The sequence below is a fragment of the Haemaphysalis longicornis genome, unplaced genomic scaffold, assembly GCF_048455015.1.
Source record: "Haemaphysalis longicornis isolate Haplotype H1 unplaced genomic scaffold, Haemaphysalis longicornis Haplotype H1 scaffold_26, whole genome shotgun sequence".
In the NCBI taxonomy this organism is placed as follows: Eukaryota; Metazoa; Arthropoda; class Arachnida; order Ixodida; family Ixodidae; genus Haemaphysalis; species Haemaphysalis longicornis.
In genome coordinates, this window is record NW_027526319.1 from 995043 (window position 1) to 1067131 (window position 72089).

A 72089-nucleotide genomic window follows, 5' to 3' on the forward strand; every position below is an offset into this window, starting at 1 on the left:
CGTGGAACGTTTGCACCTGGATGGGGAAGGTGAGAAACATTGTTCCTTTAACACGGCATTTATTGTTTACTCTGGGGCAGCATGTTGCGGTTGCACTTCTTCGGTACTTCTATTTATTCGTCAGGCCGTCGAAATTATTCGGGTCATTCAAGTATTGACTGGGACACTGAAGTGATATGTAAACATTGCGGGATTACTAGCGCAAATTGTAGTCCGGAGTCCCCAGGCCATGTTTCGACCACTCTAGGCGCGTTTACGCGATTTTATTTAGTAGAAAAACTAATTCGAAAACGCTGTCCTCCTCTCTTTACGCTCGCCCATTTTCTATGGCGTTTTCGTGTGACGTCAGGAGGGGATGAGCTGGCAATTGGCTGCGCCACGGCTGCGCTACTGCACGGCTCCCCGGCCGACAGAGTCAGTCGGCCCAGCGTTTCGTCCGCCGGCCGCCGGCGGGTCGTCGCAATCAAGGAGGTTAAAAAAATTGCTTGGTCGCAATTCGTTCGCTTAGTTGAAACGAAGCCAGGACACGTTTGTGAATGGAAGAATGTGCCTTTCTTTACTTGGTTTGTTTGTACACTGTATCTAGCTCCAAGTCAAGGTCGCTTCACACAAGCGCTGCACAAGCGCACATGCGACGCTTCGCTGACTGGTACGCCAGTAGGAAAATATAAGGCCTCTTGAAGGCGGGAGAAGAGTCAGCGAAGTCAATATAGGTACTAAGGAAATAAAATCAACTGATATTTTTACCGTACAGCGTAAAACTAGGGCGCGGGAAGCACTTTTTTGCGCTGGGCGAACAAGCACAGCGGTCAGCAGCACGACTACGCATCTGCGAACGCTTTTCCGTCTACGAAATGCAATTGCTAGACGTGAGCTACTGTGGAAACTCGGGCGACGCTTACTGCACGATCGCAGTACAACAAATAGTCACCTAAGCGGCTTGAAATGCGAAAACTAAATAAAAGTGTAAACCGGTTGTACAATATATACCCTATATTAGCAAGGCAATGGCGTCCCGCTCCGTGGCCTAGCGGTCTGGGGCGCTAGGAATTCACCGCAAATGCTTTGCGAGTCACGAGTTCGAATCCCCGCGGGTACGTGCTTTTTTTTTTGTAAGTTAGCTTTTTTGTTTTCCGCCGATGTTTTCTATATTGAGTTCACCTTTTTTGGGGCCCCAACGTTCATGGCTACACGAACTAGTTCACAAAACGCGCGCAGGCTGGCACTGGCGCGCTAGCGAGTTCTCGTTGGCGTGCTGTTGCCATAAGCACCGACTGCTTGCAGGCAGTGGGCACAGGCCAGAATGAACAGACCCTTGGCCTGGTGCGAACACGCTTTTTACGATACAGGCATGAGGGAGGCAAGCTCCAAATATGGGGGAAAAGCGCATGACATTTGGGCGTCTGCGGGTACGCGGATGGCGTTCATGCACTGCGTAGGTCTCGGCTAGTGAATGCTACGACTACAAGCCGTCCTGGGAGGCTTATCTTGTACATTTTACAGCCGAAAACATGGCAGAAGCGCGGCACGATGATTACTGAGATATTGAGAATGCCCATCCAACAAAGCCATTGGTTATGTTTTACAGAACCGAAACCGAAACCGAAACTTGTGTGATTGCTAACCTTGGGCATCGTCCAATCACGGCGCCCCTCCTCTCAACGTCACAGCCTTAGTTGGTGCGGCCGCCGCAAACAGCGCATGGTAGTTTTTCTTCTTTCGCGCTTTGTAAAATAATTACCGATTTGTCAACCGGATAAACGATGAAAAGTGTGCTAATTTGAGCCAGTCTACGCAGTGCAAGCAAAAACGGGAGCTTGGCAAATTCACTTCAGTGTCCCTTTAAATGGAAGTATTCTTTGTCTCACTGATAATGGTTTCGTAACTGAAAGCACTGCGGGAAAGCTAACTTTACACCACGGGTGGCCACATGATTACGATGACGACCTAGAAAAAACGATTCCCGTGGTCAGAGCATGCTTGAGGCTCTTGTGTTACGAAGCGATGTCTATCCGATTGCGCCATTCGGGGAAGGTCGGGAGAGAATAGAGAGAGAAAGAGAGAGAAATTTTGTTTATTGGGCCCGATGCAGTTTGTATTTTCGAGCGCATTTTAACGCTTCACTTAGAACGACCATGATGTGCATGCGGCGCTCAGCTTTCTGGCGAGGGATTCGTTTGCTGTCGCCAATGTTTAGGGTGATTCGCTGGCCGTTTTGACTTTGATCGTTGAAGCTTGCACTTCTAATCTGAGGCGGCTTGCACTTCGATCGTTGACGCTCTGACTTTGATTGCAACGGCTTTGACGTGGGAACTTCGCCATTTGATTTTCGCACCCATAGAAGCTTCTCGTTTCAATAATCGGATTCATTAGACGGAAAAGGTCCAGATTTTTGTCGTGTTTTTATTACCAATCCGAGCTATTTGTTTTACAGAGAAGCTCCTTATGGTTAGGTTTCTCGGCTTTTTATGTGTGCAAGCAAAAATAATTCGTGAGGGTTCAGGTGCCCTCGAAGCACTAAGCGTTCGTGTGCGTCTGCTTATTTGTTTGCGTGCTAGCATGCGCGTAGTTGGATCCGCAGTTTCTTTACGTGAAGGGTTTTTCACATGTTTGCCGCTGTGCGACCAACGTCGGCCATGTCTATACGCCCGCAGCACCCTTCTTTGTCGTCGTTCCCAGCGTTTGCGTGCCTAGTTTCTTTTCCTTCCACTTCCCCGTATTGAAAAGTCTGCCACGCCTTTTACTGCCAACGTTTAGACGGCTGGAAACGGGTTAAAGGTGCAGTAAAGCACTAGTTGTTAAAGTGACCTACTGGTGACCAGCGGATGGATCACTGGTTGGTCACCACTGGAGCGTCGGCAGTGATCCACAAAATTGCCAGTGAGTCACTGATCCACTTGAGAGAAGACGCATCAGTAACATTTCTGATTTATTAGAGTGACAGACCAAGAAATAAGCACCTTCATGAAACGTACCTAACGCGTTGAACTGTTTCCTTCATCAATACCTGGGTGTGTCTCACCCGTGCTTACTGGCTTACCAGTAGCAACACCCAGATTGTTGATCCCTCGCATTGGCGCTTCGCTTCCTTTTAACGTAAACGATTTATAGCCGGCGATTTCATGCACATAAAACATAACTAACTGTTCCACACGTTTTTATGTTGAAGTTTGGTGTTGGTCTGTGGTCTGTATACAAAAAACATTTCGCAGTTGGCAACGGGATGGCGATTTGGTATACGGGAATTACTTTTTAAGAAATGTGCTGTTAATTATTGATTGTGATGTTGTATTGTTACTTTTTGTTATTATTGCTTCAAAATTTTTAAAATGGGTTAAGAAAGGAATTGTAAAATGAAAGTGCGTGTTACCTGAGTGGACCAAGTCGTACACCGTCACGTGATTGGCGTACTCTCTGGCGTTGGAAGGCCTCCGTCTAAATTCTACTCCGCCCAGAATGACTAGGCCATAGAAAGCGATATGGTAATGTTTTTAGTGTTTTCAACTTTCTTTACAATTGTCTCAAATTGTTTTTACAAAAGGTGTTCGGGCGAAAATTTTTTTATATTTTGTAAGTCTATCAAATGTGCTTTGATATCTGTTTGGCGCGAAATAAATATTGAAATGTGGTCGTGCGTTCTGTCATTCAGTTGAAATAGAAGAAGGGTTTCGACCCACAGCTTCGCATAGGTGCGCGTAATCTTTCGCTTAAATTTTATGTGACGTCAAACATTTTTAATATTAGACAGCCCTGAAGGCTGTAGATAACACAATATAACCGTAGAACCGTAGTAGATAACCGTAGAAGCAGCCATTGGGTCTTTTGAAGGCATCCCCCAACAACATACATTTCAAACATAGTTTCTGAGGTCATTAAAAACGAAAGTGAGGCGACAAATTTACGTCCTAACGATCTTGAAGGTAGATCCAGACGAGACAATCTACGTTTTTACGGTATCTCTGACAACCATCTGGAAAAGTGGAAAGACTCTAAAAAATGCGTTCCTGACCTATTCTCTCGTCACTTTAACATGCACCTCACAGAATACATGATCGTTCCACCACATAGGCTCGGAACAATTGTAGAAAATAAAACGCGACCGATTATCGTAAAGTTTTTTTTTTTCATTTAAAACAAAGGATAGTATTCTATCGTAAAAGGCAAAACTAAAATGCACAGGAGTCTCTATCAGCGAAGATTTTTGTCGTGAGACGCGTCAATCGCGAAAGAAGTTGATAGAGTTCGGCAACGCAAGCAACAGACTTACTCCCTCCGTTCTAACAAGCTTACAAGCAACAAAAAGACTTACATCTACAGCGCAGCCACCCACAGTGTATGCGAAATTGAATTTTCCCGAAGCACACATGCCGCGGATAACGTTTTATCTGCTGGCTCTCAACACACTACCGCATAGCTATCTTCCGCACAAAACGTAAAAAATGCATCTATCTTCTTCACAAATGTTCGAAGCGTTCGTAACAAATCTATAGCACTTTCTTCCGCTGTTGATTCTTGCTCAGCTGATGTTGTCATTCTGACTGAAACCTAGGTTTCCGCAAAAATTAATAATATCGATGTATTAGACTGTGAAAAATCGTATCGCTTCTACAGATACGAGCGCGAAGTTTGATCCGGAGGAGTGCTTATAGCGGTCAACGATAGATTTGTTTCGCATGTAATCCCGATAGTGACGCCGCTAGAGCTTGTATGCGCGCGCTTATTTCTTGCTAGCCGAGAATTCATTATCTGTGCCTGGTATAGATCCCCAAGTGCGCCAAATTTTTTTTACAGTGAACTCCATGACGTATACGATAAACTGTGCCTGAGATACCCTAACTCGCCTGTTAAGTTCTGGCCCCTCACTTAATAATTAAAACCGCCCGGCAACTTGATATTCTTCGCTGGGGTTAGCTTGTTTACCTGTATGACGTTTGTTTTCACGCCTGCCGAGCGGACTTGGCGTGAAGGGCGTAAGGAGAAACCGCGGAGGCTTTTGTTATTCGCCGCGCTTTTGTGTCCACCCGGAGAGCGGGCCCGAAGACGACGTATACACGGGCGTCGGCCACTCCATAGTAGCTGAAAGCGATGCAAGCTTTCGGAGAAGGATTTCCTTGAATTCGTTTGAGAAGCCGGCGGAGGGGGACCGTTGATATTTTAACGACCGCGCTTACCGCCACGAGGATCCCCGCACCAGACGGGAGCTGAGAGTCGGTCAAGGGGTCAAACCTTGGCCACCGGAAGTTATGTCTGTAACAGTTGCACTGCTCAAAGTTAGTGGGCGAAGTTTCAGTTCGTCGCGCGTCTGAGCCTGGCGACTCGGCGGCTCGGGTGAGTGAATGGGTTAGGCGAGCAGGCTTTGTTAGGCGCTGAACGTATTAACAAAGGAAATGAATTCTGTCGGCACGGAGCACAAACATAGGAGTGCACGGTATGACAATTCTTTAAGAAGTGCAGCCCGAGAGCCGATTCCCGTCAGTAGGTCTGCTTTATGTTGGTTGGTTTTCATTTCTGTTATACTTGTGTTTTGCGGAATACCTTTGGGTTTCTGTATAAAAGTTAGAAGTGGGTCACGTGACTGTTTTGAACCCACCTAACTTTGTTTGTCGCGGTGGCCAATCAGTGGCCTAGTGTGGGGGTAATGAATGAGCCATCCTCACTCTCAAGTTGTGATGTCCAGTTTGTGGCTGGGGTTTTGGTGGTAAAATCGAAGAGTTTGATGTTTTGGAAAGAACAGAGAGAGGCAGACAGAGGAGACGGAGAGGAGAGCGGTGAGCTCCCACTCGATTCGGGCCTTGCCCTACCTCTTGTGTGCGATCACGAGCCATGAGTTGTAAATACGTAATGTACACAAAGTGTACATATGGTACATTTTGAGTTGAGTTGGAGTAGACCGTCGTCGGCTATGTGCCGTCGGCCAATGAGCCAGCCAGTCATCGCTTCATCGGATCAGCGATCATCGTCGTCGGCGACCGATCCATCACATTTGAAAGTTTAACTTCGTCTCCGCTCATTTTAAGAGATTTTAGTTTTCCAAACATACAATGGCGGCACGATTAAGTAATGGTTGAACAAAATTCTGTGCAGTGCGCAGAATTTCTAAACCTTTGCGGTGATTTCAATCTTAGGCAACTTGTTCACATGCCAACGGGAACTACTCCTACATCTTCTAACACGTTCGACTTCATTTTTTCCACTACATAGGATTTGCATTCCCCTATAACTTATCTACCAGGCATAAGTGACCATTCCGTACTTCATTTTACGTTGAAAGCTCGGGAACATTTGAATAAGTCTTTTAAAGTAATACAAGACTACAGCAGAGCTGATGTGACGTCAATCACAGCTGAGCTAAAGGCGTTTTTTCGCCGACAATCTTCCTAACTTCTCCGATCACACGGTTGAATAAAATTGATTCCTTTCTAGGAACAACCTGTTATCTCTGATAGACAAATATGTCCCCCAAAAAGGTTACAAATAACTCACGTTCACCTTGGTTTAGAAATTTATTAAACTGGCTCCGTAACAAAAAGAAGCGCATGTTTCGTCGCGCGAAGCGGACGAATCGGCCTGACCACTGGACGGCCTATCGCAAAATTAATACTGACTTTAACGTAGCCACTTCGAATGCAAATGAGTCGTTTTATACTGATACGCTACCATCGTTGTTACAATGTAACCAACGAAAGTTCTGGAGCATAGTCAGCGGCACTGAAAACAAACTTATTCAACTTGTTCAATCAAATACCCCAGTCTCCCAAAGTCAATGCTGTTCCATTCTAAACAATACATTTTTCGCTTCTTTGAATCGCGTTATTTCTACCGTTATTCCGCCTGTCACGCCTCCGCAGTTCCTTCCAATGGATCTCATTATTATTCATTCTGTTGGTATTCACGCAATGATACGTAATCTCAAAATTTCATCCTCTGCTGGCCCTGACTGTATAAATTCTAAAATGCTCAAATGTACACGTTTTCAAAAAATTCTTTCAAAAATTTTTGACGAATCTTTGTACTATTCTATATTGCCTCGCGCTTGGAAGGTGGGAAAGGTGTCCCCTGTTTTCAAATCTGGTGACGTTCATTGCCCCTGTAATTATCTCCCCATCTGCTTAACATCAGTGCCTTGTAAAATGGTAGAACACATAATATATTCCCATTTAATTGGATTTCTTGAATTCAATTCCTTTTTCACTAATTGTCAACACGGGTTCAAGAACATGTTTTTTGGGAACCACAACTCCTAACATTTACTAACGATGTTCTCGTAAGTGCTGATTTGGAATTGAAACCGTTTGCATATTCATAGATTTCGCTAAAGCCTTTGATAGTGTCCCACATGATTTATTAATTTTCAAGCTCAGCAAACTAAACATTGATCCCAAAATTTTCGAATCGATTAAAAACTTTCTTTTCAACCGTTCCCAATTGGTTATTGCTAATGACCACTCATCTGCTTTATCTCCGGTAGAATCAGGCGTGCCACAGGGATCGGGGCTAGGACCACTTCCTTTCCTTGTTTATATCAATGACCTTCCAGACTGTGTTCAATTCTCATCAATTAAGCTATTCGCGGATGACTGTGTAATTTAACACAAAATGTTTAACCTTGCTGATATTCAAATTTTGGAAATAACTTTAACAGTGTAACTAACTGGGGTAACAAATGGCACATGAAGCTTAACATTACGAAGTGCAAAAGTATGAGGATATGCCGGCAGCCCAATAAAACGTATATGCATGCGTACTTTCTTCAGTATATTCCTCTTGGACATGTTAACTCATATAAATATCTTGGTGTACATATTTCTGATAACGTGTCATGGAACACTCACATTGACCACGGAATAAAGAACGCTAGTCGCATGCTAGGTTATTTGCGCCGGAATTTTTCTTCTGTACCTTCATCATTAAAATTAACCTTGTACAAAACACTCGTCCGTTCCAAATTAGAATACGTATGCGCCACATGCAATCCTCACCAACCAACGCTTACCCTCGCTCTTGAATTTGTCCAAAACAGTGCCGCTCGTTACATATTATCATCTTATTCGCGCTTTGCCAGTGCGTCATCCATGAAAAATACGCTTAATCTCACCCGCCTTTCATACCGTGGCAAATGCTCTCGTCTTTGTTGGTTTCACAAAATTTATCATCACAACCCTACTTCAAAGAATCAACTTATAATGCCCCCCCCCCCCCCCTACGTGCCATCTCGAATTGACCATTTCAGCAATGTTCGTGTACCATATTGTCGTACTGATATGTATCGTGAATCATTTATCCAAAAAACCAGTGTAGAATGGAACCACCTCCTTCCCACCATCGCTGCCATCGTTGATGCCACTCTCTTTAAAGCAGCCATTCCCAACGCTCCTTGTTGAATCGCTCTTTTTTTGTTGTTCTTGATTTCTGTTTGAATGCTGTTTTTGTAAAACAACTGAACCTGATGATTTGTGTCTTACCACTCCTTTCTGTTATGCCCTATGGGCCTTGAAAGTATATTCAATAAATAAATAACTAAATAAATACATAAATAAATCAAAATAAATAAATAAAAGAATAAATAAATAAGTAAATAAATAAATAAATAAATAAATATATAACAATACATAAAAAGGAAAATCAGTACAATATTTTAATGCGGAAAATACCTATTTATTGTGACGTATCTCTAAAAAAAGCGCGCCATTGTTGTCGTCTTCGTTTGTTCGTCCGGCCAACTCGCAGTGGTTTCCCACTAAGAATCTGTACCAACAGGCCCTGTTCTCAACATTTTTGCAGAAATATTCAGAATATATATAGTTAGATACGAGGGAGCCGGGCTAAAAATCTCGTCATTTGTTGCAGAATTTATTTACTTTATCAGCAAGCCACGATGAAACAGGCAAAACGCGACTCAACGATGGCATGTAAATGTGAAGCAGTTAAAAGGCCCACCCTGACCGACCAGCCGGTCAATGTAAATTGTACGTTTTCTGCTCGTGTGTGAAGAAAATCAATAATAAAATGCAGCATCCTAACTGCCTTGGTCGAATAAAGGAAACAGTACGCCAGGAATATCTACAAATCTAAAGGTGTTTACTGGTGTCATTCCTGGCAGAGATGAGGAATCTTTGGACTTCACATTTTTTCAACGGGCCAACAATTCTTAGCGCCCAGCAGCGATGACGAACTGACGCGGAACACATGAACGCCGACCGTCTCCTAACCTTTGGCATGGACAGTCAGGTGGACAATGCGGCGACCTGAGCACTGAAAAAAAAATGCGGGTGAGTCTTTTTTTCCCGCACATATATGTAGTTTTTTTACGTTCTGGCTATTTTATTTACTGAGAGTTCTTGGTGCCTCAAATAGAGCTTGGAAGAACTTCGCATCATTTATGGAGTCTGAAAACAAAGTGTCGTTACATACAGATTGTTGTAAATGTCTTCGAACATGCTAGGAAGCGCGTAACAAATTTTAGCGGGAGGTTTAAAATTATGTTGCTTCAACAAGCTATTTATTCACTGAATGCGCAATATCTGTCATTTACTATACGAAAGAACATTTCTTCTGCAATAAAATATTCTAATAAAGGGGGTGCCCTGACAAATTGTGATGCAAACATAGGATGCACGCAACTTTATTCAAACCGCGAGCATTTCATGCCATTCGCACCGAAAAGATGTGGACCGAGCAAGCATTATCAAGAAATTATAAGCTGTGGGAAAGGAAACTGGGAAAATAGAAACGCTGTTTAAGAAAACCGCCCACTATATTGCGGTCTTTTCTGGTATTTTGTGCAGGTACTGTTTTGCGCAGGTACTCACATGTTGCTCGTCACCTCGATGATCACTCTTTCTTTTTTCATAAGCAGCATGGTTTTCGTTCAGGGTTCTCATGCGAAACACAACTTTTCGAATTTACGACTGATCTTCATCTAAACCTTGATTCATCATTTCAGACTGATGTAATTTTCGTTGACTTTTCAAAGGCCTTCGATCTCGTCCCTCACCAACGACTTATCAACAAACTTTCTTCCCTTTCCCTCGATCCCCGGACCTTATCATGGAATAAGTGCTTCCTAACCCGCCGGTCGCAATTCACTATTATCGGTGGTGCCCATTCCGATACTACTCCAGTAATCTCTGGCGTCCCTCAGGGCTCGGTTCTCGGTCCACTTCTCTTTTTAATCTACGTAAATGGTCTTCCTTCCGGCATTTCATCAAGGCTTCGTCTTTTTGCAGACGATTGCGTCATCTATCGTCGTATATCAACTCCCGAAGATCAACTAATACTACAGCAAGACTTACACATTATTGATAACTGGTGCGCTCAGTGGATGATGAGGCCGAATATTTCGAAATGCAAGTTCATGCCTGTCTCACGAGAACACACTAACGTCATCCATCCGTATTCATTAAACTCAGTAGTGTTATCGCAAGTGGATTCTTACCGATACCTGGGCGTTGTAATTACAAGCAGACTAACCTGGACCGAGCATATAACCAAACTAGCTGCCGATGCCTCAAAAACTCTTGGCTACCTTAGGAGGTCATTGTCATTATCACCTGTTAGCCTTCGTAAATTGGCCTTTGAAACATTTGTTCGTACTAAAATGGAATACGCATCTGCGATTTGGAGCCCTCATCAGATATACCTAATTAACATTCTTGAATCCGTCCAAAATCGTGCAACAAGATTCATCTCCACAAATTACGACAAACGAGCAAGCATCAGTCTAACAAAATCATCCCTCGGTCTCCCTGTTTTGTCAGCTCGACGCAAAATTCCACGTCTCTGTCTTTTTCACAAACTATACTACAGTTTTCCTCCCCTACATGGCTCAGTTTTACTTCCGCCTGTCCGAACATCTCGTCGCTTATTTAATTCCATGAGTATTCAACGGCTGTTTGGTTCTACTAACGCTTTTAACAAATCATTTCTTCCTACGGCTATTGAAGAGTGGAATGGATTGACTGATGCTATTGTCAGCGAACAAGTTGCTTTTAAATTTAGAGATTTATTACTAGCTAGTAGCCACCCTTGACTCTTAATCGCTGTTCTTCTTTTTTCGTTGTTTGTTTCCTGCCATCTGTATATTTTGGACTGCGAATTGACTGTTAATAACTCGTTCTACATGCTCTGTGTTCTTTTTGTTATTTGTTCCTACCTGTATGTATTGGTAATTCAAAAACTGTATACATGAACTGTATTTTCATTGACATCTGTACTTTGATTGTTCCCCCCCCCCTTATGTAATGCCCCGAGAGATGCCTTTAAGGGTAAAATAAATGATGATGATGATGAGGATTTCTACCCACTATTGGTTTACGCCACTTTCATGTGCTATGACGACAAATTGCTCTAGAACACACACCTCGTAAAGCATTTAAACTAATCCTATGGCTATACTCTTGACATCTTGTTGCCTGCGGTCAATGGCTGTAGGCACGACCCCATACGTTCTCCATAATCGGTTACGGTGCCAAAGTGTCCTTTCGTCTTTTTTGTCTCAGGGTAATGCCTCCGACTTCTCTGCAGGAGCTCTGGGTTCGTATCATAGGATTTTCCGGCTTTTATTCTTTTCTTTGTTACAACGGCCAGCCCTTTCTGAAGCAATCTATGAAGTTTTATGAGCCTTATTTTTCTTCCGTGGAGGGTAGCGGAGTGATACGCTTAAGGCCGCTTTCGGCACAGCACACAGAACACTGCTCTTCACTCCGAGAACTCCAATTTCTAAACAATCACTTATTTTTACTACCTTATATGCAGTATTTTTTAGAAGCTGCGGTAAGGTGGCACCTTGTATAGACAGCTTTTGATTCAGCGCGCGGAAAAACACTGGCTATATTTCGGAAAGTAACGCAGGTTACGCATACCCATTCAGATAATACTGCATGACGTCGTGCGGACAGCCTCAGTCGCAACCTGATTTTAAAAGTATATTTACTTTCTTTACCATTATTATTGGCAAATTCAAATGAGCGACTTAGGCAATAAGTGCGTAGAAAAGTGTTATTTGAACCCTGGATTTAGTTTTGAAGTATTATTTTTGTCTGCATTGCGCAGTTCTACCCAGGCATTTCATAATTGAACCATTTAACGGAAGCACAGAGCCTTAATTTCAACGTAATTTGCGAAGCATAAAAAAGCACGGGGCCATTCCGGCCCACACCTTCAACTACCGGAATGGCGTACCACTGGTCCGCGGTGTGCCCTTTCAAGATATGTAAAAATACTAAATTGTGACTTGCACTATCTTGATCGGTAATAGAATTTTTTTCTTCGTCGACACACAAGGTTTACCTGCTAAACGAGGGAGCAGTTCAATAAATATAAGTCTATTTAGGCTGTCTAAACGTTATATAGCCCTTTTGAGATGATTTAGACTAATACTACAGCTGAACTTTCTATTACACAGCAACTTCATGTAAGAAGATACAAGTAACTTATAGAACGCCGGCATGCATTCAGCCTGTGGCCTGCGGTTCAGAGCTGCCTCTGGCATATTTACACGCAACCGAGTATTGAGAAAGTGTTTTGCCAAAACATGAGCGGGGTAGGCATTTCCTTGAATTATCGTCAACAAACACCGCACCGAAAGCACCGGACAAAAAATAGACACTGAAAGGAATGCGAGCCTTTCGCTATGCCACAGTTGTCCGAGGCAGAGGTCGGTGGACTCACTCACGAGTCCACTCACTCAGACTCATTTGGACTCAAACCCACACGTGAGTTTGAGTTTGAGTGAGCGCGAGGCTAGTGTGTACATGGTGAGTTTGAGCTTGAGTGAGTTTAAGCCCGACTGAGTTTGAGTACGCCTGAGACCGAGTCAGTTCTGGGTCCATTTTGAGTTTTGAGTACATTTTGAGTACACTTTGAGTTTTGAGTACATTTTGAGCTTTGAGTACATTTTGAGTTTTGAGTACATTTTGAGTTTGAGTACATTTTGAGTACTGAGTACTCTTTGAGTTTGAGTACATTTTGAGTTTGAGGGCGTTTTGAGTTTGAGCACATTTTGAGTTTGAGTACATTTTGAGTTCTGAGTACATATGAGTAGCCTAGGAGGCAGATATGGTTGGCGGTTTAGTTCTATGTGTCGCTTTGGGCTCTCATTTCAGGTTAGCTGCGGGTACGGCAGCATTCGCGATAAACATGATCGGTTGGTGGGGATGGGGGAGGAGTGTCTGATTTAGCGGCTGGGCGTGTGAATAATGATTTACTGGTGAGGTCCTAAAAAAGGGTTATCCCACCTTTTCCTTTTGATGGATCCTCTAAGAAGGTGGGAGAGGGTGGTGGGAAACCACACGTCGGCGCTTTCTTGCTGGTTGTTCGCCTGCTTCTGTTAACGGTTTGATTTTCTAGGGTCCAAAGGAAGAGGTGAGCGCCAAGCGGAAGGGGCGGCGGTTGTCCCCTCCGATGTTTCAAATAGGTTGTCAACTGAACTTACTGGGCGACGCCCGTTTAGATAGAATAATGACCGCATTATGAGGTAGATTGTGTAAAATTCAGATGTCGCTAAGGCGTGCAAGGTATCAAGTTAAAGGTCCCGATTAACGGAATCACGCGAGATAAATTAAAAAAGAATTCTTCCTGTGTATAGTCATCAGACAGTCATAAGTCATAGATTGGGTTAAAATTCAAAATGACGCCATGAGGGCGTGTCGGGAATCATATTGAAGGTCTAGATGAGGGGAATCACGTGGGACAAAAATGCGTCATGGTTATATTATGACCTAGTCATGGCTAAGTCATAGATTGGTTAAAATTCAACTTCATAGCGCTAGGGCCTGTGGCGTATGAAATTAAAAGGCTCGATGAGGGGAATCACGCCGGACAAATGCAGAAATTTTTCCTGAATATTATCTTATGACACAGCCATAATAGGTCATAAATTGGGTTAAAATTCAAAATGATGGCACTAGTGTGTGCGGGGCATCAGATTGAAGGTTGCGATGAGAGAAATCACATGGGATAAAAATACGGTATGGATATATCATGAGATAGTCATGGTTAGTCATTGTTTGGATTAACATTCAAATTGATGCCACTAGGCTGTGTTGGGTATCAAATTAATGGTCTCGATGAGGGGAATCACGTAGGACAAATACAAAAATGATTCATGGTTACAGTCATTACCTAGTCATGGCGAGTCTTATGTGTGGTTAAAATTGGAAGTGATCCAGCTCGGGCGTGTAGGGTATCAAATATGCGATCGTGATGAGGGAAATCACATGGGACAAATAAAAAAAGGCTTCGGGGTTCTAATCATGAGAGAGTCATTGTGAGTCATAGATTCGGTTAAAATTCTAAGTGAGGCCGCCAAACCAAATGGGGTATCAAATTCAAGGTTTCAATTAGGGGAATCACGTGGGGCATATAAATAATGCGTCCTGTCCACAGTCATGAGGGTCATGGTCATACTCATACTCATCGCTTTAATAAAATTCTTGCGGGAGGAGATTGCTAATACATTGCTTTATTTGGTTACATGTACATCCATGCATCGGCGGAAGGTATTTCAGGACCCCTTTAAGCTCAAACCATCATCGAAACCAACCCGGCATAATGTTTTAGAGCTGCGACGCTTGAGTTGAGGGAATAGTGTGAAACACTAAAAGGAATGTGACTTAGCAGGACTCTGCTGCGAGTTAGTTGGTTCATGTTTATGAAAAAAACCCAAACAGCACGAACGAAACAGGACAGAGGAAATAAACACATAGAGCACAAACGGGCGCTGAGTATCAACTGTTTATTTTTTTCGAGCTTACAAGCAAATTTACACCAGAAAACAGAACACGTTTCTAAGATAATCAGATAGTGGATGGCATCAGAAAAACATGCCCAACAAGTTTTTGATTTCAAGAACCCGTCTAAAAATTGGATTATTCATCAAACAGTGACAAGGATGGTGTGCTTATGCATTTGTCATTCGCTTTTTTGATGTAATAGGCTTCTATAATCTCCCTCTCGGTATTATCTGAAGCTCGGTTAAGGAACTTTGTTTCTCCGAGTAGTGGCTGACATCTGCCTCTTTGACAAGGGTCGCTCATGTGACCGCCTGAATAGCTGCGTACTGCAAGTCTGTGTTCTGTTGCACGCTCGGGCCGTCTGCCGGGAAGACGGGCAGATGCGTGCAAGAGAACACAGACTTGCAGTACGCAGCAATTTAGGCAGTCACATGAGCGACCATTGCCATCCACTATCTCATTATCTTAGAAACGTGTTCTGTTTTTTGGTGTAAATTTGCTTGTATGCTCGGAAAAATAAACATTTGGTAGTCAGCGCCCGTTTGTATTCCATGTGTTTCTTTCCTCGGTCCTGTTTCGTTCGCGCTGTTTGGGTTTTTTCATGATCTAAAAGGAACAGTGAGGTTTTGCAAGGACTGAAGACTGTTCACAATTTTATGTTGACTGGATCCCATATGGCAGGCGGATACGTAATTTTAGTGCGGTTGGTTTTGAGGTCTTCAAGTTACGAAATGTGTGTGCGCCTGCCTTATGTTGTGCATTATTTCGTCCAGTGATGCCTATTCTAGCAGTAAGTTGTGACTTTCCAGTAATGGTATTTCTGCAAACTTCGACCTCAACATTTTAGAAGCGATAGTCAATGCTACTAAATGTGCGGCCATGTAACCCAATACTGCCAGCCCTGATATGTAATGACTTGAATTCGGCATGGTGGCGTTTCCGCTACAATATTTGTTCATTAGTGCCGGCTGCCGTGTCCATTATTTGCGGCGCTGGATAATATTTTGTCGGAATTCGCAGTCTGTGGTCTACCTATATTTACTGGACGGTTGGATTAATTTCCCTTGCCCTCTAGGGCACACAGAGACAGCCCATACTCCATGTCTTTGATGGCCAGACTGATGGACCAAGCGCCGGCATATAAGGGTGAAACTCTTGCCAAGTCACGTGGTTTGTTTGAGCTGCCGCAAAACAAAGCTGCAGCAATGCACTCAGCGATTAAGCCAAGCTTAAGCAGGCATCTCATCCTCGCCTTGTCACGCGGCATTGCAGCGACGATGCTCCGAGCGGACGAAGCGATAAGAAAAGCGCAGCTTTCGCGCAGGCGGATGAACGTCACTCGCAACACAACCTTGAAATATGTGGCGTAGTAGAGCTTTCGCTTTAAAAATCCAGGACATGTACGGATATTAACCAAAATTTGCACAACATTTTGATATGAATTAATTACAAAAAGGTAGTTTTTTAGTGTATTGTCAGCTGATATGAGAACAGCAGGTTAAAAAAAACTTGAAATATAAAATTTTCAGCAAAGCTTTCATCCTCTTACTTATGTATTCGGTTGTCCACCCCAAAACTTACTGAAGAAAAGCCAACTTTCCTTGGCGGTGCTGATAATCGTAGGTGAAGTAAGGAAAAAAAAGCTTAGGGTGGTCGGAATCGAACTAGACCTTCGCGTTACGAGGCCAACGTCTATTCAATTGAGCTATGCAAACATGGTCGAAACAGTTTAGACTAGGAGAGGGACGCGTGTTCTGGCAAAATTAGACAGCCGTGGAATGCCACTGTCGTTATAGCATTAGCGAGCATGAGCGCAGTGCAGTAAACATCTTCTACAAGAAACAGTAGAAAACCAAGGTATACACAATCCGCTCGCTTGTGGATTACTTTATTTGGTGTTGTACTTGAATTTGGACAGATTTGAGTTCTCGTGTCGAGTTGTCGTTGATTCAACGCTGTCTCCAAATGAAATATTTGCAACTTTTTGGGGGCAAGCAGGGAGGGTCCTGCCAAATTCTACCGAGATAGGTTCAATAGGCCTGAAGGCAGCGTTATTTACATGCCATCTTCGAAAGTGAAAATAGAGCACAGAAGTTTGTAATGTCGAAATGAAAAGAATGCTTCCAACCAATAAACTCACTTTTTCGGAGACGAGACTTAGTAGAATCAGGAATGTTAAAATTGTATGTTTCTTCCAACACAAAAAAAAGCCCGCGGCAAAAACGGCATAAAATGGTATGAGAATCGCGCCTTCAGGGAAATAATGACGTGCTTTCCTGGCTATTCAGCATAATGATTTATTATGAGAATTATGTTCTAAAGTAAGCCAGATCTTTCGCTACTAAGTATTACTCAGTGCAAGTCCAGTGCGTCGAAAGCAGAGTCCAAATTATACGAAAGAAGCAAGGTATGATGAATAGAGACCGGTCCATTTATGCGTTATCAAGGCAACATGCAAGCTATACTTTTTTAACACACGGAATGTAGTACCCAAGTGGCCACGAGAATTGAGTCCGACTATACAGAACGAACGCTATGATCGAAGTGGAATATAATGAAATACGACTGCCATTATTCACAATGTTAATAAAGATTGGCGTGCCAAAATAATAAGACACAAGGCCTACCTGACTTTTATTGCTTACACGTGTGAGTACGTCAGGAACAATATGTTTCCGCACACACAATGATGATCCCAGCTACATCGACAACATCGATCAGGCCTGTCTGCGTACGCCCACCGCTATTGTTGCATTCAAAATTGTTGAGTACGACGCTTTAGGTGTGGACGTCATTCAACGTTAATTCAGATGGGCGAACCAAGATAAACACCCCGGACTGCTGGTTTCGTGACACTTTCACAATTATGCTCTGCGTGAGTGATATCTTTCTGCACGTAATTTACCGTTCTTAAACTTGACATGGCGGTCATGTCGGCATCTGCAGGAGAACATGTATCGCTCCTGGACATCATTAGAAAGTAAAATGGCAATAAAACTTAATGGCAAGGGCAAAATTTATGTCGAAGTTTGAAACACGACCCACGTGTATATGACATTGTAGCTTCCAAATAAACAATTTACCATGTCGTTCCAAAGAAAGTTGAGAAAAGCGCGAAAGCGTTCTCAAATCAACACTCCGTGAAAAGTGTGTCAAAGCATGCGCTAAAAATCTGTGCAACGTTAGCTGAAAGTTCGTCTAGTCGATCGTCAAACATTCAAACATACCGCTCGTGAACGAAAAACGAACCCATGCTCCAATATTTGGCGTACAGAGTGAACGCATCTGGGAAAGCTTAAAAAGCTTACCGGCTGAAATGCTTATCGGTTTATGAGATAGAGGCAGACCGTTTTACTCCCAGAACAAGACTGATGCGTGTACGGTCTTATCTAGAACAGTTCCATTTTCGCGAGGTTGAAGTAACTCGTTTTTCCGCAAAGAAGTCCGGTTTCACTCAACCGCCGTGTGTACTCAGATCTTATCAGGGCTTTTCGGTCGACAAACCGTTTTATGGGGAAATGCTCAAGTTTTTCCATGGGACGTACGGCACCGGTTTCACTAAGAAAGCTTTCGTTTTAATGACAGGCAGGCTGTGTAGACACAGTATTATTTCAGACAAACAGTCTTATCGCGCTAACAATAACGTGTAAATGGTCCAGCTGTGCATAAACTCCTAAGGTAGTGGTACAATATGGCGAAGTACAACGTCCATTTTCTAGGGCAACAGAGACCGTGTCGGTTAAAATGGGGAAAATACAGTGAACCAGCAAACGAGCACGAGTAGTTGTTGGTTGTCTTTCAAAGGAAGATAAGCTTTTCGCACAATATGCCTTGAGAACCAGAAGATCGATTGTGCTAGTACCTACGAACCCGACGCAGCACGGCTTGCAGAACCACCGCTACAGACATAACGTGTGCGCCAAGCGCTCTCCGCGACTGCTGCTCAGCCTAAGAAGCACGAGGAGAGGCCAACTGCCAGGGTAACTTCAGGTTTACCTGATTTCTACCAACAATAATTGTTATTGTAACTAAGACAGAGAAATTTTGATGGAAGTACTATACGTAGTTTCTTTTAAAACGTGACGCGTCCTTCCCCCTTATGATACTGGCACAGCGTTCAGAACAAATTCTTGGCAGTGTTTCTCAACACTCGCAATTAAGAGGAATTACATTTGTTGCAAAAAACGGTCAAGCCTATTTCATAATCGCTCCTAAAGAACCTGCACTTTAATTGACAGTGGCGTGTTTTGTGTGTCGTAAAAAGCTTATATACGTCGCATTACGTCCGTGTTCTCCCCTTCTACAGCAGCAATTATACACGCGCGTTTACTTGAATGCTAGAAGTTGCTTGACAACTTTCCTTGCCAAATTACTCATGCAAATCTCACAAGCGCCTCAATAATTGCATTGTCCTTTATTGTTCCCAAACACCTGCTTGCTTTCGATGCTTGTGCCTATTTTGAGACATCAGTTGAACAAATCGACAGCAGCTGCGAAAGAATAATAATTCGAAAGTATGGAGCAGTTTCTGGTATTTCAATAAAGTTCATGGCTGGCAACTAGCTTGACTGCTACAAAACCATCTAAACGACCCACTATACAGCAGGATCGTCATATTTCAGGCCTCAAATCTATCATCATCAGCAGCCTATTTAGGACCGCTACATGACGAAGGCATTCCACATTGACTTCCACCCGCTTCTGTCCTGCGCTGCCGAAGTTCATTCGTTGCCATCAAATTTTCTACCTATTTTATCACTTCGCTAAAACTGTGGTACCGGAGGGGAATGATGATAGGTAGGTATCTGATTAGTGAGCTCATCAGTGTATTTTTACTAGCTATACTATGCAACCAATCTTACACTTCGAGTCTAGTAGAGGGGGAAATGGAGACTACGTCGGTGTCACTGGAACATTTGGTGCAACGATCGGAAGACGTAATTATTTTGATTTGCGGAATATATGAGAACGAATCGTTCTCGTGGTTGATACTGCCTGCCCGCAATAAGTACTCAATATGGTCAGTTTATAACGATGGTTTCCGCAAAATAACCGAAAGAAATACCCTATCCTACGGGAGATCTTTGATACTGCTAATGGGCGGCATGAATGCAGCACAAAACTGCCCACTAAAGAAATCTAACTCGGATTGGCTTTATTCAGCTGACTATGTAGTGTTTCCAAAAAGCGGTCAGAGTAGTGTAATTTTTCAAGAATCGCTAGACCCTAGCACAACGTACTCGGTTTGCTTTGACCTTAATTTGCCAGAGCACTGGAAGAAGTTCAGAAAAGGAATTTCCTCAACACGGAAAGGCAAACTCGTATCTCGAAATTGTGCCTCTTACACGACCCACGACCATCTAGGATGGAGCGCTTCACTCAGTGGAAGTACAGTTAAATTTGGGTGCTGGGACTTGCGCGCTTACGAAATGCAGTATACCCTAACGTGTCATGTTCCCCAATTCGAGATTATTCATTGGGCTCTCCGTGTGCTGAACGTTTCATCAGAATTGCAAACATGCGAAGACCACCCATACTGGAGGCTTTCGGTGAAGCACTGCAATGCTGACGTCTTACTGAATTTATTTCCGGTGCAAGATTGGTTGTTCGGAATGCACACAGCCCCAACAGTCATAGAATACCGACACGAGACGTTCTATACATGGGCAGGGAAAACTGAGGTGCCAGTTGTTTACATTTTGGTGCACTCAATAGGAGCGCTCGCTGTGATCTTCCCAACCATGGCAATATTCGGCTTGGTACTTTCATTTGTACACTACACAGAGTTTGGTGGTAGTTCCGCAAAAAAATGTCAGTTGAATTCGGCGCTATTCATTTCATCATCATTTTTATCAACCGGGGCTCCCATCTCCGAGGATCTTACCAGAACGCGGGATGGCCACGATACTACTCGAAGCAAGCAAATGATTCTAGGTTTCTGGTTGCTGAGTATGTTTTCCTTGTCCTTCTATTTTTGCGCTGAGCTCACGGCTCACATGGCTGTAGAGATCCCTCCTAACCCCATCGACACCCTGTCAGAGCTCGAGGCTGCTTTAACGAAAAGGGCAATAGTCCCTTGCGTTATAAAAGGCACTCCGCAACATTTGGCTCTTGATAGCGAGGACTTTGGAAAGAGCTCTGCATTGTTGACGAGGCTTCGTTCGGCGTTTCAAAAAAATGCAGTCACTACTAGGCCCATCTTTTCTACCTGCTATGATTGCCTGCGCAGTTGTGCCAGGCGACACGGATACGTGTGCTTGATGTATGCTCTTATGGACTGCGAAGGCTACAGATCAATGAGTGAAGTAGTTCAATCTGAAGAAAGGCTGCAATTATTTTTCATGTCTGCTCCTGTTCGTCGGAACTTTCCGAAAGCGTTGGCTTACGGAAGGCTGATGACAAGAATATTTGAAACTTCTTTGAATCAAGGAGCTTTCAACAACCCGGTGTTGTGCCGCCATTTTACAAGAAGGCCTTCTCATTTTAAAAATAGGGTAAAGATAGAAAACGAGCTCACTGTGAAACTGCCACAGTTAAAGGTGTTTTTCGCTGTTTTAGGTACACTTATCTTGCTCTCTCACATTGTATTGTGCATAGAGGTAACGCTTCACCAAACTCTTAATATCTGACTCCGAAAAGCGTCACACATGTGGAATTTCCTTCGGCAAAAAGCGCAGTCATTCTGAAATACTGCTTTATCTCTATAAATAAAGGTGGCCACGGCAGCATTTTTTTTTTCAATTTACATATCGTTGTTAACAAGGTTAGCTGAAATGCGTACAGGTGAGAGCAGGTGTGTTATCCAATAGAAATACACACAATGCACGCTTGAGAGTATATACCACAAAATTCCGTCGTATTAGCAGGAATGTTTCTATTGGTTAACAAGGCTATGCACTAAGTACTGTATTCTGGACAAAAACGTTGTTGCTGTTTTTGTTTGTGCTGCTGTCCTCTAGAGAAAATGGCCGCCACTGTCATACAAAACAGAAACATACACATAATCTCGAGTAAAAGCCCCACCCGCGTATGTACCCCCCCCCCCCCCTTTTTTCTGACAATCAGTCGTGAAGAAAAAAGTTCTCCACGTATTATCCGCACTTGTGTTTCCAAAGCATGCGCCACACCACAGCGTTGAGTCACCATCCTCGATCTCTTTAGCGCAGAAACTCCCTAGATAAGAGCACCGTGTCTGCCTGCCACGCCGCGGGTTTTCTCCGTGTTTTGAGGCAGCGTGCCAGAGTACGTGGCCCTGAACAATTTTTGTTGTTTGTGCACCATAGTTCCAAGTTTTAGTTCTCACGCGGCGTGGCTCTTTGCTTCTTGCTTGCGGGTCGCTTTTTGTGAGCCTGCATCACCGGACCGTGTGTGTGCGTGCGTCCGTGCGTGCGTGTGTTTGTGTGTGCGCGCGCGCGCGCGCGTGTGTGTGTGTGTGTGTGTGTGTGTGTGTGTGTGTGTGTGTGTGTGCGCGCGCGCGCGCGTGTGTGTGTGTGTGTGTGTGTGTGTGTGTGTGTGTGTGTGTGTGTCTGTGTGTGTGTGTGTGTGTGTGTGTGTGTGTGTGTGTGTGTGTGTGTGTGTGTGTGTGTGTGAGTGTGTGCGTGCGTGCGTGCGCGCGTGCATGCGTGTGTGCATCCGTGTGCATGTGCGTGTTGAAACTGCTCAGCAAGTCCTCACTTCGACGGTGATGATGACGACGTACGGTTAAGCTGCAACCGGAATAAATGGCGTGTATCCCATCACAATATGACTCACTCTTAAAACAGAGGAAAATTGTTCTTGTAGGGTCCACACCTCCCCCCACCAAAAAAAAAATAACAATACCGCTGGAATTTCGCTAAAAACTGCGGCCCTTACATGAGTTGATACAATATTTAAGTTTTGCATAATTTCAAAATGGTCCTCCAGAGTATTGCATTACCATGGCGCATTACCATTACCTGATTGCATGGCGCTACCGCGGCACCTATATATTGGGGGAAGGAGAGTTGGAAAAATACGTATTTCGCGACAAGTGAACTTGAAGGCGTGTGAGTAAAAGTTGAATGCCAGCCACGGGCAACTCTAACTCAGGAAAAGTGTGGAAAAACTTGATCGGTGTGTCCAACGATGTACTAAGCAAAACGACGATGATGATGATAATGAATAAACGTTATTTGAGTCCAGTTGCTGATGTTAGGGCACCCGCCTGGAAGGAGGCTTCCTTAGTCCAGGATGCCTTGGACTGTGCTGGCGATCCGTGCCCTCTCCACCAATCGTCGCTGCTGTGAGAGGTCGGAGCTAGTCAGCAGCTCCACCCACTGCTTCCAGGTAGGGTTGGGGTTAGGGGTGAGGGTAGGGTTAAGCAAAAAAACAAAAAATATAAAGATAATCAAACACGATGTAGCAGTAAAAAATTCTATGAGTACCTGAAATTACAGAACACCACGACTTTTTACAATTAGAATTTTGTACACATTTCGTAATTAGGTTGGAGGTTTAGCGTTTTTTCATCAGAGAAAGGCGGATGTGTTGTTTAGGTGCGTCTAAGATAACAAGCGTCAGCAGACATTTTGCTATTTTACTGTGCACGCTATACGTCTCCCTCCCCTCATTTTGGACTGTGTATAGAACGACCGCTCAAAAAAACAATGGCCATTTTTCGCTGGGGGCCGTCTTGTCAGTGTTCCTGTTGATCCCGGACATTCTTGAGAAGCACGTCCACAGTCAACGATTCCTCCGCGGTGCCCATTCTGGCTCTGCCGCTATGCTTCGGCGATTCCTCACGGACGCGTCACAGCATACGTCGGTGGAAGAGTCCCGCCCCATACCTGACCTTCGGTTCCGGCTTTTGTTGGCCAAACGTAAGCAAGCTGAAGTAATTACTACCCGGGGATTTTTGTGGATATTTGCCAGCCCCAATATCAGGGCCTTACCGCTACTTTCAGATGTCCCAAGACTGTCCAGGCAGCATTGCCTTGACAGGTGTGCTTTTCGCCATCCGTCATCTTCATAAGAGTCTTTTTGCCACACTTTTTGCACCATAGTATCTTGCAGTCGCACTCCGAAAGCAGCAGACAACGATTGCGTTCCATCTGGCATAATTCGCCCTCGACGTTGACATGGCCTTCCATAGGGCCTTTGTTGTTTTGCCAGTGGCAATGCCGTCTCATTCACCACTTCCAAACAGAAGCAGGCTTACGGAAAACTCATGAAGCCGTATTGAAAAGCATGCCATACACCACGATAGTTCAATTCTTGGCTACACCTGACAAAGCTCAGCAGCGGTCTCCTCCGGTTACCGATGGCATTACTTACGATGTGTACAAAAATACCGACTTTACAGCTCTTGTGCCGCTTCTGGACATTGTATATCAGGTGTGGCTCTCCGGTCAACGATCTGACTTCTGTCTTCACCCGGCCTTTGTTCTAACTTTAAAGCCCGGGAGACAACAGCACGAACTTCAAGAGTTGGGCGCAATCGTTTTTCCATGTACACTGTGCAGGCTCTTACAGCGACTTCTTGCCACAGGTGTTTAGTGTCTGTTTGACACTTCTTATTGACACCACTCGTAGAAAATGAAATTCCGCCTAATTTTGGTACTGAGGATGGCGGAAAATACCGGTCTTCTAACGTTTGCACTTGTGTCTTCTCCAGGCGCGTGTGGACCGTCCTCGCTATGCGGATATGCAAGGCGCATAACAACGTTTTTCGCGTTCCTTCTTACGGGGCCTAAGATGCCTGCGCCAAGTGAAAAAATTCCCGCACCTCCACGAAGAGAATCATGACGAGTGGGCGAAGCACTCGGGATCGTTCTTACCGTAAATCACCTGTGAGAGTGCTTACTGCAGCTAAAACGATTTCCAATACAATTCAATCCAATAAATTCAATTTTATATAATACAATCCAATCCATTTCCATCCAATCCAATCCAAATCAAAATCCAATTCAATTTAATCCAATCCAATGCTCCTGGCGCATGCGAAGCATGGCCCTCCAGGAGCACTCTCTCTCTCCCTCCCTCCCTCCCTCTCTCTAACCTTTCTCGAACCTTTTATTTTGTTCTTGTTAACCTCTTGTGAACCTTCTGTTTACAGATGTTTCGATTTGCACGGTGCTGTGCGTCTCTCTCTCTCTCTTCCCTCTCTCTCTAACCTTTTGTGAACGTTTTATTTTGTTCTTGTTAACCTTTCGTGAACCTTTTGTTCACAGATTTTTCGATTTACACGGTACTGTGCCGTGAGTCCGGACGCCGGACGGACAATTCTCGGCCTTAAGGTACTTCGCCCCTAAAATTGTTCCCGTCGTAGGAATCAAATTCTTCGTCCCTCGCGTTATGAAACCGGCGTCTATCCGATTCTGCTATCATCGCTTTTGGGGGCCACGCCATTTCCCTTTGGTTTATAGCGCCGAAGCGGCTTTGGAATTTGGCTGATTTGAAGTGGACTTTGCCTTCGGGCATTGGGAGTTTGAATTTTGGACTTCAGGATGGTGGATTAGAGGCTTTGATTTCACTTATTTCGCACGGAGAACGCTTCACGTTTTAACTATCCTTTTTTTAAGAAAGGGCAGACCTCCGAAAAGCCAAGTTAAATCTTTTGAAAACTAGCAGATCCGCTGTTTGCTAAGTCCTGGCATCTCAACTGCGAAGAAGACCCAGTTTTTGAGATTCATTTTATTGCCGATAGACCTGCACCTAGCCATTATCCAAGACCTGTACTGCCTCATTTGCGCGGTTGACATAACGGCCCAGGCAGTCCATCCAGAGGTGTCGTGACAACCCCGAGTACCTCCACCAGTCGCTAACAGAAATTCAGACAGAATAGGGGTATGCAATTCTCATCCTGTACCTCCTTTCATTAACGCGTGAGGCAACAGCTCACTTGGAGCATCTTCGATTGTACTGCACTAGAATTCGACGCCATTCCTATTGCTGGCCGCCTTTCGAGTTCTGTTTTAGGGATATCAGCATCAGCGCTAGCAGCTCAGTGGCTGTTATCTGTACGAACAAAAGCTGGGCAGTTTCTTAAATTGTTCGCCCCATCTCTGAGAAGTGTGGCAGTGCCTGCTGCGTGATCCTCAGTCTCCTATTGCGTTCCGTGCTAAACAAACGGCTCGTGTACCAGGCGCAGTTCCAGCACATGCCGCACTCATATTGGAATAATGTTGATGGTATGAACAGGTCGGCCATGATCATCATTACTGGCCTCCTACGCACAAAGCCAACTGCGCAGCTACAATGACGTCAGCTAAGCACGCTGGATGAGATCATTCATTAGCGTCGTTTCAAACTCACGAGTAGGGTGGGCTACACCTGGAGTCAGTATATCTCACCGCGTATATCGCTAAGCCGGCTTCAGGATGTCAGACTTTTCTGCTGGTAGACGGCCCTGGTTGTACCGTAAGGGGGCAGACAACAAGCCCCTGGCAAGTGTATATGTTCGAGCCTCCGGTCATCCTCAGACCCCGGACGCAGTGCATGTTCCTGTCGAGAAGCCTGCCACGCATTCGCGAGATGTTGAGTTCTTCGTGGACGCCGCGGCATGCAGCTGCTTCGTTACCGCGCATTGAAGGGTCCGTCTTGTTCAGCTTAATCTAGGTCTGTGCTTACGGGACCCTCTGTACCGTACCAAGCATTTTGCCGGAGCTTATTGCCACTGGTTATCGAAAAAGACTAGCGGGGTGAGGTTTGATGTTTTTAGTGACTGAACGGGAGTGATTTGTCATTCACACCGCGTTGCACGTTGTTCCAGCCTGTCTTCATGTATTGATATAATTATCGGCACTTACAAATGTCTTGTCCATGTTTTGTGTATTAGCCGGGGCATGATTCCTTGCCGAACAGTGGCGGATCCCGCTAGTACCGCCGGGACCTGCCACTTCCATTCCCGATTCTTCTAATGTGTGCCGTAGAAAACTGCTTATGGGGAAGGAGAACCTCGGCCACTCCACGTAGGCTGTAATTTCACTGCGTGGAACTGACCTCCCGTGCGGGCTACCTCCCTTGGTGGACGTCCTTCTTCGGTGGCTTCGGTTGGGATGGTGTTATCTCCAGCACTGCCACACACTTGGACTGCCCGCTTACACGCGCTGTTTGTGGAATCGTGTACCTTTTGTACGTCTCTCATGTTTGAAGCGGAGGCTAAGCACATGTTGTGGACCTGCCCAGCTCTCAAAAAGCACGTAATAAACACCTCCGAGGCATAAGGTTCAGTCCTGGAGGGCGTGCAGATCCTAAGCGCTGGATTGGCGTCCCTAGCACAGGTTTCTTCTAGCAATGTTTCGTGAAATTAGCGCAACGCAGTATATTTCAGGACTTTCGTGTACGGCGTAGTGCGATTCCCCGCAAACATAGTGCACCCCGATTAGAGATTTATTATACGAATTGTTATAAGTAAGTGTTATTATTATATTCTAAGCAGAAATATACATTCGGGATAAATAGTCATGAGAGGAGGTCTTTTAACAGCAAAGGTGTTAAAGCTTTTAGTTCTGACGAGGAACGTTACCAGAAAGCTCAGCCCAGCGTGGTGCAGGTGAGCGTGCGCCTCATAACCAGAGCCGGGCATCGTCCTGGCTTTCGCGCGGACTTGCGCCAAGTGAGGAGCTTGCAAAAAAACCCAGAAAAAATACCTAGTGCGCTTGAGTGTGCCCCTCCTGCGGAGGGCCCGGCGTCGGCCAACTCGACCTTCAAAAACAATCTGCCCAGCGTTCGTGGCCAGATCTATCGTGTGCTATTATCCTCGCCAGTTCACGTGCGCTCCCGCCTGAAGTGGGCAACCCAGGCGCCGACTTCTCAAATCCGGTAGCGGCGGGTTCAAGAGCATGCTAAAGCGGTCCCCTTTGGGAGAGGTAGGAAAGCCTGCGGAAAAAAAACAATCCGGGGCCTGCCAGTCATGGAGAACTTTCGGCTGCAAGTTTGGAAATCCGTGGGAGGTGCAACATCCGGTTCTCCGGCGAAGAGAAAAGGACCCCCAGCGCGGCCCTTTGCTCTTTTTGCATCACTTGAGCTTGCTGCGCTAATTTTTTGTTTCCTTTAGATCTTATTTAGAAACAAGTAACTGTGAAATTGTGTAGCCGAATGACCAATTGATGTTACCTTTTATGTGCACATTCACCAATCAACGAGTGAGGCTCACTGCTCATTGGACATAACTCTGCCTTTCTCTCGGGCAATTATTTTTCTTGTTATTGTTGTTTCGAACAGGATCTACATTGCCTTAATATTCTAATATTCCCAAACGGCATTTTTGTTAAAAAAAACTGTTGGTAAAACAAGACGACGCAACAATTAGTATTTTCAATAAAATATAAATTTCAGTACAATTTACATATTTGAATCTCGACCTTTTGTTGTCCGCGCGTTTTGCCTTGAACGATTAAAAGCGAAACAAAACGAAGGAATACTGTCGTCTTTTATTCAATGTTCTTAACAGCTAAACAATTCAGTTTCTTGCGCCTTGCCGTAAGATTTAACTGTGGCAAAATATTTGCTTCAGAAAAAACTTCATTTGCCCAACAGTGCGAACGGCCAATGACGAACCGAAGCGCTGATTTTTATGTTTCACTTGAGGATGCTGTACTGGCCTAAGAAAAACTTTAAGATCATTAGGAATATAACTAGGAATACTAGTATTATATTAGGAATAATACTAAAAGCACCACCTTAGGTCAGAAGCGATGCCCTGATAATGTTTGTTTAAATAAGCACAATTTCCCATTTTGGGCTGAGCATTTTAAACTTGAGTGCATGTTGTTAATTCCGTCATTTCTCACCATTTTTACGGTACATGTTGTGACAGCTTTGTCGGAAGTACATTTTGAACTATTCTAAATAATTTGTCGTCTTGATGGTTATTTTGGGGTATTTAGACTGAATAAAACGTAATAACATCTCTCACTACGTAACCTTGACAAAACAAAACAAAAGCGCTGGGAAGAAATGCAATTCTCGGAATACCTCGAACAGTTGATAATGAACATAAGCAATTTAATTCGAAATAACCACACCTAATCAAAATATTTAATTTGAAATTATTACAAAACTAAAAACCCTATAATCGAAACAACTGTCAATTGCCTTTTTGTGCTTGGTTTTTACCGTGATCCTGACGATGTGACCTGCTAGGCACATTTTATTTATATTGTATGTTTATGTACTGGTCGCCTTTAAACACATTAAATACAGATAGCAAGGTTGCCTGTTTTAGTCGGTTTCCTGTTTGGAGGTCTTAAGTAACGCATGTTCAAGCAAAGGAATTTTCAGCCGTTTCGCAAAACCGCCTTGTCAAAAATGTAGGAATTTCGCTGAGTACCTTCGTGAAAAATGAAAGCGCTATTGCAGAATTAAAGCTTTGTCGCTACAATTACATATACTAGTACCTGTACTGCTGGCGTCTGTAATCGCGGAAACGTCGCCAACGTGTACCCGCAGCATTGATGCAAAATTACAAATTTTTGGTCGTTTTAATGGGCGTTTGGGTGTCATATGCACTTAAACACCAAGTGGAAGACGCTACGCTTAAAACGGTAATCCTACAATTTTTTTTGCGTAAGTGCATGTTCATGATTTTCATTTTACAACGCATAAGAGTGGGTGTGGGTGTGACTTTTGTGACCCTCACATGGTGATGTATGTTTTCACGAAGGAATAAGGTTTGGCGTTAGTATATATATATATATATATATATATATATATATATATATATATATATAGGTTGCAGTCCCTCGTCCCGTATCTATATATATATATATATATATATATATATATATATATATATATATATATATATATATATATATATATATATATATATATATATATATATATATATCGCCCGTTTGCAGGTAACAAGCATTTCCTCTGTTCTGCAGTGAGTATCGAGAAACCAGTGACACCTTTGCTGTACTTTTCATACTTCCCTAAGTGAAATCGTCCGGATTACTGCATGCCATTATACATGAATTGTTTTTATGCATTCCATCTATTGTTTATAATGCCTTGTAACTGCTGTTTTCGGGTTGAAATTTCAAAGAACAACCTATAGTGTTTATTTCAACCAATAATGCTCATAACGTGCACTTTAATAAAAGCACTCGCAATACAAAGACAACTTTGTTCCGCGCAGCTAATGTGCATTTTCTTTCGTTTGTAGCGTCGAGTCAACTATGCTGACAATACAAGGGAACGATTTTCTGATAGTCTTGTATAAGAACTTATGCCATTTGGTTTTGGCTTTTTTGTTAGCCTTGCTAGCGCTTACACAGTCCAAAGGGTGTTTATTGTTTTTGGACTTATTTTCTGCATTGTAACGCGCAATGTTTATATTTTCACTGCCGTGTATGTTTCTCGACCTCGCTGTGTCTTTCTTTGACTTTGCGTGAAACTGGCGCTGTATGATAAGCACCTGAGTGCGTATTTTGTTTACTGGCGTTTTGAAATAGTATTGATGTTATACTGCTTACGCGTGATTACCTGAACGTAGATTTGAAATAAACGGTTTGTCTGATTGCGCAGGTCTTTGCTTAATTGGGTCTTCAAACTAAAAGTTTCATTCAGAATGCCTGATTCCCATACACGACAATTTTAGGATTAAGAATCTGCTCTATAGAAATGTTATATTAAATGAGGCAGCGTTTGAGGTAGTTTTATTCAAATCTTCTGCGTGATATTTTTGTGTGATGTTTTTGACAAAGGATAACGGAGTGCAAGTGGTAAATAATAGCACATCAACATCAGCGAGTATGAAAGTTCCCGACCCTATTTGTGCTACCCAAAGGTATATTGGATATTTGCTGTGGCCAATAACTGCACTATTTTTTATTCCCTTCTGATACGTCAAACAAACGGGAATAGGTGAACTGCGTATTCTCTTTCGACCCGCGTCTTGTGCACTGGGGTCAGAAATCAAAGACAGAAATAAAACCCACTTCACACCAGGTAGTCGTCGCAATGTCGGAGCTGTTTATGCTTTTCCGTGATATTTGAGTTAAAAATATACACGCCAACATGGGCCTATGCTCAGCACAATACTTTAGAAAGAGGGACGGCACCTTTTGTCCGAGGAGGTGGACTCCCTTAATAAGCAAGGAAAACAGAACTTAACAAAATAATGGCACAATTTCCTGCTATTATGCCACCTCTGTGTCGCATTTCTTTCTAGGGTGTCTCAATGCGAGCGCCACCATACAGGGTGGAGACACCCTTTGAACGGTCCTGTGCCGCCCCTATTAGGTCAAAGTGTTGTTATCGTTGTTCTTATCGTTTCCCACAATACCCATCAACGCGAGACGGATAAGATGAATCAAACTTCACCAGTAAACCGGGTTGAGGCGAAAAGTTTACCGCAGTTTTGGTACAATGACTTGCTGCGAACGGAGGCGAGCGAGTGACCCAAAATGGCGGTGGCGGTGCCAGCGTAATGGCGCCGCCAGCGTATGCGTGTCTTTCTTCACCCTGTACGACGGACGTGCGTGAATCGAGGCATCCTACTTCTTTCCCGCGCAATTTCCGCGCGTGCAGACGCAATCTTGCAGCGAGCGGAGAGTGGTAAACAGCATCATATGACGTTGATAAGACTTTTTCTTGGACAGGTTAACAAATAAACAATGTAAAGGTAGAAAGCAACAACAAACGAACACCAAACATTGAAAAACGAACCTTCTTGCCAGTTCAATTTTGGTGAAATGTTTTGCTTGTAGTACAAAGCCCCCAATAGCACTTTTTTAATGTGAACGTTCAGGTAAGTGTTCCATTTAGACAGACAGAGTATGTGCCTATTCTGTGGTACTCGGATAATATTCAGAGACCAAGGAAAAGTTTAAGCTGGTCCTTGAATTAGCTCGGGTTTGATGTAGTTTCTTGAGTGAAAATTAGTGTAGTTTGCAAGCATTTGCGAAATATTACGCTGTTTAAAAAGTTTGGGTGAAGAAAACACTGTGCACGAACATCTAACATTTACGTACATTTCCAATTTTACTTTTCTCTCTGTTTCATGGGGGAAGTGCACACCTGCTATAAAGCGAAAGAAGTCCATTGGAAGCTAATGTGCGTACTTTGTGAAAACAAATTGTAATCGTCGCGATTGACGCGCTGCTTCTGGAACTAAACTTGCCCGAGCATGGAGTACTACTAATTCAAAATTTTCAGTTTAGTCGCACCGCAATATGGAAATTAGAGACCCCAAAGTACCTCAGTGACGATACACCGCGGCAGATGAAACGAAAATGGCATGCGGGAACACACCTCGAGAGTGCGGTATCAGATCCACCATCAAGAGGGTACGACCTCACGCAGGCAACCCTGGTAACCAGGGGGCCCAGGGCTGGCGAGCGAGACACAACGTAATCACCGCTCCCATCCCACGGATTCAATACCGGACGTTCTAAAACAGAGCCCAGAAAACGAAAGGCGGGCGATAGACAGTTTTAGCATATCGTTACCGTGTTTGCGTAACCGTTTACCATGTTACCGGGAACTGGAGTTTCCGTTTACCGGTCAAAACGGTAAAACTCGTTTTAGCACACGGTTTGCGGTTTCCGTATTCAGGCTTACCGGCCGCCGTGGGACACACCGCGACATCTAATGCATTGGTATCGAAACAAATCATGCATGATTTTGTTGCTCACAGCCAACGTTTTTAGATTAGGTCAGTTTCCAAACTCCGTCGGCGGAGGCGGCCCCAACTCGTCTCCAGGCCGCAGCGGCGCTGGCGTCGCGTTGAGATAGGCGGAGCAAGCAGCCCGCCGGCAAAATCCTCCCCCAGTCGACTTTGGCGAGAGCCACAGACAGTGCTTTGCTCGCTGTGCGTTTCTTCGTTGTTGATCGTCGGTGCGTACCTTGCTATAAATGCATTTGTGCAACTGTTACACATGATTACGCGTCGATGGGTTTTAAGAACTTTTTAGAATCGAAGCACCTCATCACTTGGTACGATCACGTCATAACGGCAGCACTGCAGTCGAACCTCGTTTCAAAAAGTAGTATCGGGGCAGTAAATTAGTTCGTTGTATCCGATATTCGTTTTAACAGTATGGGCAAAAATCGGTTCAAGCAAATCGGCAGTCTGGCTCGCGGGAAAACTTTAGATACAAAGCATTATTCCAGGGTTCGAACCCACAACATACGATGTAATCCTTACCTGCCTCTATGTGGCATTTCAAACTAAATGGACAGATGCATGAGAACGTGGAATTAACAAACTTCTTTTGACAAAACAGGCATTCGTTGTTATGTATTTGAAGAAAGACGTGACGCGAAAAGTGGCTATGTTACTTCAGTATTTTCGTTTTGATTTTTTTTTTTCATTCGAGCTTTCGAGTTTTGAGTCTTTCGCGAACCAAACATTTCTTCGTTACGGCTGTTACCGCACACGGCTGCCGCGGTTCCCGCCAGCTTCGTTATGAAAATAGGCGCAGCTCGCAGTTAGTGGCACAAGGCTGGAGGAACAGCAGAGCTGACGTTCTTTCACCCTCCGTCGGAGAGAGAGAGAGAGAGAGAGAGACAACTTTATTGGCTAGCCTGCAGAACGAGAGGATCGCCTCCTAGAGAGGCACCCTATCGTGACGCGGCCTGGACGTCCTCGTGGTGTGCGCCGCAGGCGTCGACTGGCTCGGCTGACGGGCACCCGGCTGTTGCACGTCGCACGGATTTCCGTACTTGCCGGGGAATGTTTTCCATGGCTGGCAACTGGTCCCCGATCGTTTTGTCCGCAGGCTTCCCATTTCCCCCAAAATGGACCACGAGCACGCGCTGGAACCCGAGGCAACCGGCTTCTCTAACCCTGCGTTTATAGCACGTACTCGGCGCCTGTGCTACCCACTTCAGGCGCGAACGTAGGTGAACTGGTGAAGAAAACTGCACGCGAGAGATCGCGCAACAAACGCTGGGTAGAGCGTTCTCGAAGGTCGAGCTGGCCGACGCCAAGGCACACAGATCACGTGCACCCGCTATTTTTAAGTGCGAATGCACTTTATAAGCGACCCTGAATTCCGTTGACCGCCGTCCGTCCACATAGCAACAGCTGCGGGTGCGCGCGCTCCTCGACTTCCTTGGCAACGGGGGGAGATGGCACATACCCACGTGGGGGATTGGCCAGGAATCTCCTCGTCTTCCTTGGCAACGGGGGGAGATGGGCGCGCGCTGCCTGGCCGGCCGCTGACATGGCACACACCCACGTGAGGGATTGGCCAGGAATCGGGCGTGAGAAGGGCTAATGCACCCGCTTAAAGGAGTACTGACACGAAATTTCAAAGCTGAGATCCGCTCTAGCAATCAAGTACAACGACAACACAAATAGGTGTCTGTGAATAAATGCATCTTTCTTTCTTTGTAGTTGTGTGTGTGTGTGTGATCTCTCTTTCGCGAACATTACCGAACCGCGCAAATTCAACTCCTGCATTCGCACTTTCACATTCTTCCCCTCGGGGAAATGCGGGGAAATTTTAAATGCAGAACATTTCAGTAACTCACGATGTCACCCGCGTTGACGTCCGTAGTCCGCACCGCACTCCTCCCTACTATATAAAAAAAATACTATCCGGCGCCCGGTTTCGATCCCTCGACCCTGCGGGCGGAACGCAATGTACATGGTTCTCTACCCACTGCGCCACAAAGCCGACACAGAATGGGACACTACGAACGCGCCTTATATCGTTGACTCATTCAAATTACTGCTGACGAGCGCTCTCTCGTCAGCAGTTGCCACAAGTGCAACAACATTAACGTAACGCAAACTACTTAACGTCGTGCGCCCCCGGAAATGCTCTGCATTTGATCGTGCCCCTCGCGAGGGGGATGTTTCACTGCGTCTTCTCTCGGTCGCAGGACCCGTGGCGCCATCTGGCGGAGGCGCGGAACAACTCGTAGCACTTTCTTTGAAAAAGCGCCTCGAAAGCGCGGCAAATATGAAATAGAGATGACGCGCTTTCGAGGCAATCCACCGACGCGGCTGCTTTGTGTACAGACTCGGCGGCAAGTTTGTAGTTTCGTGGCGCGTGACTAGGCACACGAGACTTGCGGGCTTTCCTTTTTCTCCCCGTTAATTTGCGCGCAGTTTGTTTTTTCGACATGCAACATTACCAACTAGCCCAACTCTCAACCCTTCTACAAAGAGAGGTGGCTACAAGCAAAGAGCTGGGGAAGCCAAGCTGCAACTGAAGAGAACGCCGGGAGGAGTGGACGGAGCTGGTTCGAGAAGCTCAATGTCCGGCTGGAAGATTCAGATCTGGTCGTGTTTGCGGGACAGAAGCTCGAGGGGGGTCTACCTGGCGCCTTGGCGTCCTGGAGAAGAGGCGCGACTCCTGACTCGTGGAGGCTCGCAAGGTTGGTGTGCTCCGGCGTTGGACGAAAAGCCGCCTGCTGCCCGTGGGCGACCGGCCGGGCCCAGTCGCCTCCTGCAGCTGCTACAGGGCGCCCAATTGTGAGCGGGTGCCGAGCAGAACGTTGTCTACGAGGACAACGGCGTGTGTTCCTTTTCGACGTTTCGGCGTGCGCGACGCCTTGTCTCGCATCGTCACCAGCACCCACTACGCCCTGCGGACAGTGCCTCCTCGCCCTGAAGCTTTGGTTGGGACTTCTCTTTCTAATTCTTTGGGTTTGGTATGGGTAGGGTTCTGTATTTGCCACTTAACTTTGAGGAGGTATTTACTTTCGGTAGTAATCTTTGGTATTTGTATGTTTGCCGTGTTTTCTTAAGAATATAAGTTTGTTTTGTCTCCAAGCGCCCTCGTCTTGTTATTGGCACTGTAGCTAGTCCCAGTCGCCCCTGAAAATCTCAAAAAAGAACACGCCAGATGGTCTTCCCCCTCACAAATTGGCGTCCGCGAAAGGACGCCACTCCGCGATACCGACTCGCGGAACACCACCGCCTGTACAGAATATCAGTCTCCCGAAATAACGTATAACAACTGAACTCACACGTGCGACAATGCTCAGCCAGACGTGCGTATTTCTATTTTTTTTTTGTATTTTTAACAGCGGAGCTGCTGTAGCTGGCCGTAATGCGTGGCGCGTAGCGCTTATACCAAGAAAATGTAGAACTCTCGTGAGCGCGTGCCTCGCGGAGCGCCGATCGTCCCCCGGCATGCCCCGTGGCTTTTAGAAAAATATTACGCGCTACCACCCCAACGTCACCCCTGTTAGTAGTGGCAGGCTTGAGGAATTTGGAAGTAAGGTACGTAATAATTGATCCAACTGGCCGAAGATGCCGCTAGGGCTCACGGGCTCCTGGCCGCCGTCTGACGGGGAAGGACCATCTAAACGCTCCCTTTCGTCCCTTTCCCTACCCCAGTTTGCGCAAAATAAAGTTTCCTCATCATCATTAACAAAAAGGAATCAACACATAAATCTTTCATTGATTTTATATAATCTCTGATCGGATCGTTCTTCGTGGAGTCCTCGCTCCCATTTCATTTGCAACAACTCATCCGCATGTAACGTGGGTATTACCGATGCCCTGAATATTGTACCATTAGGTCGGCTCTTGGTTGTTTTAATGCTCTCTCTTTTTCATGAACTATGGGTGGGTCTCTAAGCGGACTCAGTGCTGAAAAGTTTGACGAAGAATTGCATGATCATCTGTTTTGTTGATTTTTTGTACTCTTTAATTGCATTGCATATGTTTGCCCACTCCTGTTGTCTCCGGACCTGGAAGAGCAGTAATTGTAAATAAATATAATATAATGTCTGCGATATATAATAATTAGAGACATTTACGGTGCCCATATCAAGGTAACGAGTAGTGATGTAGAGGGGCGTTAGGCTTAGAAGGGCAGATAAGGGGCGGGGTGTGGCGATAGCAAGCGATAGCCACCACCCTACTGCCTTGCATGGTTCCGCCGAGCCCGATTTTTAGGTGTACAATCACAGCTCCTTCGAAAGCACCTCAAAACATTTGCGTAGCATTCCCCGTACGACTTTTGTTCGAAACGTAGTTTTGTTGACTTTGCTTCAAGATGGCCGCTGTTTTGGTTCAAAATGATCGCACCCGCCCCGCGTTTTAAAGAACGATTCCAGCTGCCTTGGCTTTGTTTTATTCCGTCCTGTTTCATTGGTGGTTGTGTTAAAACGATAATCAAGCCTCTCTTTTTTCTGTTGCACGTGCACAACGCATAACTAAAAACAAAAACAAAAACAAAAAACAAAAAAATTTCAAAGGGCATTGATGGGCTTATCATGTCCTGTATGATCCTGTTCATTTTTGACTAAATGCTGTTTGACTAAATACTGCGTATTTTTGACTAACTTTTCACTAAATGTAACAAAATTTCTGTTACCGCGACTTCAAGTTTCGAGGCTCGCGCGCAGATTCGATTTTGTGAGTGTGTGTGTGTGTATGCGTGTGTATTTGCTTGATACAGTTGACTTCATATTGGTTGTTAGTCTTGCCCACCGGTGTTATATAATTTGTAAACTTACTCTGTTGATGTTATGTGCTCCCCCTTACTCTATGCCCCAACCCGTGGGCCTGTAAGGTATCTTGAATAAAAACCCCCAGGGCTCTAATTTCTAGCTGCTAAGCCAATTATACGATTGCATTTTATTACCGCACGTTTTTGCTAATCTTGTTTAAAAGGTGTATGCCACGGGAACATTTACAGCAGAAAATTGTTCAAAAAGTTGATTTAGGCTTTAAATTACGGCGTAACATTGTCGCGACAGACGGGACTCACCGGCTTCTAAGACGCGGTTTCCCGAGGGGGCTCCCGAAATCTGCACAAGAGTTGTCAGCTTTGCGCAGAGGCAGTGTCGCACCCAATGAGGCGTGGCCGAGGGGCGACTATTGCTAGTTGAAAACTTTTCCCAATACCCCGCCTGGACGACGTGAAATACCGTCGGCCGTGGCAATTTTTGGACGGCCCTACGGGGCCCCATAACGAAATCCGAAATCAGACTTCAAAAATATGGGCCTATCTCCCCGCGAAGGGGACTCGAGTAAATGCGTCGCATAGGGGGTGGGTGTATTGCGTTAACGTTTAGTGCTTGCGAAGTTGGTGGTAGTGAATGCGTTGTATGCAGCCCAGCGAGGTTCGCCGATACGAGAACACAGTAGACAGTAGTGCCGAAGCACAGCCGTTTATTTGGGGAATCCCAAAGCATGCGAGCACAAGGCTCGACGGCGTTCACGAATCACGCCGTCCGGGTCGTGACCGCGAACGGGAGGTGGGCACTCACGGCGCGCGACAAACAAAGCTCCCACCTGAGACACAAGTATCCATCACCGCCGCCATGTTCCGCCGATCTCGTCCCGACCGGGTCTCCGACGAGACTGTCCTCGACTCCAGTGCGCGCACGCTCGCGCCGCCCGCGCCCGCGCGCCTATCCCCGCACACATCGGTGGCGCCATCTCTCGGGGGACGCCGACGAACCAGCGGAGCGCCGGACCGGTTTCAGCGCACAAGCGTCTCTCCCGAAGCGCGCGCTGGCTCGGGATCGCAGGTCGCGGTTCTCCACCATTCCCACACTCCTCCCCCCCTAAAACTGGACGCCACTTGAGCTCGAGTGACGCCACCGTGCACCACACTCGTCACGTCTCAAGTCAGCAAAACAGCCACCGAACGCCACTCCACACCAAAGTTCGCCACACGATGCCGCCGTCGCGATGCTCGCCTCACAAACCCGCAAACACATTGCAATGGTTCCAAGTCTCTCGCGGTTGGGCAGCACAGCAGGTTGGCAGGCCCGGGGGTAGCTGCAGCCGCAGCCGACGAACGCCGGGGTCGCGCCATGATGCGACCCCCACTCCCAGCTCGAGGCGGCAACGGGAACGGCCGCGCCCACTGCGGCTGCCCGAAGGCTCGCGCCGCTCGCGTAGGCGCCAGATCCCGCCGCCTCCTGGGTTCCGTGGCCGCTTCGGCCGCAGGTCCTCCCGAACGGTTGGCTGCCGCCCGGCAGGCCGGAGCAGCAACTGGCGGTAGCTTCGCGGGCCGCGCTCGGCCCCGCCGGTGGTTCAGCAGGCCATTCTCGCTGTCCGTGGCAGTGGTGACTGGCGTGGTCCCGGTTGTATCCGTTTGCAGGTCTCGCTCTCACCGTCCAGTTTAAACGATTCCCAAACTTGAAGTGGGGAGCAGCGGGTCTCCGCAATCTCCTGTGACTGGCCGGAAACCTTATTTATCGACGATCTCGCCAAATAGGGTAACAAAGATGCCCGAGGGGACTCCCCCTTGCACGTTCGCTTGCTCGCGGAATCGCGAGTCCGGCAACTGTGCTCCAGCAGCCACCCCCGCCTGGAGGCAGCTCGCCTGACTATTACGGGTTGTCGGCATCGAAACGCCCGTCCGAGCTATTTCGGCCTGGTGCGTTGGTCGGCAAAGCAGCGTCAGCATCAAGCAGGCGGGCTCCTGCAACTCACTCGCAGCAATACAAGCTGCCGTAGAGCCAGCGCCAACCGCAATACCAGCGGCTTACGGGCGCAAATCACCGGTATAGGTCGCCTGAGAGTCCGTCTCTTACTAAGACTGGCGATCTCTCGCGACCAACGAGCCCGCTGCCAAGCCGCGCGAAGCTCTTACTGCCTAAACGCAATCTCGAGCGGAGTCTTCACGGCATCGAGACGCACGCACTCCGGAAGCGCGGAGACAACGGTCCCATTGCTCCCGCTTCCCCCCGCAGCGAGAGGAGACTGATTCTTCAGCGATTCCCCTCGCTCTTTGTCAGGCGTCAAATCGGCTAACACTCCGCCTCGGACTCAAAGCGCAGTAGCGGCGGGCTCATTGTGCGGCTTGAGAACTCCCAAACACCGCACCCTCGCTCGGTAGTGTCCGCCGCGCCTGCGGGAAACTTCAACCGGCGCCGCCGGCGCGACTGCGCGGAGACGGCGCTACGGGGAAGGCGACCCGCCGCCATATTGGAACAAGGCCTACGCACCTCCCGTCTCGCAAGCGGGCCGCGACTGCGGTGCTCGGAGGTATCCTACTGACTCACCGCCACCGCCTGGTGCGTGTAGGAAGGTTTACGCATTTGCCGTCACGGCTGTATCGGGCATCATAACTGTCTGCCTGCAACCGACTGGCGCGAGGCGTTTCGTCCGAAGTCTTCCGGACAAAGGGTAGCGGGCTACGACTGCAGCAACGCATTTCTCGGGGAGCTAGCCACCTCGAATTCGTCCGAATACGAGACCCACGTTCGGGCGCCATGTGGGATATACGTGAGGGTCCTCGGCGACCTCAGCCAGTCCTGGCATAAGGTCACCACGCTAGCTCCCGGCGTGTCAACCACGCGGGCTCCCATGGCTACGGCAGCCCAGCGAGGTTCGCCGATACGAGAACACAGTAGAGAGTAGTGCCGAAGCACAGCCGTTTATTTGGGGAATCCCAAAGCATGCGAGCACAAGGCTCGACGGCGTTCACGAATCACGCCGTCCGGGTCGTGACCGCGAACGGGAGGTGGGCACTCACGGCGCGCGACAAACAAAGCTCCCACCTGAGACACAAGTATCCATCACCGCCGCCATGTTCCGCCGATCTCGTCCCGACCGGGTCTCCGACGAGACTGTCCTCGACTCCAGTGCGCGCACGCTCGCGCCGCCCGCGCCCGCGCGCCTATCCCCGCACACATCGGTGGCGCCATCTCTCGGGGGACGCCGACGAACCAGCGGAGCGCCGGACCGGTTTCAGCGCACAAGCGTCTCTCCCGAAGCGCGCGCTGGCTCGGGATCGCAGGTCGTGGTTCTCCACGATTCCCACAAGTCAAGGAAATTTCGTCATTCTTGCGTGTTTCGCTTTGTTTACAAAGCAAGAAACGCAAATGCTTGCGGAGTTGTTAACTAACTGACTGACTGCAGCGGCTTACTTGCACGAATGCTTTGCTCTGTGGACAGCCAATGCACTCGCCATTTGTACAAGTGCGGCACGCACACACACAGCTGGCTGGCGCCGCATCTTTTCAATGTGCTACGAGTTGTGCCGCGCCTCCGCCAGATGGCGCCACGGGTCCCGCGACCGAGAGAAGACGCAGTGAAACATCCCCCTCGCGACGGGCATGATCAAATGCAGAGCATTTCGGGGGCGCACGACGTTAAGCAGTTTGCGTTGCGCTAATGTTGTTGCACTTGTGGCAACTGCTGACGAGAGAGCGCTCGTCAGCAGTAATTTGAATGAGTCAACGATATAAGGCGCGTTCGTAGCGTCCCATTTTGTGTCGGCTTTGTGGCGCAGTGGGTAGAGCACCATGTACATTGCGTTCCGCCCGCAGGGTCGAGGGATCGAAACCGGGCGCCGGATAGTGTTTTTTTATATATAGTAGGGACAACGACGGTGCGGACTACGGACGTCAACGCGGGTGACATCGTGAGTTACTGAAATGCTCTGCATTTTAAAAAAAAGCGAAAACCCCGAGGAGCGAGAAAGTGCCGGGCGCTCGTGAGCGCGTCGCTTGATGCATATAACGATGACTACAACTAGCACAGTGCAAAGCGACGACGTAGCATGTCCTTAGTGCTCACGTAGAAAGAAATCCTGCAGCTTCGCTACGTTTGAAGCCTTGCGCAACTTATTGCAAGCTTCCACCCATTTTTTAGATGCGACTGCATCTCATTCACTCGCCTTGTCCCTCCATACGGCGTTGTTGTTGACCGTCCACACCCCTCCCCCATTCTCCTCGCCGCGCGAGCTGCACGGCGAGGAGAATGGGGGAGGGGTGTGGACGGTCACCCCTCTCCTCTCCGATAGCGAACACTCTCTCGCGAGGGGCATTGGATTGAATTCGATTGGCTTGGCTTGGTTTGGCTTGGCTTGGCTTGGATTGAATTGGATTGGATTGGATTAAAGGGACACTGAAGTGAATTTGTCAAGCTCCCGTTTTTGCTTGCACTGCGTAGACTGGCTCAAATTAGCACACTTTTCATCGTTTATCCGGTTGACAAATCGGTAATTATTTTACAAAGCGCGAAAGAAGAAAAACTACCATGCGCGGTTTGCGGCGGCCGCACCAACTAAGGCTGTGACGTTGAGAGGAGGGGCGCCGTGATTGGACGATGCCCAAGGTTAGCAATCACACAAGTTTCGGTTTCGGTTTCGGTTCTGTAAAACATAACCAATGGCTTTGTTGGATGGGCATTCTCAATATCTCAGTAATAATCGTACCGCGCTTCTGCCATGTTGTCGGCTGTAAAATGCACAAGATAAGCCTCCCAGGACGGCTTGTAGTCGTAGCATTCACTAGCCGAGACCTACGCAGTGCATGAACGCCCTCCGCGTACCCGCAGACGCCCAAATGTCATGCGCTTTTCCCCCATATTTGGAGCTTGCCTCCCTCATGCCTGTATCGTAAAAAGCGTGTTCGCGCCAGGCCAAGGGTCTGTTCATCCTGGCCTGTGCCCACTGCCTGCAAGCAGTCGGTGCTTATGGCAACAGCACGCCAACGAGAACTCGCTAGCGCGCCAGTGCCAGCCTGCGCGCGTTTTGTGAACTAGTTCGTGTAGCCATGAACGTTGCGGCCCCAAAAAAGGTGAACTCAATATAGAAAACATAGGCGGAAAACAAAAAAGTTAACTTACAAAAAAAAAAAGCACGTACCCGCGGGGATTCGAACTTGTGACTCGCAAAACATTTGCGGTGAATTCCAAGCACCCCAGACCGCTAGGCCACGGAGCAAGACGCGAATGCCTTGCTAATATAGGGTATATATTGTACAACCGGTTTACACTTTTATTTAGTTTTGGCATTTCAAGCCGCTTAGGTGACTATTTGTTGTACTGCGAACGTGCAGTAAGCGTCGCCCGAGTTTCCACAGTAGCTCACGTCTAGCAATTGCATTTCGTAGACGGAAAAGCGTTCGCAGATGCGTAGTCGTGCTGCTGACCGCTGTGCTTGTTCGCCCAGCGCAAAGAAGTGCTTCCCGCGCCCTAGTTTTACGCTGTACGGTAAAAATATCAGTTGATTTTATTTCCTTAGTACCTATATTGACTTCGCTGACTCTTCTCCCGCCTTCAAGAGGCCTTATATTTTTCTACTGGCGTACGAGTCAGCGAAGCGTCGCATGTGCAGCGCTTGTGTGAAGCGACCTTGACTTGGAGCTAGATACAGTGTACAAACAAACCAAGTAAAGAAAGGCACATTCTTCCATTCACAAACGTGTCCTGGCTTCGTTTCAACTAAGCGAACGAATTGCGACCAAGCAATTTTGTTTTAACCTCCTTGATTGCGACGACCCGCCGGCGGCCGGCGGACGAGACGCTGGGCCGACTGACTCTGTCGGCCGGGGAGCCGTGCAGTAGCGCAGCCGTGACGCAGCCAATTGCCAGCTCATCCCCTCCTGACGCCACACGAAAACGCCACAGAAAATGGGCGAGCGTAAAGAGAGGAGGACAGCGTTTTCGAATTAGTTTTTCTACTAAATAAAATCGCGTAAACGCGCCTAGAGTGGTCGAAACATGGCCTGGGGACTCCGGACTACAATTTGCGCTAGTAATCCCGCAATGTTTACATATCACTTCAGTGTCCCTTTAAAGTGGATTGTGTTGGATTGTGTTGCGTCATAGCCGCGCCACGTTGCGTCATAGCCGCGGTCGTTCCAGCACCGGCGTTCCGATTTCCATCGATACGTTGAATGGAGCCTAACAATTCTGCTGTCGCCCGCGCAACCGTAACAAGCACAGATCACTGTGATAACAGGAATGCTAGCACCACTGAAGACAAGGCTGCGAAGCGGCGTGAACGTGATGCTGAACGCAAACGATTGAAGCGAGCAGCTGATTCCGAACTTCGTAAACGTGATACCGAACGCAAACGGTTGAAGCGAGCAGCCGATGCTGAACTTCGACAGCGTGAAGCCGCTGCCGTACGCGAGAAGCGAGCGGCCGATGCTGAACTTCGTCAACGTGAAGCCACTGCTAAACGCCAACGCCGAGCTGCTGATCCAACTACCGTTCGTCAGACCGAAGCCGCTGCTCAACGTAAACGGCGGGAAACGAAACCTCCGTTCGGCAGGCCGAAGCTTCGGCTAAACGCCGTCAACGCGAGTCTGCTCCGGACGCTACCCGCGAACGCGAGCGCGCCGCGAAATCGGCAGCGTCGCATCTCCACAGCGTTCCCCTCGCGGGAAGGTGGGGTAATTTTAAATGCAGAGCATTTCAGTAACTCACGATGTCACCCGCGTTGACGTCCGTCGTAGTCCGCACCGTCGTTGTCCGCACCCGTCCCCCTACACTATATAAAAAAAAATACTATCCGGCGCCTGGTTTCGATCCCTAGACCCTGCGGGCGGAACGCAATGTACATGGTGCTCTACCCACTGCGCCACAAAGCCGACACAGAATGGGAGGCTACGAACGCGCCTTATATCCTTGACTCATTCAAACTACGTCAAGAAGCTGCTGATACAACGCATTCACTACCACCAACTCCCCAAACACTAAACGTTAACGCAATACACCCACCCCCTATGCGACGCATTTACTCGAGTCCCCCTCGCGGGGAGATGGCCCAATTTTTTTTTCTTGTTACGCTGGATGGCTTATAACTAACAGCTTAAAAAGTTCTGCTTTTAAAAGAATAAATGCCACTCAGGGGTGTATCTGCTCATTTAGTTTTTCCTTACGATGCTTATGGTGAATAGCAAACTTCCGCAATAAAAAAAAATTAAGCCCAACCAACCAAAGTTCGCATTTCGTTGACTATAGATGTTCCACTGTATTCAGTTTGCGCAATGATGGTGTCCCGAATTTTACAAGTTATATGTTTCATGTCTGCGAAGAAAAACTGCCGAGTTTGCTTGCGCGTTTGAAGCGCGAGGCGCTGAAAACCGAACGTCGGGGTGTGTACGCGCGTTTTTTCACGTTTCGAACAGCGTATTATTTCGATTTTGACAAATATGGAATACACACCGATACTCGCGAAATGAGCTCGGGACGTGGTCTCTATAGGGCGGCATACTCCACGTACCAAACCATTTCTTTCACTGACGTTATTTAGTTTACACGTAAAGGACTTCGGTTTTGTGACAAACAAAGGCTAGAGTAGCGTGTATTTTTGTTTTGCGTGCGCAAAAAATGGCTTGCGGGAATGCCAATCTCATTGATGGACAGCAGAAAGCCGCTAGCCCTAACAGTATGTGTCTTTCCTGGGGGACCGCCGTCAGCAGCGCGCGAACCAAGATGTGGTCTGCGAAAAATTAAGGCATCCGCGTACCATTTGTCTCTATTTCAAAATTACCTTCGGGATCGTTCTCTTGGATCAGTGCTGAGTAGTTGTATCATTCTTAAGGGTGGTGCCCCGCAAGGATATATTTTGTCACCTGTTCTGCCTAATTTGCTTGTTAGTGATCTTGCTATTGTTGCTAAAACTACGATAATGTATCAATACGCTGATGACACCGTGCACGCCGGTGTCGGACAACTCGGATTATTCACTAGCTCTTCAAGATGGTGCTAGAAATGCAGCCTATTGGTTTGAGGCGAACCTAATAACAATTATTCCTGTACAAAGTGGGCTAATTTGTTTTCGCAATCCCCAGAAAACAGTGCCAAATGACTTGTTTAGTTTCACGCTTGTTTATTCCTCATACACCATTACGAGCCTCTTTAGCAGCTAATATCAGAATATTTTTATTTCGTAGCCAAGCAAACTGCGTACGTGAGGCATTCTTCGAGCAAATGCGTTGGTAAAATTACTCAAGCAGTAGTGTTACTCACCTGAAAACAATGCACCTTTTAGGCCCAGGATCGCATTAAGAGGGCCGGCCACAAATCCAAAAGCCCAACGACAATCCTTCATGATAGGCGTAGCATTTTTTATGTACTAATGAGGCGTTTTGTAAATACATTATTTAATTTGTGACCTGGCTTAAGCATAGGTTTACGCTGAGCAGGCACCTCGTCTCGAAATCTGTCCGATTAACCGAGTACTGAAGAGCCCTGCTACATGCAAACAATAGCTCCAATTTTAAGTGCGAATGCACTTCTTAAGCGAGCCTGAATCGTCCGCCGCCGTCGTCCGCATAGCAACAGCTGCGGGTGCGCGCGCTCCTCGTCTTCCCTAGCAACGGGGGGAGATGGGCGCGCGCTACTCTCCTCCTCCTCTCTCCGCTCAGTGACTGCGGGTGTTGGGCGCCTCCTCTCCACTTCGGGCGGGAGAGCTCTCGCTCGCGTAGCGGGCGCTCCGCATTCCGACGCGTGAGGGCGCTCGTGTAGCGGCCGCGTGGCGCGGGAGGGTATTAGTCGAGCGCGCGCCGTCGTCGAGAGCGGTCGCTGGTCCTGCATTTCGATAACGATGATGGCGGACCGGGCAACGGTACCAGCAATAACGAGTGAAATATCTTTCTTTGTAGTTGTGTGCGTGTGTGTAATCTCTCGACTACTCATTAAGATCACGATATCCACCGTAATCGCGCAATAAACAACCGTGCATTCGCACTTACACACTCTCCCCCTCGGGGAAGTGCGAGGGAATTTTTTTCGGGAGTACTATGATGGCTTTTGTTTTTACTGCCCTGGGTATTATCCAACTACCTCTTTGCAATCCCAATCAAGGGCTTTACACTGAAGCAAAGCTAACTCGCTTGCGCCGTTCAACACGGAGCAGTAGCAGACGACTTCAGGATGAGTGATTTCAACTAGGGTGCCTCGATGCGCGCTCGCTCATCGAGGAACGCGACCGCAGCGCCGCCGCTGCGCGGGCAACAGGATGGGGCCGCTCCGCCGCCGCGGTGAGTGCGCGCTCTTTCCCTACTGAGTTAATCGTAAAACGTTGCTCACAGCTATCAGCTTTTGTTTAAAGAAGCTTGAATGTTTCACTTTTCGGGTGAAGCGTTCGCAATAACATTACTAGTTTTGAGAATACTGTGGTCATTACGTGCATAGCTTTAAAAAAGAAAAGTGATGTCGGTGCCACCATCTACTGAGTACAGTGGGAGACAAGGTAAACTAGTCTGCGCTAAATATTTCGGCGTGAAATGGGTAATATATGTTGAAATAATTACTCAATAACTTACACTATTTTGCCCGGCACAATTTTTAGGCGTTATAGCGCTTTGCGTTCTCAGAAATTATTTGAGGTGGGCGAGGCTTAGCACGAGTTGGGGCGGCCATTTCGCTCGCCCATCCGGAAAAAAAAATAGTTGTATGTCGTACTCCTGAGCACCATTAAACGAGAAAAATGTAATAAACAACATCAACTAAGAATAGCTTTACCAGCTGTACCAAGCATCAAGCGCCGAGCGCACGGCGTTTGCTGTAATCAAGACGAGGGGGTACCCTTCGTCTGCTCGGGAGGCGCCGTGGCGACGGTAAAGGCTGTGCGGGTAAGTTACCGTTCACGGTAACTCGTCGCGCATGCGCAGTCTACTCCCGCAAACCCTGTAAATGGTAACGCAAACACGTAACGATATGCTAAAACTCCAATAAAACAAGCCGACAAACCGTTACCCAAAAGGCTCTCTCGAGGAGCCGATATTTTTTGTCAATAAATCCCGATCTGGTTACGTCACGATGGATGACATAATCGCGTTGTGGCAGTGGCGGCAGAAACAAAGCAACTATGACAGCCCCCACCCCCATCACCACCGCCAGTAAAGTGCTACAGATGTACCAGTGAAGTTACTCCTAACGTGCATCACGTCGTTAAGAAACGCGAGGGTCTCAAGTCAATCAGCGACAAGCATCGGCTTATTTCGAAGGTTTTCTACGATCCCTGAACACTGCCACGAGCTGAATTGATTGATTGATTGATTGGTTGATTGATTGATTGATTGATTGATTGATTGATTGATTGATTGATTGATTGATTGATTGATTGATTGATTGATTGATTGATTGATTGATTGGTTGATTTAACGCGCCGACGCAACGCATCCGATAAAGTGCGCCGTACTGGAGGGCCCCGGATTAATTTTCACCACCTGAGGATATTTAACGTGCGCCGAAATCTCGTACACACAGGCGTTTTTGCTCTTCGCCTCAAACAGAAAACGGCCGCCGCGGCCGGGAATCGAACCCGCGTCGCCTACAAGGATTACATAAGGGCGCCACACCAAACGCTTCCCAACCTTCGCTTTCTCAGCTAGGTTTCGCGCCATCCTATTTAATAATTTATTCTTCTGTGCTGCTCTGGCGGCTGCAGTTCTTTTTAACTTCGGTTGTTGAATGGAAAGGTGTAAGAGTAGTGTCTCATTTTTTTTTTTAAACCGTAAACACAGTAAAGGTATTATGAATACAGCAAAGCTTGCATTCTGCAACGAATGGAAAAAAATTAAACAATGTATTGGTCGATGTTCGAATGCGTAAGCCTCAAAACTCCTTCCGCGTGAATTTGAGGATCGGCCCTATGTACACGCCTTTTTTAAACTGTAGTTTGTAATTTGGATTTCTAGCACACCCCTTGGAACATCGCCAGCAGCGCTTTGCACTCTAGTCATACGAGTGGCAATGTTTTCTCACTTTTAGCAGAGGCCTTGGGTGCGCGTCACTCTTTTTGTTCTTACGGCAATAACGCAGTCGCAGACGCAGAATAAAACAACTTTTGTAGCCGGTTATTCCCTTTTGATAAAAGGACGCCCGCAAAGGGGCACGTTCCGCCGGGCGTTGCTAACAAGGGCAGTTGGGCTCACCTTCAAACTCACCAAATAAAAAATCAAAATGGCTTTCTCTGTGAAGTCTGTAAAATGCCAAAAGTTCGTGGTGTTGCCGCCAATCTGAGATAATACTTTTTGTAAACAAATCATAAAAGCACAGGCGCAAACAACATAGTGCAGGGCACAAAGATGTTTTTTTTTATGGATTAATTTAGCTTCCTATACACCAATTGACCCACGGCCCTCAGTCTCCAGGGGCTGCGAAGCAACTGACCACGGCGGCGGTCACACCTGTGACGCAGCAGGGGGTGCTAAGAATACCTGGACCCGGACAGGCCGCCATTGGAATCTGAACCTGGCAACGTTTAACACGAGAACCTTACCTAGTGAAGCGAGTCTAGAGGTGTAGTTCGAGAAATCAAAGGGCATCAAATGGGATGTCATAGTGCTTAGTGAGGTTAGGAGAACAGGTGAAGCCTTTACGGTGCTGAAAAATGGACACGATAGAGGACAGAAGAGAACTGGGCGTGGGATTTCTGGTCAATAAAAGCATAGCTGGCAACATAGAAGAATACAATAGCATTAACGAAAGGGCAGCAGGTCTTGTAATTAGGCTCACTATACTCGGTGACAACTTAAGAACGGCACCAGAAGTTGCCGCTGTGCCTTATCACCGTAGCCGGATGTTTCTCCGCGCGGCGCAAGTAGGGCGTTACTGGGAATATTTTGAACATGGCGTGAGCCGTTCCCGTGGTTTTTTGGACTTAATATGCTTATAAACGACTCCAGTGACGACAAACAAACTGCGTGAGACAAGGCAGACCATATCACGCATTCATAGCAAACCCCTTTCAAAACGCGCGCGCACTGACGTCACGGGTCCGGCGCTTTGGCGGAGTGATACACTACATGAGGTGGTGCCGTTCTTGAGTTGTAACCGAGTATAAGAGGTACAATCTCAAGGTGCTACAGGGCTATGCCCCCACATCCAGCCATAACGACCAGGTAGTGGAACGCTTCTATGAAGATGTAGAATCGGCAATGGCTAAAGTAAAAACACAGTATACCATAGTTATGGGAGATTTCAATGCTAAAGTAGGCAAGCATGAGGCTGGAGACAAGGCACTTAGGAAATATTGTCTGGGGTGTAGAAATAGCAGGGGGGACCTACTAGTTAGTTTGCAGAACGGAATAACCTACGCATAATGAATACCTTCTTCTGTAAACGGGAGAGCCGGAAGTGGACGTGGAGGAGCCCGAATGGGGACCAGAAAAATGAAATAGACTTCATATTATGCGATAACCCTGGCATCGTGAAGGATGTGGAAGTGTCAAGGCCCCTCCCCCGCGCAATTGCGCCCGCTTGCAAATACTAAAAATGGGCGCGAGGCAACAGTTATTTGTATTTAACAGGGTGGTCGGCCCGTGAGTTTTCACGTGTGCCGAGATTGCTGGGGTGAATGAAATCACAACGGAGATGCTCGACTACGTTTTGAACTGTATAGGTTTGCTGCACAAACAAAAAGACTACAGGGCACCGCCCTACACAAGAAAAAGAAACCTTCACACTGCCATCGGCCTTGTGCGCGCAGGCACTAATCGACCGTACGCCGCTAAGCGAACGCGTGCTAACTCAGACAGCTGTACGCGACACGTGAAATGCTCTCAAACATCGTTACCCTTGATAACGACAATTACGACACCCAACACACAAGAATCAATTCTCAGCTCTTTCGCTGCGAGTGACGCTAGAAAACAAAAACCCGAAGGATGCGGATATCTTAATCCGAGGCAACAAACAAACTACGGCGGGAGGGGCGCGGTAAAAGAAAATCTCTACGAGGCAAGAAGAACACGCCAGTTCACCGACGGAAAGTCACGGCGAGGTGGAGCCGACCTCGCCGGACAGCAGCTCACGTGTTGCGGGGGTCCGGGGTGCAGAAGGTGGTCGGCCATGGAACTCGCGGCGACGGGCGAACTCGAGCGCTGAGCCGAGACGTGGACCGGTCCGTCGCGAGCCTACCGATGTGCTTCTGCTAAAGCGCGTCACACCCGGGACCCTTCCCCGCGTAGCACGTTCACGAATCGCCAGCCGACTGCCACAAGCGACCGCGTGCGCTCCCTTAAATAACATTCGCCGACCGCTGAAGTCCTGCTCTGACGTCTTCCCATTGTTCCTCTTTTCCCCCTCCTGGGGCCCTCGCCCCTTCGCCACGATAGCAAGCGCGCGTCCGAGCCAGCGATCGTGACGTCACCCCCGGCACCTGCGCGCTGGAATGCGGCAGCTCGCATTGTCCTCGTAGCAGGCAGGGCGAAACAAAGGAGGTGAGCGCAAAGCCGAAGGGGGGGACCCCAAATTCCTCAGCCAGGCGCAAAATGGCCTACTCCGTCCGGGAGGCCGTCATGTCGGCCGCCCGAATATAGAAAATGGAGGGCCTGGCCTGCAGTTTATGACAGGAAGTGCTCGGAAGGGTAAGGTGTAGTGACCATCGTATAGATCTCGAATTAAGCAAGCTTTGGGGAGGGACCGTAACAAGCTAGTACGAAAGAAGCCGATTAATGAGCTAACAGTGAGGCGTAAAGTAGGAGAATTCAGGATCGCGCTGCAGAACCGATACTCAGCTCTTACCGAGGAAGTCTTACTTACGACACAGGAAACCAGCGACAACCTCACACGCATTATCACGGAGTGTGCAGTAGAAGTTGGGGGAACGATGGCTAGACAGGTTACTGGTAAACTTTCCCAGGAGACGAAAGATCTCATTAGGAAACGCGAAACCATGACAATCTCTACCCCAGCTGACAGAATAAAACTAGTGGAGCTTTCGAAGTTAATAAGTGTAAGACAGCTGACATACGGAAGTATAATATGGGGAGGACCGAATACGCTGTAAAGAACGGAGGTAGCCTGAAAGCAGTAAAGAGGCGTCTTGGCGTGGGGAGAAATCAGATGTATGCACTTAAAGATAAGCAAGGCAATGTCATCACAAATAGGGATAACATAGTCACAGTGGCCGAGGAGTTCTATAGGGATCTGTACAGTAGCCGAAACATCCAGGATAATGGCGAACGAGAAAATAGTTCAGAGGAGATAGAAATCCCACCAGTAACGACACAAGAAGTAAAAAAGGCTTTGAAAGAAATGAAAGGGGACAAAGCACCTGGTAGGGCTCAGATAACTGCAGACCTCTTGAAGGATGGTGAAGAAATTGTACTTGAAAAACTGGCAAACCTGTGTACGCAATGCCTAATTACCGCAAGCGTATCGGAATCTTGGAAGAACGCGAACGTCATTCTAATCCACAAGACAGGTGACAGGCCGATCAGCTTACTGTCAGTCGTCTACAAGGTACTTACCAAGGTAATCGCTAACAGAATTTCTGCAACCTTAGATTTCAGTCAACCTAAAAAACAAGCAGGGTTCCTAAAGGTTATTTAACAATGGACCACATTCACACGATCAATCAGGTGATAGAGAAGTGCGCTGAGTATACTGAACCCCTATATATAGCCTTCATAGATTATGAGAAAGCATATAACTTGGTCGAAACCCTAACAGTCATTCAGGCATTACGGAACCAGGGGGTAGATGAGCATAATGTAAGAATAATAGAGGATATTTACAATGGGTCCACAGCGACCGTCATCCTCCATAAGGAGAGCGGTGAAATACCTATAAGGAAGGGTGTCATACAAGGAGACGCAATCTCTCCAATGTTATTCACAGCATGTTTACAGGAAGTATTCAGAACGTTGGATTGGGAACAGGTGGGAGTAAGGGTTAATGGAGAATACCTCAGTAACCTCAGATTTGCTGATGACGTTGCCTTGCTAAGTAACTCGGGGGACGAATTGCAAAGCATGCTCTCCGCACTAGACGAACGGAGTAGAACCGTGGGCCTGAAAATTAATATGCAGAAAACTAAAGTAATGGTCAATAACCTCGGGACGGCACAGCAGTTTTGGATAGGGGGCGAAGTAGTGGAAGTGGTAAAAGAATATATCTACTTAGGCCAAGTTATGACCCCGGATCCCAACCATATAATTAGAAGGATCAGAATGGGGTGGAGTGCATACGGCAGACATTCTCAGATAATGAATAGCAGCCTACCATTGTCCCTGAAGGGGAATGTGTATGACAGCTGCATCTTACCGGTACTCACCTACGGGGCAGAAACTTGGAGGCTCACTAAGATGGTTCAACTTAAATTGAGGACGACTCGGAGGGCAATGGAGCGGGAAATGATAGGTGTAACATTAAGGGACAAAAAGAGAGCGGAGTGGCTCATGGAACAAACGCGTGTTAAGGACATGCTAGTAGAAATTAAGAAGAAATGGACGTGGGCAGGGAATTTAATGCGCAGGCAAGATAACCGTTGGTCGTTAAGGGTAACAGAGTGTACCCCTAGAGAAGGCAAGCGTAGCAGGGGTCGGCAGAAAGTTAGATGGGCGGATGAGATGAAGAAGTTTGCAGGGATAAATTGGTCACAGTTGGCACAGGACCGGGGTAATTGTAGAATAATGGGAGAGGCCTTTGCCCTGCAGTGGGCGCAGATAGGCTGGTGATAATGATGATTATTATTATGATGATGATGATGATGATGAAGAAGAAGAAGAAGTTTCGTGCATGGAAAATATTGCAACATTTTTTTCGCAGAATTGTTGTCCGGCTTTCGGAGTTCCCTTTTCCTAATTTTGAATAAAGTTGTGTGTCCTTTTTATTTTCATGCTTTAAGGACCCCTACAATGCTTTTCTTTCAGGTACTTTTCAAGCTGTGTCTGCTCTTTGTGGCATGCACAGATAGACGGAAAGAGAGTTATCAAGTTCCGGGAAAGCAGGAAAAAGGTACTCAAATTTTAAATGTAAAAATACCGGCATGTTGAACCTTGCTTTTGCTCGCTCTCTCGAAAACCCGGGCACTTCTGCTCACTTTCGACTTCCCGGTAACGTCTCATCGCGGAAACAAGGAGGACAGAAAAAAATTCCGCGTTGCAAACGTTTTAAGCCCACGGTTGTCTCATATGGGTAACTTCTTTTGGCGCTTTTAGCGGCGTGGTTCGTCTACACCATGCCAACCGAGACCTGACTTTCAGCACCAACAAGTAGGAGAAGGCGGACACCGCCGATGTCCTCTGCCCGTCCCTGCGTTGATACTATATTGTACTCTTCAAGCTATTTTTGGTTATTAGCTATCAGTCTGGCGCAGCGGGGGGCTGAGGCAGTGCACTGCTGGCTGGTGTGGCATCCACCACACCGTGCGCACCTCTCCTTGCCCCTGCAGCAGGCCTTTACATGTTCCAGGCGGCCACAGCGACCACACTGTGTGGCTCGCGGTCGGCACCCTCGCACTTGCAGCAGCAGTTTGAACACTGCCACGTACGTCGGTGGGGAGGGACCTTCGGACACCAGCAGCACCGCCCCGTCTGGTTTCCGCACCGCACTGTTCACCGTCACCTCACTGTCAATGTTTGCAAGGACCTCCTCCGTGGTGAGTTGACGGTCCACGCCACAAACGAGGCCACGGCTGCTGCCTCGACTGGCGGGACGTACGGTGCGAACAGCAATGCCAGCCACCCTTTGAGTCCAGGAGGGCAGCCAGGCACTCGTCTGTCTCGGCATCGGCCGCAACCACATTCAGTCGGGTATTCACCCTCACCTGCGAAACTGCGGGAGTGGCGGCGAGCTCGCGGGCGATGGCCTCCCTCAATGCTGTGAGGAAGGGGGCAGCTCGGTCCGCCGGTCGGAACAGTCCGGTGCCTCCGTCCGGAAGCGCGATTTGGAATGCGCGAGGCGCGTTTCCTGGCCTTTGTCCTCTTTGCCTTGAACTGCTGGAGGGTCCACGGACCCTCGCGTTGCTCGGGAAGAAGTTCCAGAGGACAAAGAGCCACCCGAAGGGACGCCGCAGGTCGCGATCTCCATGGGGAGCGGCCCTCTGGGCGGTTTGTTTTGGCTCTGGGCGCCGCCATCTTGCGCAACAACGGGAGGGGAGGCAGCGGCGGTGGTGCGAGAGGCGGCCGGCGGCCGCGGCGGCTCATGATGCCACTGGGAGAGCGGGAGAAAGTCGGCGGAAGCTCGCACGGGCGAGCGGCAGAGTCAGCAGCACCACACAAAACAGGGACGGGGGGTAGCGACGTAGCATACGACTCGAAGTGGATGCACTGGCTCTTCGTGAGCTGGCTCCGCTGGCTGGTGCCGCAAGGGTTTCAACTGGAAGGAGGGGAGGAAACAATTCATGCGAGGCCAGGGTCTCGTGCGTTGACCAAAGTTGACCCGGGCGCCGCGGCCTGACTTGCCTGTACCTTGCGCGTGCGCTAGGAACGTGGTTTGATGCGCGGAGGGCAAGGAGGTGGTGCTGATCATTTGGAAATGTCCACGTAGCTGCCGTAGCGCATGTGTCATCCTCAGCCTTGACTCTGCTATCCTTCGTGTGCTTTCGTAGCTGGGTGAAATCGCTTTCTTCTACAGAATCCTCTTCCTGTGTATGCTGCGGGCTCGAAGTGAACGCGTTCGTAGTTGAGGCGTTCAGGGACGCAGTCGTACCTTCGAGGGCATGCTGAGAGGCCGGCGTCTGTTGGGGCGGCGAGGCAATTGCGTGGCAGGTGGTGGGTGGCCATAAGCCGGCCTTCAGTAGGGTTCCTCCACGGTTATAGGCCCGCAACAAGGCCGCAACAAGGCCCAGCGGGCGCGTCGTGCTGGCTATTTCCCGTGACCATCGGGAGGTCGAGGTCGATCCGTCTCACCCATGTGTCAGATGAGGCGTCTCGGAGTCTGTCATGCGATAATAATAATAATATTATAATAATGTTTATTCAAGCTCATTTACATTGTAATATCCAGCCCGCATAAGCCAGAGTGGCTTGTGTGCGAGGCTGGGAGCACCTGCTGACCGCACGCGACAGGGCTGCCCTCCTGCATGTAGAGATTCCATAGCCGGCCCAATCCGCACATGGGAGCGCTGCTCACTATCTTCGAGAAGGGCATCGAGGTGCCGAACCGACCCCGCCTGGAGCAGAATCACCAGACACTAGGGCAGCCCTGCAGATCACCACGACCCTCCACGGGGTCTGCAACAAGCGGGCCACACCGCCTCAGGCCATCCGCCACGATGCGGCCGCCCTGCTGCAAGACCAGCTGAGCAGCTACCAGCATCTCTTCACGGACGGCTCAGTCAAGCACAGCACGGGCGAGGCGGCGGCCGCGTGCACGGTGCCTGAGATGGGAGTCAGCTGGACCTTCCGCTTGCCCTTCCTGGCCTCCTCCACTCGGACGCAGCTGGCCGGGCTGCACCTGGCGGCCGACCTCGTCCTCGAGAGGGGGCCCCGGGTCATCCTCACGGTCTCCAGGTCGACCCTGCCACGCCTACACGCGCCCGACCAGCCCACCAACCGCAGCGGCTACCCGGAGCGCTCCCTAGCGGCCAAGCTGCACACGGTGGCCTCCCAAGGCTGCGACCTGCAGTTTTGGTGGCTAGCGGTTCCACTGGCTGCCGGACCACAGTGGCATCCGGGGCAACGAGGACGCCGACGCCCGACTCACGGAGGCCCACCAGGAGGCCACCCCAGTTTTCCAAGATGTCACCGCCTTCGACGAGGGCCGCACCGTCCTGGCCCGCATGGTGCAGACGATGCACACCGACCCTCGGGTTGTGGGTGGCCTGGCGCCGCAGCCGCTGTTCGCACACATCAGCATGGACGCCCGCTGCCTGCTGCTCCGCATGCGGTTCGACCACTGCAATGTGGAGGAGCCCCTGCACCTTGTTTCCCATACATGTGGGGACTGTCCGGAACCGGAGACGCTGGAGCACCTACCTACTCTGCTTCTGCCCCCACCATGCGGCGCCGAGAGCAGAGCTCCACCGAACGCTCCAGCTTCGAGGCCTTCCTAGCGCCGGAATGGATGACCTTACATTCCCGAAGGGGCCTAAAAAAACCCAGCGGGAAGTCCTCACTCATCAGCTCCATTACCTGGAGAGGACTGGCCTCACGCAGCGGCTGTAGCCCGTAGTGCAGTGACTGACTGATGCGCCCGAACTGACAGCCCTACCTCTTATTCTTTATCCTCTCTTCATACCTTTCTCTCTTTCTCAACCTTATCCTTTCACTCCCCCTCTACTTCCATTCCCGAGCACTGGGTTGTATGTAGTTGAGCTCACAGCAGAGTGCATTTTCTTTCCTTTTCATTTTCCTTTCCCGCACACCACAAACACCACCACCGACCGGCCTGGTGTCTTCACTGTTCGAGCGGAGTGAGTTGTGTGTTTCACACAGACAGTAAGATGCCTACGACGGGGAAGGGGAAGAAAAGAGCCCATATTCGTTGGAGTACTTCCACGTTTCATTCAGCTAAATGGCTATAGGACTCAGGCACAAATTTCAAGCAAACCAGGTCTATTTCGTGCAATCCGTCGACTGCGTCCAGCTTCTCAGGTCATGTCTCAGGTCATGTTCCCATGTCTCAGTGTGCACAGGTTTTAAACGACGCCTTCATATCAGTATTTACGTGTGAAGACACCGCCTCATGCCCTAAAGATAACTCCATTCCAGACATCAGCATGCCCGAAATAATAATCAGTGAAGCTGGAATATTTTCATTGCTCAATCGGCTCAAAATTTCTACTGCCTCGGATCATGCAGGCTTCAATAACAAAATACTCAAACATTTATCAGCCAGCATTTGTCCCATACTGTGTGCTCTTTTTTCCCAATCCTTATCATCAGGTTGCATACCCCATGACTGGCGAATTGCAAAAGTAATTCCAATCTTCAAATCTGGTGAACGCTCTTCTCCCCTAAACTATCGTCCTATTTCGTTAACCAGTAACATTTGTAAACTCCTCGAACATATAATACACACACAAATTATCAACTACCTGGAGGATCATAACATCATACATAAGTACCAACACGGATTTCGCAGAGGATATTCTTGTGACACACAGCTCGCAGGTTTCATTCATGACATTCATTCATCTCTCGACGATGGATCCCAAGTTGACGCCATTTTTCTTGACTTTTCAAAAGCCTTCGACCGTGTTCCTCATCACAGGCTCCTCACGAAACTTTCTCGGCTTAACATTCACTCTAACATTTTATCATGGGTAAAAGATTTCCTTTCATCACGCCTACAGTTCACGTCTGCTAACACTTGTACCTCTTCTTTCAAACCTGTTACTTCCGGAGTCCCCCAGGGCAGCGTACTAGGACCGCTACTGTTTTTAATCTATATTAACGACTTACCATCCTGCGTCTCTTCCCGAATAAGAATCTTTGCTGATGACTGTGTGATTTACCGAACAATTTCTTGCGATAATGACCGTGAAGCTTTACAAACTGATATTAACGCTATCAATGCATGGTGCTCATCTTGGCTAATGACCCTAAACCATTCTAAAACTAAGTATATGTCCTTCACTAATCGCGCCTCCCGCTTTCCTACGTCCTACGTGCTCAATAACCGTTCAATTGACCTCGTATCCACTTATAAATATCTAGGAGTTCACCTTCAACGCGATCTGTCATGGCATTATCACATAAAACACACCCTGGCTTCCGCTAATCGCTCTTTCGGTTTTCTAAAGCGTAACCTTAAACATGCTCCTTCTGACATTCGAAAACTTGCCTTTACTACACTAATACGTCCTAAAATTGAGTATGCATCAGCCATTTGGGATCCCCATCAGGCATACATCGTAACTGATATTGAATCTCTGCAAAACCGGGCAGCTCGCTTCATATATTCAGACTACTCATTTCATTCTAGCGTCACAGCACTAAAACGTCGCGCCGAACTACCTGATCTAGTACATCGCCGCCAACTTTCCCGCCTATCACTGTTCCATAAGCTGTATCACCACGCGTCACTTCGCGATGATTTCTTCGAGCCACCTCCAGTCATTTTCCCTCGCCGAGACCACTCCTACAAAGTTAAACGCACAAACTGCCACTCATCTGCCTTCGCCCGGTCTTTCATTCCACGTACCATAGTCGAATGGAATAATCTACCATCTCATATCGCTTCTCAAAAAGACAACACGAAATTCCAGGAACTAATTCAACAGCTAACCTAGCATTTTCCTCTTCTTTTTGGATTTTTTTTTTCCGTTCTTGAAATTGTGTACTGAACATTTTTATTTTTGCTCTGTATTTTATTTTTGTTCTTGTTGTTCTGATAGATTGTACATCGTGTCGTGCTTGAGTTTGAACCATCTGTATTATATTCCTGTCTTTTTTGTTTGCTATAATGATTTGATTACTGCGTTTTCAAGTTTACAATGTATATTTATTTGCGTTTTCAGTGTGAACATTCCTGCTTCTTTTTGTTTATTTTTTCCGCTTTACTGCGCTAATACAAAACGTGTGCTATGTAACCCCCCTATGTAATACCCCCTCACGGGGGCCTTTAGGGGTATTGTGAATAAATAAATAAATAAATAAATCCATCTCGAAAGAATGGAAGGGGACTAATATTTAACCTTTCGGTCCATTTTAAGGGTTGAGACCTGGCTAATTTTAAGCATAGCTTGTGCGGAGCAACACACGTTCTTGGCCGAGCTGATTGTCGGGATTTGAAAATGAGCAACATGAAATGCTGTAAACGTGCCTTCTATTTCCTGTATTCATTGGTATGCGCCCCTCCCCACTAGCTGGCGTTCTGGTGTCCTGTCCAAGGTGCCTGCTCATGCCTGCTCATGGCCTCAATGCCTGCTCATGGCCTTTACATTTTCGCCTTTCCTCAATAAATACCTACCCAAATAAAAACGATACAATAAAGGCAACAGTACTGGTGCATACTCCCAAATTCAAGCGAACTAGCCAGCTGAAATAGTCTCGTACACGCGGAAAAAATATACATAAAAATAAACTTATAAATACAGACACGTCGCGCAGTATGTCATGGACGGGAGACAGCCTGAATCAGTCTTTTAGAAGACATAAAAATATAGAGACTTCCCTGAGCGCCCGCTTCTTGCCATCTGTAAAATACTTATCCGTAAATGTATGGGTGGTGCACTGCTCCTGCATGCGCAGAATAATTGTTTTTTTTTTTGTTTCATAATTCCAAGTGGTATGCGGAAAAGTTTACAATGCTAAGGCAAATTTATGTGTGTGTACGAGTCTCCTCGTCTCTCTTGCACGTTGTCATGTTTCTTCTGACCTATAATAACAACCCTGCCACCTTCAAAAAAACACCCCGGCCCGTTCCCAAGAGGGAAGACGACAGCACTCATCGGTAGGAGAACTGCAAAGTGTTCAAACAAAGTCATATACGCGTTTTGATAGGTACACGACGACGGTGTTAACATGTATTTAAAGAACGCGTTATCCCGCGACGACCGCCGATTATTGCGCCCTTTGACTGAAACCCGCAAGTATAGAGGTAACCAGGACAGTCGTATTCATTGCCATTATCGTGGAAGCACGTATCTTGCTTCCTCCGCAACGTGGGAATGCGGCCGTCGCGAAACTTGAAGGTGGCGTTGGGTACACGCATTTTTTAAGACGATATTCTTTGTTGGGCTACGTACACGCAGGAATTTTGGTCTGTCGGTATGTCTGCCTGTCTGTGACTCGATTCAGCCACCCGGCCAACGTGAAACGCAAGCTGCGCATATATACCCGCAGCCAAATCTAGACGTCTAACTCTCGTTTAATGCTCATACTTGTCAACAATGCTGAACAAGAACAAGAAATTACGCAAATATAAAGCAGAAAATCATTACATGAGTGATATTTGCAGGGTTCCTTTATTTAAAATTCGCGGATGCTTGGTTTGCGCGATAGCAAATAAAATGCTACATTACAGCAGATAATCGTCGTCTGCTGTTGCCCACTCTACCTGGCGGCAATTTAAAAAATATCAAACAGCAACAGCAACGAAAGGTTCCACTAGATAGGTTTTACGTTCCACATGGGACGCTCGTGGAGTACGACAACGTGGCTCCATAAACGTTGAAGTAGGCTGACTCGATTCACGCGCGTCTCCGCCGTATGGCAGCGCTGGCATCGAGGCTCCCGAGTTGGAGCAGTAGAACACGGTAAATTTAAATTGCCTTGTGCAAACCTCTAGCCTGTTATTTTGGGAGGAGCGAGACGGGAGAGGAACAGCATGAGAGGTGAGCGGGAAAGAGAAGGGAGATATTTACTTGCCAGGGGCGCCAGTCGACTGTCGTCTTTCGTCGACATTTGCAACGAAAGGAGTAGATACGGGACCAATTTTTTTTTATTTGCAAAAGATACAATGACGCCATGTTACCCTTTAGCGAATTTTGGTGTCTAGGGGAGAGGGGGTAGCTGATGAGAATGGATGTAAAATTTGATATACCCAATAATGTATGAAACTAACAAAAATGGTGCTTCCACACAATGAGCGGTTCCTCACACCACCGCCAGAGGCCGACTGTGTTCAATCTCAGGGAAATTACCTAGTGGCGCCCCCTGGCTCTGACGTCGGCTTAGGGATTCGCGCCGCTGTCGCCTGCTACACTCGCGCCGCTGGTACACTCGCGTCGCTTGTGAGGGGCAGCGGTGGCTTCTGCTAGAAAGCGCCCACTTTTATGTTTTAGTACAATAAAATGCGTATTTCCAGTAATTCAGGTATTTTGCCACCTTCTGACACATCTGAATACATTCAAGCAGTATCCCGCACACGTTTGCAACAGACCAGAAGACAACAGCTTTCTACAGAGCATCGGTCAGATGATCGTGTGTAACTCGTCCTTTCTGGCATAATTGCGAGTTTCAGTGCTCTGAGCTCCTCGATAAGTATTCAAGATGCGTAGGCTTCCCTAAAGTATTTACACACACTATAGCCCGTAATGCTACGCACCAAGCAGCGAGCCCCTACACACGCATGGCACAGCAGGAAATAAAACAGCTGTCTTCTATTTCTTTCGTTGTTGGTGACTTGTGTTAGACGAAGGTTTTTTTTTTCTGCATACCCAACGAATTATCTTTGTGGCACCGTCACAAACATCTTATTAGGAGGTTTGGGGACGTTTGGGGGGCTCACAAAGTTCGTGATTTTATTGGGGCTGTAAGGCATACAGCCTACAGAAATTGGCTTTCGTTGTGGCTACGTACAAGAAGGTGCATATCCTCAGCATTGCATTGCTTGTTTATTCACATGCAAATGCAATGAGAAGGTTTCTGCTACAACAACGCGAAACAGTGCAGACCACGTTGTCCAGAGTACCTGAAGGCGGCTTTTGTGCCCCGAATTTCTATCGTAATTATCCTTATAGTCACGAACTGAATCTCAACCACAACAGCTATAACATGATTGCGGTGTTGAAAAGCTTGATATACCCGTTAAGGCACGTAATAAATAGTATACATGCCGGTTTTCGGTATAACAAGAATCTAAACCGATGAATATGCCCAATCAGCTCTTTATTGTTTTCCAACCTCTTCAGACGTAATGAAAAAATCCTGGCCTATTCGGGATAGCGTTCCATGAACTCAAGAAAATTACTCTTACTGTCTTGTCCTGGAATGAGAAGCCCACCCAGTAATCAGCCCGATTTTACTGTTAAAAGGTATTTCCTCGTCCTCCTCCTCTTTCACCTCCACTTGAGTGCAGTTTTACAATAACGCATATCAGTTGGGAAGATATGCCTGTGGGAAATGTAATAAAATGTCCCTCCAGGTCTTAAGAAACATAGTATTACTGTATTCTTACCGTACACGTGACTCGTTTTGCTCAATAGGCATCCGTACTGGTTACACAGTAGGTTATATGGAATTAAGCTTCATTTTTTGCGCCCCACAGTGCATTTTGCCTACTTTCATGACGTGACAGCGTCAAGGGATGTGATGCAATACTTTCAATCGTTCGGCAAGATTGCAAAAACTGTTTTATCTTCCATACGATTACCGGGAATCGTAATTCTTTCTGCCAAAACTGACAGCCCCGAACGCCTGGAATTTGTTTTGGTCTTGCAGTTTCGCTGTTGTCGGTTACTACACTCTGTCTGCTCCCTTTGTTCGAAAGATTGCTTAACACAGACGCTGGCGCCTAGCTCCGACTCTTCGCGCTCAGCACAGGACCGTGCACATGTTCGTAGAAATGGGCGACGTCGGCGATGTTTCTTCCGGAGCGGTAACAAAAACTGCACTTTAAATCCCGGCTTGAGCTGGTGTATGCGATTTAAAAACTCTTATTATAAAAAAAAGTTTCGCAAGCGCAGAACTGGTGGCACAAGCATAAAAAGTCAGCGGGGCGCAAAGGAACCGCTGTGAGACCGAGCCCGACTGAAGCAGACGACAAATGTGAGAATCCCTAAGCCGACTTCACGGAGGCGAGCTTCGCAGCGCCGCCTGTGATCGTGATCGTGCTCACCGCCATCGCTTCTGCTACAGGTAGCACTCGCCAGTATTATTGGGCAACGGGTTTTATCACCATGTCATTTCATTTATTTTACGCCCATATATTATTTTCTAGGTAATAAATTAAACCAATAAGTTCGAATCGGACCTCTGTGCATGGATTAATCCTTCTTGTGGGAATGTTCCGACTGCACCGAAAATGTCATCATCATCACCTCGTCCACGCGCCGCGAAGGAACATCGAGCCCCGCAGTACAACAACCACGGCGCCATCAACGGTACGTTTGCCTCCCGGCATGACGAATCAAACTTCGGACATGGCAGCGCCAAAGACCCACGACATGTCGTACCCCGAACAGATCGTGGCCCGCTTGACACCGCGAGGTCTGCGGTTTGAACGCGCCTGTACGCAAGCCGATGACCGCGACTGCTGGCTTTGTGGGGAACTCGACGCTTGGAACAAGGTGTTAACCCTCGTCAGTCTCGAGCTCATCGAAGCCGTGCCAGGGTGGCTTACCCTCCGCTCGACGCCCGCAAAGCAGCGCCAATACCGGTCCGAGGAAGAGCTTTACGACGCCGCGTACGTATTCTGCTGGCTTCCGAAAGTGCACCGATGCGTCCAGGCAATCAGGCTCGAAGGTGCGAACTTGGAGATTTTCTATCGGCCGGCCTACGCGCTCGCCTCAGCCCTGTGTCGAAGCTGTAATATCCGAGATCTGGCGCTGCGCGGCACTCCGAACACCTTCATCTGCGAAGAGGAACTGGTCAAAGGACTGGGTGGCCTGGCTGTCCTCGAGAACTTCGAATTTGCCTGTTCCCTCATCAACCAGACCATCGCTAGCCACTTGGTCGTTCTACTGAGACGCAACGTGAAACAGATAGCTAGCGTAGTCATCGAGAGCAACCGTATGTCGAACGGCACTGCCAACCAGCTCCTTCGGGCGCTACACAGCTGTCACGCTCTTAACCAGCTCTCCCTTGCCAATAACCCGCTGGACCCAAAATGTATCAGGACTCTGTCGCGGCTGCTTCGATCCTCCAAGACCCTGAAGAAGCTGGACTTGTCTGGTTGTTTTCGATTGAACGCGGACATTCGCACTCTTTCCGAAGCACTCGAGACGAACACCTCTCTCATGGAACTAAGCTTAGGGCGCTGTCAAACAAACTTAGTCTCTGTACTGGAAGCTCTGAAAGTGAACAACACCTTGCAGCGCATGGACTTGACTCGCTCCGCGCTCGACGACAACGAAGTGGCGACACTTTCGTCCGTGCTGCAGCGCAACACGGGATTACGTCATCTGGTCTTAGAGCAGTGTGGTATCAATGACGACGCTGCTGAGGCGCTCGCAGCAGCCCTGCGGACGAACTGTACGCTCGAGACGGTTAACCTCAAGAGCAACAGCGTCAGCGTCTTTGCCGTCGCTGCTTTCTGCGAAGCACTCCGAAACAACGATTCCGTAAAGATGGTCCTGTTCTGTTCGGTTTTAGGATCACACCAGGACAGGTAAGTATAAGGTAGACATGAACCACAGCACTGCGCGCTGGATGCAGGGATATGATTGAGCGTCCGCTTAGGTGAATACCTCAGTTTTAAAAGTAGTCGCAATAAGATGACCTTGTTGCATCTCCACACACTCAAGTGCCCAGTGGGGGGTGGAGGAGGCCTGGACCCTGCTACCGCAACTCCTTCAGTGCGTGAACATGTTCATGAATTCAGAAAGGGTGTAGGCGATTACTAAAATTACGTCTTGGCCACGACGTTGGAGGGCCGGGACATTGGCGCCTGATGATATTCACGGTTGTATCTGATCGCTTCTTCCTGCAATACCCTTTAGCAAACATTCATACATCTGCAACATTATGCCTTTTGTTAGCTCAGAATACCGAACTAAATTTCTTTTTTTATAGAGTACATAGTTTCTGATTTGAATAAAAGTATACAAAGAAAGAACTCATCTGAAGAAACTCCGACAAGCGCGCATTTCTACACGCATGTTTCCCTGTATTTTGTACACTTATTCACAAACAGTCTCTGGCTTTCTGTACACCCTTCATCATGCCTATGAATTTCACCGTGCTTACGGTTAATTGAGAATTGCTAAAGTACGCGTCGGCTCTTTTATTTAAAATTGAAGGGTGTGATAACTAAAATACCTCCTTCTTCTTTCTGCAGGACAAGTCTGTCGTTTCTAATGGACGAAGACAACGGCTACGGTCGAATACAGATGACGTGGTGCGCTGTGGACATTCCGCCGCTCTCCGCGGCGGTGGCCCGCGTTTCCGAGTCACCCACGGAGCTCCACCTTGTCCCCATCTATCACCTGGACGAAGAGAGTGTCTGCGCCCTGCTCGAAAACCTCGCCACTAACACGAGGGTCCTCGTCTTGACGATAGAGCTGGGACAACGCTGCAAGGAAGCTATCGACGCCTTGTACTGCGCTCTTCCACAGAACCAGAGCATCCGGCGCCTCGGGGTCACCGCCGCCGTCGACAATGCCTCAGATTGCGGGATGTTCTCGTTGGTCGCAAAGGCCCTCGTGCTTAACAACACTGTGACCGATGTTTCCATGCGGAGTGAAATCACGAGTCTTCGTTCTATCAAGTCCATAGCGCATCTGCTGTCAAAGAACACCAGCATAACGAAGCTTGCAGTGAACATCAACCAAGCGTTTCCCATCAAGCGCTTGGCCATCTTGTCACGAGGCCTGACCAAGAACAAGAACGTCTCGGAATTCCCGCTGCCCGAGCAGTCTTCAGCGAACTGTGTCACCCGGCGCGTACTTAACGCACTGAGGAGGAACGCATGCCTGCAGAATTCCGCCATCAGGTTCGTGACGAAGCAGCGGCAAGACAGACGGGCGGCACAGGCCTTTGAAGAATTGTGCGGCAGTGCCTCGTTCCTTGCGCAAGTGATGGAAGCGATGGGACAAAGCGAAGCCGAGGCCAGATATTCCACGCTGTCGGCACGTCACTACATCCAGACCAACTACTTTCGCCTCGTCGGCGTCGTCCGGGAGAGTGTCGCCTGCTACCCGAGCGCGAGCGTTCAGCTAGGTGACCTGAACCAGGATTGCCTGTGCAGTATTGTGAAACACCTCAAGTTGTCCGACGTGGTTCAGACGGAGCCCTAGGACGTTTACATCCTTACATTCTTTAAGGGTGGTTGTTGAGAATCCTGAAGATTACAACTCGAGGTATCAGCTAAGTTTATAATAACTATCGCGCCACGCACCTGTCAGCAGACGCCATGTTTTTGACACTCAAAGCCCGCTGCATGTGAACGATTAATGTTGTGTCACGAGGCAGCCATTCCTCGCGATTTAATTTCTTCCTATGTCTTTGCAGTGCATCTGTATCTCATCCTCATTGAACTCGTTCTTCGCGAGTGGACACATCATTTTTGTGCGCTTTTATATACGGGACAATATGGGGAAATTTTCTCAAGAGTCAGCGTGCCGAGTTCAGTGAAAAAAAGAGTGAAGCATACTCGAAGAGAGCGTCATGTCATTAGTGGATCTATCATGAACGGGCTGTAGCGTGGAGAAGATGTTTGCGCAGATGTAATTGTGATTTTAGGTGCGGAATACCTTAGGACCGCAGAATGTCCGTCTGCGTCCGTGCGCATAGCATTTACAATCGCAAAAAATCACGCAGGCTGTGGCAGGATTTGAGCCTGTGTCTGGCAGACCAGACAGAGTTAGTGTCAGCCGTTTTACCCATTGGGCTACGACCGTGAGTTAGTACCCGAGAGTCAAACGGCTTACTCCCTCGCCTGTAACGCTGCGGAGTACCTTAGGACCTCCCAATGTCCGTCCGCGTCCATCCGTGCGCACACCACCATCAAGCAAAAATCAAGAGAAATTCGATTTGAACCGTGAGTTAGTTTCCATTAGGGAATAATGAAGATGCAACTCACGGCTCAAATCAAATAACGGTCGGGCACAACTCGGAGGTCACTCGGGGCACAACTTGGACCTCATTCCGAGTCCCCGTACTCCGCACCCTCTCCATCATCGACGGACTGGAGATGCTGCCATTTTTTGTTTAAAGGGGCCCTAAATAGGCTTCCGAAGGTCGCCATTTCAATCGCGCAATCGCTAGAGTACCCCTTCACGACAACGTGTACCAAATATTACCCCTCTGCGTAAAGCAGGGGCTGCACAAACACGAAAAAAAGATTTCACTTTCTCTCCTGGCTCACCAACACCATACCTTGCCGCCACACTTGCGCGCTCTGACGCAGTTCTTTCCCGCTCTGACGCGCCTCTATGACGCACGAGACACTGCCCAGTGCGGCGCCGCGAACGCGAACCACAGCGACAGCGCTCACCGCACAACCGCAATCTGGTAGGCGGAGCATGTGCGTCGAGTGCTAAAAAAAAAAAAAAAAAGCGCGAGCAGGGCTTGGCGCAGCCAATGACTGCACGTACATCAAGGAGGGGGATGGATTGCCCTGTTTCTCTCGGTGGTCTTGCGCCGGGTCGATGACGTCGCGGCTTCCACAGTGCTTCGGAGGAGCTACTAGGAGAGCCCCAGGCCTTATGGGTGGCCCCTTTTAATGAGCGATAACTCGGCTAATACTTAACGAATTTAAACAATTTTTGCGGGATGACGTTCCTTGGATATTACTCCAGTGACTGCGCACGCAAAATCGTAACATTTGGCAGCCTATTTAGGGCCCCTTTAAGGTTTCTCTGGACAAACGTGAAACAGACATGTTTAGCTTCTGATGGACGGTTCGCACCAGGTGCATATACGGCTAGTCATCCCCGTGAAGATTGGCGATGAACTGTAGACCGTCGGCTGTATAATAAATTAATGTTTCGGGGGTTAAATGAGTGTAGTCGATTCAAAACAAGCACCGGGATGGAGTCACGGGAACTGTTTGATGTACAGCGCAAAAAAAAGACAAAGGACAAAGAATTCACGAAGACAAAGCGCTAGCTTGAAACTGTTTATTGAAAGAAGCACACATTTATAACAACAGCGTACATGATAGACAACCTACGCGACGTAAACCAAAAACAAAAAAAAAATCCCGCCATCTCCACGAAGTGAATGATGATGAGAGGGGCGAAGCCAAAATGCTTATCGGTAAATCCGTGAAACATTCGCCCACACATCATATAAAGACTAGACTCGTCAAGTTTTCTACCGCTCCGTTGACAGCCTGTCGACGACGTCGATGTTTGTGGTGATTATGTAGGGCTGTTTGGGATGATGAGAATCTCCATGGGTAAGTTGGTGAATTCGGTATGTGACATTTTAGCTACCTTGGCCGTCGCCTTCTGCAGAGCGTCTTGTGTCGCGTACCCTCGGTACGTGTCTTCAGCTCTCAGGCGACGAACGACAACCTCTTCTTCCTCTCCTCCTTGTTGGGTAGCAACGAACGCGTTGAACGTTATGACCTCTTCGGCCAATCTTTGGTTGGCCAATCCCTAGGGGGATCCTGCCACAACCATCATCAATGTGCCGTGTACGGCCGGGACAGGGCCCGAGCAAGAGGAGCTTCGCCCCTAAAATAAATTTGATACCCCACTACGCAATCTTATCGCCCCCTTCCCGAGCCACGGGCTTCCAAATAAGCAATCTCTTTTTGCCGATAAAGTAATTGATGCTTGATTAATGCATCCGTCTCCGGCTTTGAAAATTTCTAGCGCTTCCACTATTTCTCTGGTTGTTTGTTTCTTGCTTTTGAGCAAAATCTTGCACTTCGAAAACAAAGGCACGCATCCACAATCGCGACAATGCTGCCCAATGTGGCCCTGCTTCTGCCGCACGTTATAGTTGTGCTCCCTCAGTCTGCAGTTTGGCCTACGTATTGCTTGCCACATCGAGTCGGAAAGGAGTACACCACGCCTTCTGCACACGGTACAAACTGGTTTTCGTGCTTTATCGAGCACCCTTTCGGTTTTGGGCCAACTGGATTCGTCTGCTTGCAGAGCCGCGATAACTTATTTGGCGCGGTAAACAAAACGTCTACCTTTGCGCGCATTCCAATGTGTTATGGGATATTCTGGGCAAATATGGTATTGCCGCTCTCTTACTACATGGTTCGTCAGCGTTTTGCGCGTGTCCTTGGTTTTTAGTGTCATGTTTAAGTTCTGCGGCCAACCCTTCACCAACTGAAATAAGTAAAGGTTTCGGATACCCCGAGGCAGAGAGCCGTACCTCTTGCTAGATAAAACTCTCTTTTATCGTGTGGGCGCATGATTTTTCTAGAGCGTTGCTGAAGCACAGCCCCACAATACGTCCCTTAACCATCTTTGAATGCGTAGAGTTAAATGGTAAAAGGGCCTTCTTGGCACACGCGGTTCGTAAAGCCAGAAAACGTGGTCTTGGTAGAAACGGATCCCGAGATGTAGAAATTTTATGCTGTTTTATTCGGGAAACTCGTGCGTTAAAGTAAGAGGGCTAAGATATTGACTAAAAACTGATAAAGTGGTATTGAAAAAGCTTTTAACATGTTCGTCGGCTGTGTCATGCGTATCAAAAACTCCACAAATCTAAAAACATTAACAATACGAGGATCACCCAAGTCATTGGACATGGCGTTGTCACAGGATCCAAGGTACAAATCGCTAATGACAGGTGCAATGGAGGAACCTATACAAATGCCTTTTCTTTGCAGGTAGGTGCCATGGTTGATTTTATTGATTGATTGATTGATTGATTGATTGATTGATTGATTGATTGATTGATTGATTGATTGATTGATTGATTGATTGATTGATTGATTGATTGATTGATTGATTGATTGATTGAAGGGTTTAACGCGCCGACGCAACCAGGCGATGAGGCGCGCCGTAGTGGAGGGCTCCGGATTAATTTTGACCACCTGGGGTTCTTTAACGTGCGCCGAAATCTCGTACTCACGGGCGTTTTTGCTTTTCGCCTCCATCAGAAAAACGGCCGCCGGGGCCGGGAATCGAACCCGCCACGTCGTGCTCAGCAGCACAACACCTTAGCCACTGAGTCACCACAGCGGGGAGGTGCCGTGGCCCCATTCCGCGTAGGTGCTATTAAGATAGACATCGAGCAGTTCTAAAAAACCGGCAACACTGATCCCAGAGGCATTTTGGAAGCCAACATCACCATACCTGTAAATGGCATCTTCAACACAACGAAGAACGCCAGCATGAGGCAACGAGTAAAATAAGACCTTAAAAGGACCCTGCAACACTTACCATCGACTACTCGGAATGTATTGTGAAGTAAAGTCTATTGTCCCAGAAATCTCCTCCGGCAAGAATTATGAAAATCCGTTCACTATCACCGAAACTACGCGCGATGAAAAATCGCGCATAAATGTTCCCTCTCAACTCAACCGCGGACAACGCGACGAAAGCTGCGCGCTCTCTACCGGAGAGGGGGCGGCGCGCGGCGTTCTATTCGGAGGCCTTCGATATGTCACAGGCCGGGGAGTTCTGTCCTTTTCCCCGCAACGTGCACGGGTCTATTTCCGGTCTGGTGCCACAAAAAAGCAGGCATGGCGGCCTGCTCGCAAGCAAGCGCTCAGGCTGGTAGGGCGTTTTTGAAGCAATAAACTTTTGTCGTCGAGTGGGCTAGTTGAAAGTGTAATATTTAGTTTGTCACTCAAACTCAAAACGAAAGAAACGCCAAAAGCATGTGGACAGGTATACTCAGGAGAGGCCCCTAGCATCCCAATGCATTGCGAAAAGTGTGGAGAAAGATTTTTCTTGAGCCCATAGACAATGTTGCTTACTTGTTTACAACAGCGGCGGCCAAATTTGGGCGAATAGAACGGACAAATTTTTAAGGCGCTTGGTATGTGGCTGCCTCGCTACGTTTGCAAACCAGCGCAGTCGCTACGAAAAACGTTTTTAGATTAGGCCAGTTTGAAAACTTCGCTGTCGGAGGCGGCCTTAACTCGTACCCAGTAAGGTCCATAAAAGTAATTTTAGGGACCTTAGTACCCAGGCCGCAGCGGCGCTTACGTCGCGTCGAGATTGGCAGAGCGAGCCGCTGCCGCCGCGGGCGACCTGCCGGGAAAATCCCGTTAGCTCAGCGATGGCGAGAGCCACAGTTCGTTCTTTGCTCACTTTGTGTTTCTTCGTTGTGAAGTAAAGTGAAATTTATCGCTGCTGTGACGTAGCGCGCAAAGACCGCAGTGCTGTACGACCCCAAACAATGCTCCCGTCGTCTGCGTTCGCCACCCCGCGAGCCTGTTGCTATGACGACGACAAACGCTACTTTGACAGGCTTAATAGGTGAAAAATCGTCCTTCTATCTCAAAAACGAAGGCAGTTTTTCGATTGAAACTTTGGGTGAGCGTTAGAATGGGCAAATTGAAGGCGAAATCAACAGCTTAGAACATGACATCGCACCGAGGAATTAGCGACGAAGCTCTTTTCGCTTCGAAGCGGGAGGGCCAGGGCGACGCCATGTTAGTCAAATCAAACCGGAGGCAGCAAAGGATGATGGGATAGAGTGCTGGGCTCCGTGGGCTTAAAGGAGCACTGACACGAAAATTTTATGTTACACTTTTATTGCTTTTATCGATGCTTAATGATCTGGCGAACCTGAAACAGCACTTCAAATACTTCAGCGTGCGATAGTTAATTACATTGAACGGCCTGAAAATCGTTTGTTTCAAATTCCCGCGCTTTCATCCCGAACGGCGCATATGACAGCCTCCCGGTTTGACCTCACCGCTTTGTGCGGACGTCACCGGCGCCCGCTTGAGAGGGTGTTGCGCCCGCTCGCCGCTCGTGGGGCCGCGCGCGTGAAGTGACGTCACGAGTTTTTGACGAGCGCTGTCGCGTCACTTCTTTTTTCTCTCCTGGAGTGATGTCACGCTGATGTCCATTTGCTGAGTGCCGCTCCGCGCGCTGCTCCGTCGGCGCGATAAATGCGATCCAATTGAACTATGTTCTTCGCGTCGCAGGCCGCTCATATTTCAGCCAGGGTATTCTGTTGAGTGAAGGAAGCGAACTGTGCAATAATATTAACGCCGAAAATTGGTGTCAGTGCTCCTTTAAGTCATGGCGGGACTCGGCTACAGTGTACTCGGCTTCACAAATGTGACGTCAGGGCCTCTCCTAACCTTTTCTTTCCTCCATGGGTTCAGACATAGAAGAGGTGCATACACAGCGCCGACGACGGCGGATCGTCACAGGAAGTGCCAGAATTTAGCCGCGAAGTTGACCAGCGACAGCCAATAGGACAGCCAGGACAGCCATGGCACGATTGACGTCGCAGAGGCCATGCCAGGGGTGCATAATGAGGAGAATTGAAGACAGCGCGGTTGGTTTTTCGGCAATTTCTTTCACGGCGATTTGCGCGCTTACCGCTTCACGTGCACGTGTAATATTTGAACCGGGTGTTCCTGGCAGTGTAATCTAAACGTCACGCAGGTTTACTTGCACTGCACGAAGAGTGTTGCAGGGTCCCTTTAATATCAGGGTCCCTTTAATATCGACTGAAAAAGCAGTTAAACTTTTCTTCTCATTACATTTTACAGTATCAATCATTTCAGAATTCCTAATCATGTACGGATCGTCACAACTTATTTTATTGAGCCTCTCC

The 72089-nt window shown here is 47.7% G+C and overlaps 1 non-coding gene across 1 annotated transcript; it reads left to right on the plus strand.

Moving 5' to 3' along the window:
- The first annotated feature begins 37437 nt into the window (after positions 1-37437).
- Positions 37438-37578, plus strand: LOC144172835 (U4 spliceosomal RNA). Its single transcript, XR_013323117.1, has one exon. It is a non-coding gene; the product is annotated as a U4 spliceosomal RNA (small nuclear RNA).
- The last annotated feature ends 34511 nt before the right edge of the window (positions 37579-72089 follow it).